The sequence below is a fragment of the Helicoverpa zea genome, chromosome 19 (genome assembly GCF_022581195.2).
Source record: "Helicoverpa zea isolate HzStark_Cry1AcR chromosome 19, ilHelZeax1.1, whole genome shotgun sequence".
In the NCBI taxonomy this organism is placed as follows: domain Eukaryota; kingdom Metazoa; phylum Arthropoda; class Insecta; order Lepidoptera; family Noctuidae; genus Helicoverpa; species Helicoverpa zea.
In genome coordinates this window covers 11,304,269-11,376,357 of record NC_061470.1, presented here as the reverse complement: position 1 = coordinate 11,376,357, position 72,089 = coordinate 11,304,269, and the positions used below count along the sequence as shown (strand labels likewise).

At 38.4% G+C, this 72,089-nt stretch overlaps 4 protein-coding genes and 1 long non-coding RNA gene across 6 annotated transcripts; 2 read left to right on the top strand and 3 right to left on the bottom strand.

Moving 5' to 3' along the window:
* Positions 1-36,687: 36,687 nt before the first annotated feature.
* Positions 36,688-39,725, bottom strand: LOC124639733. Its single transcript, XR_006985492.1, has 2 exons — positions 39,512-39,725; positions 36,688-38,458 (listed from the first exon to the last, which is right to left on the bottom strand). It is a non-coding gene; the product is annotated as an uncharacterized LOC124639733 (long non-coding RNA).
* A 1,665-nt stretch (positions 39,726-41,390) lies between these two features.
* Positions 41,391-45,012, bottom strand: LOC124639694 (carboxypeptidase B-like). Its single transcript, XM_047177140.1, has 7 exons — positions 44,873-45,012; positions 44,368-44,580; positions 44,104-44,194; positions 43,323-43,424; positions 42,947-43,162; positions 42,235-42,660; positions 41,391-41,631 (listed from the first exon to the last, which is right to left on the bottom strand). The coding sequence occupies exons 1-7, from the start codon at positions 44,947-44,949 to the stop codon at positions 41,455-41,457; spliced, it is 1,302 nt and encodes a 433-aa protein (XP_047033096.1). The 5' UTR covers positions 44,950-45,012; the 3' UTR covers positions 41,391-41,454.
* Positions 45,013-56,815: 11,803 nt separating this feature from the next.
* LOC124639652 lies at positions 56,816-58,549 on the top strand. Its single transcript, XM_047177093.1, has one exon. The coding sequence runs from the start codon at positions 56,816-56,818 to the stop codon at positions 58,547-58,549; it is 1,734 nt and encodes a 577-aa protein (XP_047033049.1).
* A 5,689-nt stretch (positions 58,550-64,238) lies between these two features.
* On the bottom strand, positions 64,239-67,189 carry LOC124639700. 2 transcript variants are annotated; one of them, XM_047177151.1, is made up of 7 exons: positions 66,940-67,189; positions 66,480-66,599; positions 66,207-66,386; positions 65,804-65,866; positions 65,541-65,600; positions 64,605-64,792; positions 64,239-64,391 (listed from the first exon to the last, which is right to left on the bottom strand). In XM_047177151.1, the coding sequence occupies exons 1-7, from the start codon at positions 67,025-67,027 to the stop codon at positions 64,248-64,250; spliced, it is 843 nt and encodes a 280-aa protein (XP_047033107.1). In that variant the 5' UTR covers positions 67,028-67,189; the 3' UTR covers positions 64,239-64,247. The 2 variants fall into 2 exon arrangements, with proteins under 2 accessions (XP_047033107.1, XP_047033108.1); XM_047177152.1 differs by lacking the exon at positions 66,480-66,599.
* A 3,266-nt stretch (positions 67,190-70,455) lies between these two features.
* On the top strand, positions 70,456-71,738 carry LOC124639466. The gene has a single exon (XM_047176842.1). It carries the CDS (start codon positions 70,550-70,552, stop codon positions 71,735-71,737), a length of 1,188 nt encoding a protein of 395 aa, XP_047032798.1. The 5' UTR covers positions 70,456-70,549; the 3' UTR covers position 71,738.
* Positions 71,739-72,089: the final 351 nt, after the last annotated feature.

Genomic DNA, 72,089 nt, shown 5'->3' with positions numbered 1-72,089 from the left:
TTTTCACTCTGATACAATGTTTGTGTGAGAGCGATAAAACAAAAACAAATAAGTAATTGGTCTGTCATGTAAATGTTTAGTTCATCTTGTTTTAAAAAATAAACTCAATTTTCGTCAACCTTTTTAGATTTATTTTTTGGGATAACTTTTTAAAGCCTTTTAGAATATTCGCTACAAGGTTAAAGGGCATCTCACGTTACTAAATTCAGTCGTCCAAATGGTGCAGTTACTAAATTCAGACAAATGTAATCGCATTTAGGAAGGTAGGTTTCTAAATTTAGGAAAAGTTACGACTGACTCACTAAATCTCTTGAAAACCTAATTAGGTATAAAGTCTAATAAGCCCTTTAGAGTGAGCAGTATAAATTGGGACATGATAAAATATATGCATGGTGATGACACAACGTTATTGTGCAAACATAAATACCTATTACATTTGTAGTATAATATTGACAGTTTAAAACAAATGGCAAGTGGCATCAGTCCTTTTGATTCATAAATAGCTGTTGTATATTTAGAGCACTTCAGTTTTGACCTGAGCCCAGTGGCGTAGCTTGCCTTGTCGGGGCCCCGTATAAAAAATTGTTTGGAGGCCCTTATATGGCACTTTTTTTATAACCTCTTCCCTTTTCTGTTAACTTTTTCTTTTCTCAGCGCCGCTGGGATAATCTATTTTCCTTTCACTCATTTAATGCACATTTATATAAAGCGCGTAAATAAACAGTGCACTGCACTCCGTGCGGTGGCGGCGTAGCATCGGGTGGCACCCGCGGCGGACTAACTATTGAGCACCCAATAATCATGGATTAAAATTGTAAATAAAAGTACTTAAAAATCGTGTAGAAATCATTCGTGGTGGTTTTTGCTAGGTTTAATTTAACGTAAAGAAACCGGAAACGGGTCATTGCAAACTTATAAAGAGCTATTTTTGAAATTTGGGATATAAAAAACCCAAACATGTTTTATAAAAACCGGCCAAGTGCGAGTCGGACTCGCGCATGAAGGGTTCCGTAGGTACCATTATTTATAAAACGGACAAAAAAATCATGCTTGTTGTATGGGAGCCCCCCAAAATATTTATTTAATTCTAGTTTTCAGTATTTGTTGTTATAGCGGCAACAGAAATACATCATCTGTGAAAATATCAGCTCTCTAACTATACCCTAAAAATCAGTGTGAAATTTTTAAGTTTTGAGAAAAAAATAATTTAATAAAATATTCCATAAATAGTCCCATGAACGATGTTTTCGTAACAGCGCCTAAACAATCTTTAAAGCATTTTTTTCATATGAAGGTGTGAAAAAAAGAAATTAGAGAGTATGCCATATTATTTTTAACATTTTTATCTTTTTTTTGAGATTCGTCACATTGTTATAGGACGTGGGGCAATTTTGTATGGATTGCGATCCGTCTTCTTTGAATAGCATGCAGTGACTGGTAGTGAACCTAGGCTTTGCAGATTAGAATGGCACCCTCAGTGACTTGTCCCTTCTGCCCGTGCCATCCTGGTCGTGCAGATATGTGTCGACCGAGATGGCACCCCCCGAGACGTGGTACCAGTGGCGGACCGCCCTCTCCCCCCCCTTATGCTGCTACTAACTCCGTGGTTTAATATCCAGTGTAAAGTACAACAACGTACACGTAAATCGCGATATCGATGAAGGATTCCCCGCTGAGTTGAAGATGAAGTAAGTAAAACGGGGAAGTCCCGCAGCCCACCATAACGATGTAGAGTGTTGTTAACTTTTGAACGCACGCTTAAGGCGGGAAAAAAAAGAATTGCTATTCAGAATTTTGATATTTGTAAAATGAAATAAATTAGGAAGTTTTTATTTTTTGTCGTTACACACTTTTGGGGCCCCCGTGGCCCGGGGGCCCCGTATAATTGATACGGCAGATACGGCGGTAGCTACGCCCCTGCCTGAGCCTGAATAATTTTCTAGTCCTTACTTAAAATGTACATATTGTTTCACTCATGAATTCGTTAACATATCCAACCTTAATCAAGTTTCAATCTGTAACCAAATTAATATGCTTTATATTACGAGCTTTTATTTAATTGCACGACTGTAAATTGATATATTTTTTTATTCGTTGCGTGGTTTTTACTCGACATTCAAAATCAAAATCAAAATCTATTACATGGATTTTTATTCCAGTGATTCATGGGTACAATTTAAGGGTATGCCATATGAAGCCGAGCGGGAGTTACTAACTGTATGCATATTTTTCATGTCAAATATGTCCCGTTTTTTTAACATGTCAATTTCATCAAGCAATTAAATAGCAACACATCATCGCATCGGTCGCATCGCATATTAGGGCAGCTGCCCACCGCAACGGCTCGTAAATCATGCAACGCTTTGTCCTACGTAATAAGCGCGCTAATTTATCACACGGTGACGTCACGCAATATAGCGGCTTGTGACGTCACGCAATATGGCGGCCGCTGACAGTGCGCAGATTGAGGGATGGGTTTAGTAATGCGCTTATGATTGGAGATGTTATTAGTAGTGGTCATTGGTCATTGATGTGTGGGTGGGTAGTAACGTTAATGATAAGCTATGTAGCAAAATAAGCTTATCGTGGGTTCGAGGAAGCCTTGATCAATAGTTAAAAGCCCGCTGTCGGCAGAATATAGTAGTGTCACTAACGAATTAGCCAAACTATAGTAACATTTGTCTTCTCAAAGTATGTATTTTTTATATGCTGAAAGCATGCTGTTTTCTATTTGGACTTGTTAATAACAGCACTTGTTTTTAAGTGATGGTCAAAATGGAGACAATAATTTATTCACCAAAAACCATTTTTGTTGAAAAAAAATCTAAAACGCTGAACATTGAGGCTGCGGTCGAAAAAAATATTCAAAAACTGGTTCGCACAGAAACAGCTGACATTATAACTGGGATTCCCGGATTAGTATGTAAATCAGTGACAAGCAACAAGAAAGTACATAAAAAGGCCTTCTAATACCCGCTTTGCATCAGTTTGTTACGAATTTTTGGAATAATTTACCGAGATGTTGGAATAAATTGACCGAGTGACTTAGCAAGCCAAATGCGTGGCTTTACGTCGACTTTAAATAATATTGTACTAAAAAAAATATGTGAACGAAAAGCTCATAAATATTTACTATATAAGTCTAGTACACTATTCATACTAATAAACGAAAAACCTCCAGACGAAATATTCACATACGTAAATGCAAAACGTGTCTATGTTTTTTTCTCACGAAATAGCTATTAAGCTTCGCCTACATTAAAATTCTTATTCAAACAGAACTGGTTTCTGGGCTCGCGTAGCGGTGTTTGCTACGAAAGTGCTACGCAGTTGCTACGAACTGCAGTTTCGTAGCGTTTTACTGTCTCATTACATTTTTATGCAATTTGCAATTTTGTAGTTTAATTACAGTTAGTTAAAATATGTATGTGATTTGTGGAAATGTGTTTTCATTGTTTTGAGTTAATCAAAGCTATACACCGGTTGGGAACAGATTTTTGAAATAAATTGAAATAATACATGTTCCCTATGTCTCAGTGCTGATCGAAAGGCAAAATCAAATTGAAGATAAAACAAAAATATATTTCACAAGTATTTACGCAACATTATTATACTCTATGTCTACTAATCCGAATCCCCACGAGAATGAAAACATAACATACAGACATAATCAGGCCGTGACCTTGACCTCTGCGTGACCTCTGATCAACAATATCGGTGGGAACATGATGGAGTGTCTCGCGACCGACTCCATTGATTAGCTTCCTACACAACATATTACTTAGGACAGTGGTGCTCAAACTTTGTTCTCATCTACTAATGTACAAGTTCTATAAATATATTAACTGGGACATTTGAAATGGGTATCATACTTTGTTTATTAAAACAAAATTAATAAAGGCTGGTGCATATTTTTCACTTATTAAAACATGAGCAATTTTTATAACGTAAATAATATTCTTTTGAGTATTACGTAGCCACATTGCCTGAATATTAAAAAAATAATAACTTTCAGCGTTATTAAATTCCACGTGCCTAGCTCAATGTTTCCATTATCACATAATGTACATAAAAATATGTCTTCGATTTATTTTGGCTTGATTACATAGCAGATAATATTATTTAAATTTTTGACCGTGTTTGTTTAATGTTTGTATCAAAACTTTGAGCACCAATGCCGGAGTTAATACAGTAATGTTTAGCTGGTATAATGTCGGCTAAAATACGTAGTTAGTGATGACAGATGATGTGGTTTCACTCGCCTATAACAACATTCTCTCTTTAATATTCTGCTTGGCTCCAGTTGTGTTTGTTTTCGCTGAATAATGGAGCTCTGTGTGTTCTACTATGAACTTCATTGTGAATATTATAATATGGGTAACAGGAACTCTATTATATATTTTTGTTAACTTGAAAATAATAAAACATAAACAGTACTTAATTTCAGAATGTTCTAAATGTAAGTATGCAATTACAGAAACTATAAGATGTAAGCACCAAGTTAAACACAAGATATGGCCACATTATCTGAAGCAGCCACTCGACACAAATTAATTGCTCATTACCGTCAACTTAGCCAGCGTGACGTCACCGCGCCATGACGCCATGACGTTACGTGACGCAATTAACCAAATTACGTCATTCTACGTCATTTTACGTCATTAAACGTCATTGTACGCGTAATTTTTACGCTCGGCAGCATTTACATTAATGTTTTGTGAGCCTTTTGTGTTCTTTGTGCGCAGTGTCAGCGACTTGAAAGTCGTTCGTCTTCATTAATCATTGCGGAAGCCTGCATGCTCCAAGCAAGGAATCGTGCTTTGGTATGCTAATGAGCGAAGCCGTGTAATTGCCTAATATCGTGTTTGCGTTTTACTTGTAATTTTGTTAACTAAACGACTGTTTGTTACATTGTAATGTGTTTCCTTTCATGTTGCTCATTTCATTTCAATTTTAATTAATGGGGTGGTAATTTCTTGTTCATACTTTGGATTTGTTTTAACTCTCAGTATTTAATGTCGCAATAACTTAGTAACTTAGTCCTAATAACTCAGCAGATTAAGTGGAACGTTGCCTTAATGTACACTTACATCCAGCAAATACCAACTATTGTTCCTTTTATTACACCAGAACCAACCCAAACGCGTTCCGCGAAGTAATATGAGGTGATTGAGAGAGCCTATAAAATCACGCCAAAAGATTTACAGCCAGTGAGTAAAACAACGATAAAACAACATTTCATTTATTCACCAAACTACGAGTATCATACATAAAACGTTAACAGACGAAAAACTTTTACGAGCTCGACGTAAAGGTGAGAACAACATAATAAATTGAACATCATTTTACGACTTGGAATCGTGTAAAACATAAATAACAAGTTTAGTTTACCAACTTAACTAATGATAGTTATCAATCATCCAATAATAAAGTGTTTTACCTTTGAAACATTCACATTAATTCAAACAAATATAACGAAATAATTCACACTTACATCTCGACTGATTGACACGTAAATAATTGGTTTGTTCAATAATATCGGAGTTAGTGTGAGTATAGACGACACGCGACCTCCGACATTGTCTGACCTCTAGTGTAATCGAGAGGAGGGCGTTCGATACATCATTGAATTAGCGAATGTGGATCGGTGTATTATTCATGCGGCCTCAGCGTCGGCCGCGGACCGTCTACCCCTGCATTAATATCCAAACAGATAAATGAGCTCGAATGTCTGTCCGTTTTCTATTTACACTTTAATTAATCTGGGTGAGTAATAGCACTCGAATTTACTTACGATTTTGATTTAGAAGTCTTCATTTTAGTTTTCAATCAATCCTTTAATGTTAAAATTATCACCAACTAAATCAACAATTAAAGTTATATTTTAAGTATGAACTACTACGTAATAGGAACGTGACAATACTGCGATATAAATACAAAATACATGTTATAGGCGTAGAATGGCAGGCATTCCTTTGTTTCTCTTTATCAAAGCGACACGCCAGACTCTGGTCTGATTTTACACAATACCTTTCTGTCTTTGAAATATATTCTATGATATTTATAGCTCTGTACAAAACTATGTGTATGTATTCTCATAGAATATACAAAACTAGGTCTATTTTCTAGAAAACCAGCTTTACATCTAATATCCTACAAATTAATTATAGACCAGTTTTGGTTAACACCTAAATGTTAGCTTACCAGCTCTAACGCAATCAAGCATTGTGGCTAAGCCTTAGATAGTATAGACAAACTAATTTAGGCTAAATTAATATATAAATTACAGGTCAACGCTGAGCCAGAATGTAATATAATATTCCTCAGAAAGACGAGTCGTAACCTAACCGTAATTATAAACATTATGTTTTGTAATATCAACATCCTATAACTAAGAAATGCAAACCATCCAGAAAACCGCAATAATCGGTGCTGAAATACGAACAAATCCGAAGCAAAACCGCCAGTCACCGCCAGTATCCGTAGGTAATGATAGATTGGGTTCTATCTCAAACCCTTTCCCACGTACGTCCGAAATGTATTCACGTGATGTACTAGCCTAGATACCTACTGACTTCTTAGACTATTGAACCAACTGAAACCGCCACATTCTTTCTCCTCTACTAAAGTTACGAGAGGACCGCTCGTATGTATTAAGTCAAGTTTATATAAGACAATTTTGTCGTGTGCGTGCGTAACGATGTGATCGAAAATGCATGGCAAGAGAATATGCAGATTTATTCGAATAGAGATTCGTGCTACTGGTGGTTCCAGTTGGTTAGCTGCTCTAAGAGTGACATATGTATGTATGTAAGTCTTACAAACGCCTCGGCCACTATAATGTAAGTAGGTCGTATTTGTATGACCTAACCTCTTTGGTTCAAGTTGCATGGCCGGGACGGCGCCATTCATTGCAAATGTGTCATTGCACTTATACTGCCAACGTTTACACTGATGCATTCCTTTCTACTCGATTTACTTTCTACTTACATTACAAACATTCAAGTTTATTTTCACAGAGTTTTCAATTTCTCTCGAAACCTTTTCGGATGATTAAGCACATTTAAAAATAAAGAACGCTAAATCGGTCCTGCCTTTTTCATGTAGTCGACTAAGGACACCATTTCATTTTATTTATATACCTAGATTAAAAAATACATCAAAGGTTATTCAGTCTAGATAATATCAGAAATAAATTCTACGTTAAAAAGTCATTTACTTGGTAAGAATTTTCTAGAAAATGTTTATTATTTGTTGTGCAGTAAAAAGTGAGGTATATTTGGCTTAGGAGCGAAGTGAGCATGTTGTGAGATGACGCAGGATTATCCTGCCACGATTAATTCCCTGTCAGGGCTTCTGTTTGTTTGTCTACAGTTAGCTTATACACGTATTTACTTAGTTATGAGGAATTTTGGTTGTTTTCTTATAAAGCTGTAGTATGTTGTAAAATTATTCGTATGGAAATGTTGAGCTAGTTTCAAAGCGCCAATTAGTATAACTGTTTTCAAACAATTTATGGACGGTGTTATAAAGCAGTATTAATAAACTGTTACACCAATATTAGTTTTCGTAATGAGTCAGAAATATGTTCAGAAGACATTTGCTCATATATAGAAAGTTTGATATGACTAGTGTTGGTTAAATCTTTTTAGACACACCGAAAGGATCTAGGTTGTTGTACCTTAACATCAGCTTGTTTATTCAAAGAGTACTGCCAGCTCATCTCAACTCAACCCAACTCAACATTTAGAAAAGCATAAAACCAAGATGATGGTGTGATGCATGTGACAATAATGGCGTACTTACACTTTTAATTCATCGACTCAAGCACTGATCCCCTAGCTCAGTTAAGATTCATTCCCCAGTGACTAGGGCACTATGGAATATAATGAGTCTCCCAGATCTTGAAGCATGCTCCAGATAGTTTGCAGCAAGCAACTGTTGCCGCGAATAATAAACGAGTGTTGAATACTTCTTTACAAGAGTGTCAGGGAGTACTAACCGAGAGGAAATGTTGCGGGAGGGTAAATGTGAATGTGACGGGAAATGTGCGTACATTTTGCGGGTTGCGTTTTAAACGTTGAAATTAGGAAGTTTGTGGAGAAAATGCTTGTACAGTATAGTCAAAGTCAAAGTCAAAGTCAAAATCATTTATTAAAATAGGCTTATACGATTAGCACTTTTTAACGTCAAGAATTTACAAGAATGACAGCACCCCCAAAAACGCCCCCCTTTCACCACTTCCTAGTGTTATGGCTGGAAAGAAGAAGCGGTGAAGAACAAACTTCCCAGCAACACAGCTGTCTATACAATTTAATTATTATTAATTTATTGTACAATTATACAATTCAATTTTATCAATTATTAATTTAAAACACCGAAAAATACAAAATAAAATAAAGCACTTTTGTTCCACTTCAGAGCTGCCATCTGCGTTTATCTGTGAAATAATCATTAACATTATAATATGCCTTTTTAACAAGAATTTCTTTGATTTTGTTTTTAAAAGAACTGTCCGTTAATTCCAACAGATGAATTCTGTTATAAATGCGTACACAAAGCCCCACAAATGAACCGTGCACCTTATGTAGACGATAATTAGGTGCGGTTAACTTATGTTTATTTCTAGTATTAAAATGATGTACGTCGCTGTTTTTACTATATGAATCTAGGTTTTGCCTTACGTATATTATATTGGCATAAATGTATTGAGACGCCACAGTCAGAATACCAATATCCTTAAACCTTTCCCTAAGGGAGACTCTAGCACCAAGTTTGTATATAGCACGGACAGCGCGCTTCTGTAGTACGAAAACATTCTCTATAAGTAAGTTGTGAATGATTATCTTTTTTTGGTAAATCATCAAATTAAAATATTCTATTCTATAATAATGACATTCCAAATGACCTACCCCGCTGTGGGTGCAGCTCGAGGGAATGTCAGATTTACTGACTGAAACCCACCATGTTCCTTCTTAAGCCCCGGCAGGTGAATAATTATTTAAAGTATAATAATAACATAATTAAACAAAGACTCCCTGTCTTTGTTGAACATAAATGAAAGGTTAACAAACAAATATGGTCTAAATGTTTTGATTTGACATCACGTTGGAACTGCATACGTAATAATATACCGTTTCATTATTACGCCTTCAACTACAGGCAAAGCTATTATCCAGACTCCATGGTATTAATTACATTTTCAAAGACTATAAATATAACTCTCACGTTGTTTATATTCAATACTTTACGAACTAATCTAAATATCGAGCTCTCTAACGGCTTATATGGCCATTGTCACCACTCCGCCAATAACTTTGGTGTCTAAACCCCTAAAATTATTGAATAGGCAATTACGTCACTTTATACAATAGATGACAGTACTTAACGGCTATAGTATTGTTATTTAATTACGTTTTTATCGGTCGTTAAAGCTGGGTAACTGCGCCGGCCTGCAATGGGGTTTAAATCAATTTGCAACACATTAGGAGTTCGAGATACACCCGCGGCCATTGAAGTTTGGCTAGTATTGTGCTATGATTTCTGTTATTGTTATGTTTGTGTGGTATTAATTGATAATGTAACTATGCTATTTTGTAATAATATGAGTCTATTAGGAATATTATCCTGTATTTTGTGGAAATACGGTCGACAAAAGTATGGTGAGAATCTCGCTTTTCGGTAGTCATTTTTCTAAACTATCAAAGATAACCTTCCTTATAAGCCAATATCTCCCTTAACAAAAGTAAAGCCAGGAGATAAGTGTAGTTTACCGTTAACACATGAACATTACAGAGCCGATAGCAGCCGATGATCGGCGGAGTTAGCCGAACAGTGCCGAGCGCCGCCGAGGGACGCGTTATATGATCGAGCACGGAGATTGCGTCGGAGGCGGTTTCAGATAATGTTAAGTATGTACTTAAAGTACTTAGAAGGTCGTGTTTTGTAATGATTTGTTTTTCTGTAGGGAATTTCGTCCAAAGGAGCACCAGAGGTAAGAAGCGCTAGGTAGATATTTTTGCTTTACTTGATAGACAAAAGTTTGTATTGTAGTAGTTTGTTTGTATTTGTATCAAAATCTGCTTGATTTGCTTACTGTGCTCCTTTAAGTACTTTTATTGCCATTAACTTGGTCTTAATTCAACAACGTAGAGACTTTCAGCATAAAAATAAATACAGAGTTTTACTAACGCGAGAAAAACGTGAAAAAACTAAATGAATAGCAAGTTTACGTCATGAACGAATTTCATAAAACAGTAAACAGTTTGAGGACAAAAATAAAATTAAGCCCCGTAAAGTACATTCTGTTAAGTAGTTTACGAAAGCCATTCTGAACGTGTGACACTTTAAAAATCCAGCGTAAAGCGCTGTTTCCATCACACGCAATATCCTGTGCGGCGCGTGCTTCAAGCGCTTATCGCTGCCATTCCTATCGCTGGAATATTCTCCTATTATTTTATGAGCGCCTGGTACCTATCATATAAATATTTCTCCAGATATTTTTGTACAACGAAGCTAGTTATAAATCAAAGATAATGCTTACGTATAGATTAGAAATATTGCTGAATACCACATGCTAAGCTTTGGCAAATAATAAAATGTTTTCTGACATTTTTTTGCCTCGAATGTGGCAATATTAAAATACGAGTATGTGACTAGCAAGTTCGGCATTAAGGAGGATCAACGTATTTATTGCTGTTTTTCTTGACTGAGTATTTTCTTTTTAGAGTTCATTCACCTCTATGTTACGCCATCCTTCACTTTGAGATAATGTGTTTACGTGTCGTCTTACTATGACTTATAATGCACTGAGTCTTGTGGAAAAGGTTATTAACCTGGAAAGGTGATTTACCTATTATCAAGATAAAACACCAATAATAAAAAGATTTATGTCACAGTGAAGTACGTGGGAAGAAGTAACTTCTATTTGAATTTTAACCAATGAAAATAAGTTCACTAAAACGTCAAACTCACATACCATTTCCACAAAACATTATAAAATACGTGAGTTGCGAAGCAGTACATAGCATTGTGCGCCCGAGCACATTGTCTGTGGGATCGACGCTCAGTGCGCGCCGCCAAACTTCCAGCCATTGTGCGCCGCAGCTTACCGCACTAACTCGCCAGTAGCTGCCGATCCTATTATCTGAAACTGTTAATTAGTTTATACTGTAAGAAATAATTAGCTAAATTGTTATTTATTTTCCGTAACATATCTTTTAATTATTAGACAATTAACATGTTAAGCGGTAGTTATAATGGGCTTTTGGTTGTAATCTCTGTAAGCAATAAATCAAAATGTTTACAAACATAATTTATGTTTTTTTTTCTGATAATTTGCCTGGACTATAGATAATACTCCCATGTCTACGAAGTAACATGTTTCATGTAATAGGAATCATACCAATTAGGAATACACGTGGTGCCAATTTAAGTAATTACTAATTAGTTATCCGCGCTAGCCTCACGCCAAAGAGCAGTAATCATTAGTTTTTCTGATAAAACCGCAAAAAGTAACCAAATCCTTATGCACAAGGAACAATCCTTTCACCAAATCCGTTACCTAAAATATTTCTGCTATAACTGCACGCAATTACAAACAACAGCATACAAACTTACCTGCCTACTCCCATAACACAAAACATTCAAACAGCCTGACGTTATAATAGTCCTTCTTGCTACCATCTCCGGCTATAACCACGACTGAGCACAAAGGAGCTCGGCAGGCCATCCCTAATCCCACGAGAACGGACTCTTCATTTTCTCTTAACTCCACTAATGACGAGACGATAAGATGAATCTTCGCCACGTTCACAACGAAACGAACGTTACATTTTTATTTTTAACGCTCAAAATGCTCAAAGGAAAGCACGTTGCTCTGAATAAAATTTATGTTTCGGACTTTTGAGAGAAAACGTCTGGTTTTTTCGTGCCTTGATACGCTAATGAGAGAAGTAAATGCCTGCGGAATTTTTGCAACTGCTAGATAGAAACGATTGGCTTTTTATCAAAATCTTTGCTTGTATATTTAAACTAGCCTGTTTTTTGAAGTTTGATCCGAATTCCGTGAGAACTACTGCCCGTATCGGTATAATATAGCCTATGTTACTCGAGAAGAGTGTGCCTTTCTAGCAGTAAAATAATTTTTCAAATCGGCTCAGTCATTTCGGAGTATTTAAAGTACAAAGAAACAAAAAAAATCCTCTTTATTATATAAGTATAGATAAGTGTAATCATGTAATCTACCTAAATGTTGAGCAGACCGAAAAGCAGGAGGAATTCCTTCTTCACGTAGACCTGAGAATATTTTTGCAAACAGATTTCTTGAAATCTTATCACTTGTTACAGTTCGGTGTGACAGCGAGCCACACTATATCGCGCGTCGTCGACTTAAATCGAGTTATTGTTGTCTGCCGCTGTGACGCGCGGCGGCGCGGCAACTTTGTCATTACGGCGCCGCACCGCACTGATTAGCGGTGACGCTCGCTGATTCGCTAATCGTGTTTGTGAGCATTTGTTATAATATCACTGGAATTAGATGTGGTCCATGCAAAAGGACTAAATGAGTAAGAAAATTTGTTGTTAAAAAATATACTACTTTCTGTGCTGTTAAGTATGAACATCAATGTACATACTGTAATATTAATTAAGAATGTGTTTTATCTAAAAACATAGGCATTCAACCTATCTCATATCATATTACAGAAACCGAAGTAAAAGTGAAAGCATATTTCACTATAACAATGAGCTTCGGATTCTGTTAGGCTGTCGTGAGCGATTTCCTAGAAAATCTAATGTATTCACACCCTGACGATATTATCTTACGTTTAGCTGCTCACACCTATCAAAATATACCTAAGCATAGCATTTAGCAAAGCCCTCTATTCAATTCCTAGAAATCGTTTAACGCCATTTTGAAAGGAAACTCGTTGAATATTACGAAATGTGGCTAAACTAATGTCATTTAACTTACATACTAACCACATTAAAAGGGTCTAGTTGCCAAAGGGTAATAATTAAGATTGCATACGAGTGTGTCACCAGGCTGTTTCTTACGAGTGGCAAAACAGATTTTTTAACTAGATATATTTCTATGTCTATTTTATATATTTCTAATAAATTAAACAAACTTGATTTTCTCCCGTTTTTCGGCCATTGCTCGAGTTCGACTCGCTCTTGGCCAGTTTCCCACCCTTCAGGAAAAGCCGGTGTAATATAATATGACAATACGGAGGTCACACGCTGTTCAATGTCAATGTTCATTACGTTGGCATCATCAGTCAATGGCGTATGGCCCCGCTGGGAAATTAATCAGTAATTCACGCCGAGCCTGATCAAATACAGTACATTTTTCAGGTTTATTTACCACATAGTAACGCACTGGCTTTGATCAGGTATCAATGCTAGTAGGTAGTGAAACCTTTCTGATTAACATTTGCTCCAAAAGGGCAAATTACATAAAACTGTAGAATAGTTTACTTCTTCGCGAGCATACGAAATGATGACAGACTTTATATGTAGGTACTTAGACATGTGGCGGTATCGCTGGACAGAATACAGTATGGCCAGCTATGCCAACTTTTTTTCAATTTTGGCCAATAGTTTGTGAACTATTGCCCAAACTAAACTAAAACTTTCACGCCAATTAAGTAATGGTGCCAAACCATACGTTTTCCACATTTATCATGAAAAACTTATTTTGGTATCACTTTTTGAGGTAGGTTTTTGTCAATTTTAGTCACCAAACCTTTTGCGTTGTGTATTAAACATACCTACAAAATTTTCAATAAAAAAAAAAATGGCGATACAAACTGAAAATATCTAATCGGATCAGACTTTTAAAAGCTTCAGTAAAAAATAAGCAAACACAAGTTCATATTCACGACACAGCTCACAGCTAAGACATTTCACCAAGTTGTCGTATCTTCTTATAATATTCCACACTTTCCGAGAAAACTAAGATACTCATACATCTTCTCCATCTTAAGGAGCTCCGCCAGTCGTACCTGTACTATGTAAACACATACATACATAGTTTATGTGTGTATATGCACGAACACATGAGCACTACATTTTGTATCGCGCTGTCGCGGGACCTAGCTATACCTCTACAGAATTCAAGACTAAGGCAGCGATCAGATGTGACGTGCATTGCACTTATGATATTGTACCTCCTACAATGTGCTTAATATGTTACATGACTTAAGTAAACGAGCATGGTGGTTTGTGTAAATAGGAATATGACTGGAGTTTTCTTTACATTTCAGACACTTTTTCCACTAGAAGCTTCGAATGATTAAGCTATCTAATAGTAAAAAGATTTGAAGAACATTAAAACTTTTGAATTAGTTTTTATAACTTAACTAGCTGTTGCCCGCTGCTTCGCTCGCGTTAAGAAGTATTATTATTAATTAGGTATGGTTTTTGCGGCTTTACTTTTGTTTAGCGTGTGTAAAAAATTAGGGCCTACAAAACTTCTTTGTACACAATATTCTTTACTAATCTGTCATTAGGCGCTAAAATTATTAAGTTATTGGGTGAACTTACTCGTGAGCAAGCAACATAAAACTGTCCATGAGAGAAGCAATGTTCTCTCAAGTCAATACCCGCAGAGAGACTTATTTATTGTCATGGCAAAGCAGACTTTTAGGGGAAACTGTAATCGTTTAAATTCGAACGGGATATCGTTAGGTATTAAGTACGCACCTCCATTGCTCTGTCTTGTGTTCCGTACATTAAATAAGAGAGAGCACGAAACAAACATGCACCGTCACCAACAATAGGGACGACAGTACATTCTTCAACTTCTCCATTAACGTTTAGATTTTCTTTAGCCATTTTAAAATAAGTCTAACCAACAAAATCTAAACTTACACCAAACGAAAACAAAACAAATGCCAAATACAACGCAGTCTATGACCAAAACGACTAACCATAACCTCCTCCTTTTTGGGAAGTCGGTTAAAAACAAAATGCCAAGAAAAGAACCGTCAAATATAATACGCTAGAAATATTTATGTTTAATATGTCAGTGAGGAAGGCAATCCGCAGCAACCAAACAAACAGATTACCTACAGTTCAGTTCGAAGGTAATTAACTGGCGGAGAATCTTAACACCGCGATTCAGAAATGAGACGAAAATGCACAGCGCCATCTAATAGCGGTAGGCAGAACTTCTCAACATTTAGAACTAAACATTATTTTGTTCGTTCCATTACGTACTGATAGGTTGAAACTAATACATTTTACATCCTTCATCATCCCTTATTTTATCACCCGTGGGGGTTGAATGGGGGTTGAATTAATCAAAATCGTATTTAAGCGAACGTCATCATAAAATTCTGATTCGTCATCAGGACTTCTTCATAAAATCTAAGAAGATGTATATAAACTTTCATCCCCTATTTTATCCCCTTAGGGATGGAATTTATCAAAATCCTTTCTTAAGGATTGCCTACGCCATAGTAGCTTTATGCATGCAAAGTCTCAGTCCGATCGGTTTAAAATTGACAAAGTTTCATACAAACTTTCATCCCCTATTTTATCCCCTTAGGGGTAGAATTGATCAAAATCCTTTCTTAGCGGATGCCTGCGTCATAACATCTACCTGCATGCCAAATTTCAGCCCGATCCGTCCAGTGGTTTCAGCTGTGCGTTGATAGATCACTATGTCAGTCAGTCAGTCAGTCAGTCACCTTTGAGTTTTATATATTTAGATTTATTTAGAGGTATATCTAAACTCGAAAAACTTCTTAGTAAACAAAGAACAATGAATCAACTAATTAATTATGATAGCGTCGATATCAGGTCTCAAGAAACAAAAGAAGTTTCGTTTTAAAAATTAGGTACCTAAGGCGATACCTTCAGAAATTCTTGGTAACAATGATGATCACGCTTATCTTAAGAGAAAATGTATGAATTACAAAATACACTCCAACATAACCCCACCTTTACCCGCCCTGTCCACCGGAGGAGTTTATTGCAAAGATAAAGTTTGCTTTACTTGATACTCATTGTTATGCACTGTATTTTGTCCTATCTGCGCATATTGCTTGTTCCGACAAAAATGAACTTTGCTCGCTCAATGAGAATCTATCGAAGGGAAATACGGACGTTTGTACGGTAGCTACAATAGATATTTACAACAATGTGTTTTGATGGCAAAGTATTATGCTTGTAATTCAGTTTTGTTGAAAGAACTAGTGCTGAAAAGTATGCTGTATCTGTTTGTATGCAATGCAAGTTTTGTCGTATTTAGCCGCGTACGCACGTACGAACAAATTTGTTGCGTTACATGATATGCAACAACTTGGTTCGCACGTGCGTACCACTATCGAACATCGAACACTCTGTTCGTCAAACATGTTCGCGGCGATCCTTGTAGTGTGTTCTGTATGGACGGTGTTCGAAGAGCTTTAATAAATGTTACGCAACAAAACTGTTCGTATACCTAGATCTGGGCGGGGTGCGGGCGCGGCAGAGGTCCTACCCGTACCTCAGTTCTCGACGAGTAGCCGTCAAGGTTATTCGCGTGCTATGTTTATTATTAAAAACATCCCTAAGTTTCCCAGTCATGGCCGACGAAGAAAATTTTCAACGGCGCCGTCATGGCTACTAAGATAGAGTTTACGACTGCGACTGTTGTTCGCGAACTCGACTCGAACTATGTTTGCATTCGTGTTCGAATATGCCGTCCATACGTACGAACCAAATGTTCGGGTCTGGTGTTTGTGTTCGCTATGTTCGTGTTCGTACGTGCGTACGCGCCTTTTGGTTTTGATCCAACACAGATATTTAACGGAATCTCCAAAATTATCAGTGTTTCTTCCGTAATTCTACTCGGTCCTACACCTTCTAAGATGTTTTACCCGCCACTACGTCTGCGTTGTGATTAATGCTCAATCCTTCTCCATGTGAGAGGAGGCCTGTGCCCAGCAGTGGGACGATAAAAAGGCTGTAACAGTAACAGTAACGTCTGCGTTCCGAAGAATCCATGTCAAAATATTGCGCATATCAGTCTCCAAAGCAAATCCAATTTCTTCTATCTGTTCTGACGTTTTACAATGAAAAACATACGCAAAGATTCTTACTTCGCTTACCATTTTCAAAAGAAAACGCACACATTAATATTTTCTATATTTATGAACCACGTATTCAGTACATAGGCACATAGCGATACATAGTTGTCGACACCGCTGACTGTCGCGTGACGTCACAGTAACGAAGACCGAGTGCCTTCTGTATACAAGGACTTTTTGTATGTATTCACGCAATTACTCGCTATACATACTAAACTATATGGTTCTGGAAGAAACTTTAGACGCTTCATTGCATTTGATAAAGGTAGTTTTAAAACAAACATTGACACTTGGTGGAATAATTGGCAGCTATTTTGATATTTTTACTTATTACTTTACTTTTATTCTTTCAAAACGACTTGAAAATGGTTAACTGAAATCAAAGTTTTGTCGCTCTCATGGTGTTACGTAAATTAAAGATTCAATTTTATTTACTCAGACTTATCTTCTTCAAAACACACACTTCAAAACACTCTATTGAGTGGTAAGACGCACAATGCTTTTAGTTGTTGCTTATTGTTGAAGCTACTCTGACGATAAAGACCTATGTATAACCGTCGAGCAAACATTGCCATACGACTTTTCCGCATAACTATTCTCAGAGACATATCGCAAAGACGGATATACAGACATGACAAAAACCGTAATTCATCAGATCTTACAATAGAATCATACTTATAGCATGTAGTTTGTCCCGAGAGCCCATTTGTCTTCACTCTCAAGGTTGACAGATACCGTGCTTTGACACGGCCCCTTTCATCCCATATGGGCTATATGGCTGCTCGCCTATATGGGTCGTGTGGGCTATACGACCCAATTTGACATTTATGTGCCGCGGTACGAAGTGCGAAGGATTTTGTTTCTATTTGCAAACGTGAGAACGTAATGTAGGTAACTTCACGAGTCATGTCTACAGGTACCTGTATGGGCAGAATAGACAGTTTTGCTGTGTTTCAAAATTGTAATATTATGTGGGTTACATAATAAACAATAATTTTAAATATAAACTACGTATTTAAACATTTAAAGGTAATCTGTTATTCATTATACATATACGTATTGTGACATGAATAATTTACATAGAAAACATTAACGAGAAATATTTCACAATTCACCAATGTGATGATAATCATCATAAAAAGTAACTAGAATCCACAAATAATTTATGCAAATAATCATAATAATAATGGCTTTTCTTGGAAATGGAACAAAAGTGCAATTATTTTGCTAATGGACCGCGGGAATTATCAAATTACGTTAATTAATATAATAAATGAGCACAATCGTCAATATGACGAAATGGCAATCATATCCGTGAATCATGCATACTGGATTCAATTAATACTGCTCACTTTTTCGTCTATTTCCAACAAGCGGTTGAGCGCTTATTGTTAAACGCTTTTAAGCGCGACTACCGCCTAACTAAACAATTGAATGCCGATTCCGAGTTTTGTACGCTAACGTGCTGGATACGTAATTATAATACGACTGAAATAAAGAGTAGGCTGTATGCTGCATCACATGAATAACTTAGATATTACATCTTCATTCATTTTGCCTGTTAATGATGTTTATACTCGCAAAAATGTAATACGACCAAGTACCGAGACAGTCTATTAAATAAACAATACTAAGATTAGTGCTACGTGACTAAGTTGTATGATAATTTACTCATCGAGGAAGCTACCTAGCAAAGCCTGAAGACACTCCCGGCCCCGGCTACCAGAATACGCGCATATACTCGCCACAAATCCCGTTAGTGTGAAATCGCTCTTTTAACTATTTTCAGCAAGTTAGTCAACAGTGTCTAGAAACTATATCGTGGATATTTGACCCCCAGTAAAGTCGTTATAGTGGCTGTAGTGACCAGTCTATCAAGATATCAGCAAGTCATCCGTGGTACCCGAACGTATATTTATTTAGTTTGTGACTCGACGAATTTCAGTGGGGTCTTGTAATGATTTTTAGAAGGCTTTGTAGGTCATGCTTTACAGTAATCTTAGCTGGTTTTCTATAAATCTTTTAAGTTTTTAATGGACTTCTGCTTTTTTCAAATATATAAGTTTAACTTAAGTGAATATCAGTAACTGGTTTGATCGCTAGCTGTTCCAATAATAGACAGACAGACATTGCCCGAATACAATAATATATCCTAACAGGCATAATGTTCAGTAATGTCATAACAGTCCGAATTGTAATGACATTGTAATTACACTTGTCAACTGAACATGAAAGTGATATTTTAGCTGTAATTACAAATGAGACGGATCCGGCACGGCGTCAATCCGATCCGGTTATTTTGCCGGATGCTAACGACGTGTGACTTATTGAGTTGCTCACAGAAATAAAGAAAAAAGAAAGACAAAATATAATGAACACAATTACGGAGATACGTGTGATATTATATTTTTTTGGCATGTAAAATGTAAGGTGAGTTTAACCACGTATTTCATTCTTGTGTTATCTACGTATATGTGTATCTGTAACCTATGTAGTACTTATGTATTTTTTTTACTATTGAGTACCTAATGTAAGGTAAGGTAAGGTCCTACTTGGTAATGATAACATACGCACTAGTATTCATGAAAACTATTTTCTTGTCTAGCATACTTTTTGTATTTGAAACGTGTAATATTTAAAAAAATGGTCGCTTTTCAATTTCCTGTTCCTTTTATCAACCCCGAAACATTTGTACGGCGGAAAGTATCCCCCACTACCGCAGTGTAGTGATCCGTGCTCAGGATAGCGTCCAGTAACTCACTCACAGAGATAACTCAATAATAAAGCCTTAATTTTTTCTGTCACTCAGAGCTCTTATACAGGATGTGTAGAAACTTTCATTTTAAAGAACTTTGTTTAACTCTGATACACCATAGAATAGAATAGAATAGAATAGAATAGAATAATAGTTTATTTGCAACGGAATGTAGGTACAATATAAATACAGACGTTACAAAAATGCAATTGGCGACCCTTGTACATTCTACCTTAACTTAGGCATGCAAAAATAGAATCATTGATTAGTAATGTACTAACGTAATTAACCTATTGTAATTAATCAATGATTCTATTTTTGCATGCCTAAGTAAAACCACAATTTCTTTGTTCTATTTGTTAAATGCACTTCAATTATTACAACAACATTCCATTGAAGTTTTTCAGTAATCATTGTTGGAATGGTTCAATAAAGCTAGATAATTGAGTACCTAAAGAAAACTTAGATATTGAATAAAAAATAACTGTCACTTGTTGAAAGTGTTAAATACAAAAATGTAAAAGCGAAATATTTCACAGCCTGTAGAGTGAGTAAGTGTAGGATGCATTACGCTTCCCGACCGGCCTTTTGTACTATTTAAGTGGTCGTTAGATCTTCTATCGTGTCATATAAAAGCTTTTTACGTCTTCATAGAGGAGTTACGATTTTTATATCGACAGTCATTTGCTGGCATAGCGTCGATAAACGCAATCTGCCGCTCTCTCAGTCGCATTGAGCGCCCCAAGCTACTCGATTCTTATTATTTGATACTTTGTAAAGCTTTGAATATTTCTCCGGGACGCTGGCTGTTCGATTTCATTTCTGTCATGTTCCGATAAATGTTTGTTTCTTTATTTTTTATTTGGAGTTGTTATTGACAACAATATTTTGAGTTCGATAATAGATTTGGAACGGTTCTGGTTTATTCGTGATTCGTGATAATGTTGCCAAATTATTACTGAAATGTAATACCTATGTATAGTTAATTGAATAAATATTGATTCTATAAGGTACTTTGACAATTAAGCTGTATAATCACAGGAATTTATCTATCATCAGATTTCACTAAAATTACCTATGCGTAGCGTTGGATTGAAAACAACCACACCATTCACAATTTATCAGAATGTATTAACATTCAATTTGGAAAACAATCTAATAGTATACAATTCCCAGTAAGTAGCGTTATTAAATGACAAATGCAATATATAAACAAAGTAAACCAACTGGACGTAATATTAAATTCATTGGTTCAACAATAGGTCGCGAGAGGGCGCTCCAGCATCAATATCCCGCGTGAAGCTGAGAGAGATTTAATAATCTCGTCTCCGGCCATCGGCGTGACACACACAAGCGTGACATCTCACGTGACACTCAATAAATCACATTTTCTCACCAACTTTGGCACGACTTATTGAGCTACCAATAAAAACTCTTTAATATATTTTCGAGTTCAGGATATTACGCCTTTTATATTATTTTTAAACGTAATATATTTTCCTATATTTCGGTCTCACACGCAAGTCTTTAATTAAACCTATGTACTACTTTTTGTATTTGAAACTTTGTGTGGGCAAAAAGTTTCGCACAAAGCTTCACGTTAGGTACTAAAGTCTAGTAATTGGAAAAGTGTCGAAATTGTGAAATTCTGTTCTATAACAAACGAGAGTCAGTTACTTGTGGTCCATGCGAGATCTCGTTTTCAGATAAGGAAAATTGAACGTGATATCTGAAAAAATGTATAAAGTAACGCAATATTTTTGCTTTGTAAATACGCAAAGAACAACACTCAATCAGACAGTCATATTGAAACTTCCATTTCGATGGTGAAAAGTCAGAAAAAAATGACTTTTATTAACAAAAAGTGAAAATTGAAATATCTCAAAAAAATCAACTTTACACCAGGTGAATAAAAACATAGTTCAATTTTCATCCGTAACAATTTTTTATTTATTTTTCTGCAGCAAAAATACGGGACTGCACTTTTGCGAATTAAAGCATGACTTCTTTCAAGTAAACAAAGCAATTCTACATTGGACCTAGTAACAAAGTACCTTCAAGAAGTGCGGTATTTCCTTGAAACACTGAACTGTCGGCCTCAGTGTAAGAGCTCTCAGTTGAAGAGATCTCTCGAAGCAGTAAATCGCAATATTGTTGGTTATTGATACATTGTCCGCGGCCGGTGGAGCGATGGCAATCAATTGTTCTATAAACTTATAGTATGAAAGGGTTAGAGAAGGGTTCTAGGTGGTAAGTCCATGACTTTCTCACTTCACCTAAAGTAGAAGTGTTAATGATAAGTGATGACTTGGTTGTTCAAATGCAATAGCCTTTTAGAGGCCAGGTCTTGGTCTTTACTGTTAGTCTTAATATTATTGTAATACATAATAGACTACATAATGTGTAAATTGAAAAAGAACTGCAGTGAAAATCATAAAAATTATCAATTATAGTTACGGAAGGCCTGAATTGCGAAAGACAACTCCCCAAGTAAACGTTCTGAAAACTTGAAAATTATTTAAAGAGATAATTTTGTATAAATAAACAAAAATGAAAGCTAAATAGAAGAAGAATTAGGTATCAAATTACATAATTTACTAGCTTCTGCCAACGGTTTCACCCGCATCCCGTGGTAACTTCTGCACGATCCCGGTAAAAAAGCCTATAGCCTTCTTCGATAAATGGGCTATCTAACACTGAAAGAATTTTTCAAATCGGACCAGTACTTCCTGTGATGAGCGCGTTCAAACAAACAAACAAACTCTTCAGCTTTAAAATAAATATTAGTATGGATGGAATATGCATACCTCGCGACTTTTTCTTAAGTGCGTGGGCAGACGAGCAACTGAAAAGTGGTATCAGTTACATCCCGTGGGCGACTGTAACATAAGTACTTTGTTATTTTGGAGTTTTCCCGCGTCATCGGCTCGATTACACGTAAATCCGAGTTTTGTTAATTTAAATGTCAGTTTGTTTCGCTTCCGTGGTAATTTGAACCGATTTACACAACACACCAAACAAATATAATTGTGAATGTTTCAATGTGTGGATGTTTCACGAGAGAACTATGTACATATAAAATTTAAATGAAACTTCGCGGTAAATTACCTGCGTCATCACCTGCCTAGCCTTTCCCAAGTATGTTGGGGTTGGCTTCTAGTCTAACTGGATACTGCAGAGTACCAGTGTTTTACAAGGAGCGTTACCCACCTACATAAAAGCCAATTTTTATTTGGGCTACAGAGATAGCGACTGTAAGCTAAAAAGATCGATTGGTTGGGTGCCTATTGACTTGGCGGGTAAAACCGCGCACAATAGCTGTAGAGTTCAATAAATCTATCAGTAGAACAATTAATAACTGTCTTCGCGTCACTCAGAGATAACGATTGCAAACAAAAGCAACTAATTCTCGAACATTCCGATACAAATCTGTAGTTTAACGATCATTCCAGGCGTTCTATTTGTTAATCTCGATAACCATTTATATAATTGTTGAGTTCACAGAGAAATATTAACATTAGTTATCTCGAGAAGTTGTCTGTTATGCCGAGATGAAGTAGCGACTTGAGTGGTTGTTAATTGAACGTTAAACTTGTTTAAATTAAGGCTAAGTGGGGAAACTGAGTTCAGCAAGTGCCTGCGGCTATGTAAGTTAAATGATTAAGATGTGAAATAGCAACAGTCATTTAGTAAATCATCAACCAAGTTTTCAAAATATTGTTATAACTATTTCCTTCAGCACATCTTGAATTTATTCATATTGCTATAGCTGCAATTGGTTTTTTGTCTTCAATGAATAAAATTAAATTGAAAAAGATAAAGTAGTCTGGAGCAGGTTACCTTAACATTCTGTAACCTTACCCCTTTTTGTAATCAACTACTAGACCTCAACTTCATTCGGTCACACACGATTTACTTACTTTTTTTAATCTTACCAATTTTCTAAGACCATCTTTATCTTTCTTGCAATAAGATTCACCTTGAGCTCAGGTCAGATCTTCAAAGTCATATTTATGAAAAAAAAGTAATCCAATTCACTATTCGAGGGTAGAATCTAATAATGGTGATCTATATTAGTGATTGAATATTTAATGCAGCTGAAATATGATTGCTCTGTAAGTTATTGCTGAGTAAACTACATATGACATCTTGACTCAGCTGCATCACTCTTCTTGTAATTGGTTGTTTTAATACTTTAGTGTATTATCTTTTAGTCTCAGAAGATAAACAGTCTTGAGTTCAGTTTTAATATTTTTTTTGACAGTCATAGATGTTACAAATGAGATATCTGACTACAGAATATAACCAATTTTCCAAGATTCTGTTTTTGTTTCTGAATAACCAAATAAGTTTTTACTTCAGTACACCATAATCTATGTTCAATTCATTCTTTTATTTCATCCACATTATTTTTCTCCCCTGCAAGCATTATACACTTGACCTGTAACAAAAAATGCCAACAATGTAGGTCAGTACCGACGAGTCCTTCAATGAACTCAAGGAAATCTAATTCCTTGCTTAATATAAGAAATCCTAAGTGAATTATGATAACAGCTATTAATAGCGATTACTGTAATCTGTGGCTGAATGTCGGACAAGTTAATTTGCCGCCATCTTGCTAATGACGTCATTCAGCCGACATTGTTGTGTAACGACACCGGGGCGACGCTGGGACGACACCGGGACGACTACGATTGTTAGAAAGTGTATTATGGTTGAGTACTTTTAATGTAAGGGACCGGTGATTATTGTGTATGGAACGATGAAACGTATTTTTAGGATGTTCGTGTTTTTTGTGCTGAATTGCGGGATTTAAGTTGAAATACAGTTTTTCATCGATAATTGTTTTCAGCCGCACATGTAGAGCCCATGTACCGAGTGCACAATGTCTTATGTCATCTTAGTTGTTTCAGCATTTATGCCATAAAATTATGATAAGTAAAAGCAACATCATTAAGAAAAATAACATCACTTATATCCATATCATGCCAAGATTTTGTTTACTCCTTTTTTAGACTGCTTGCCTTATGTGATTTGTATTAAGTTATCAAACTTGTTGGGAGAAACGCAGACATGCGCATTTAGTACGTTTAGTAACAACTATACTAGTGTATAGTCTATGCTCCAAGACATAGTATGGTCTATGGTTGTAGGCACCTCTCTTCTACGATTTGACAATTGTAATAACGTGCTCTGTAATATTAATTAAGTCCCAATAAATAGTTTTCTACAGTTTAAAAGTCTTAGTCTTTTCTTATTTCAACAAAACTCCTTATAGAGTAATTTTGTTTTACCACATAATTTTCTCAAGATAGCAACCTACAGCTTATTCTTTACTTAGCTGAGGATTACAAGTAACCAGTTGAAATAGATCCTTGTATGTAAGTCCCCCAGTGCTACAGCAGCACAGCGACGCGACGACAAGTCCGCAGATATATCCGCTCGCGTGAATATAACACGCAGCTTTTGTCATATGATTTATTTGTTCATTTATTTCGCGAACAACTGTTATTATGTCGCTTTAATTGTATTGTCGAAACATTTGGGATTTAAATGGAAGTGTGTCGTATTGTTTATGGTTTCCAGTGTTCCAAATAGGCTTTTATCGTAATCCTTGATTAATATTTGGGACAAATCTTTTATTACAGTCATAAAGCCATGTTGCATACATTTTATGAATACCGTCCGCAAACATTCATACACAAATTTCGTTTTAATATTGAAATATTTCAAAGTATTTAATTTTCTAATTAAGAGAGTACGTACCCATGTGTAGTTGTATTACTTTATTAAATTTTCGCAACAAAAACCCCAGCAAAACTGCTGAGTAAAACTAATTTAGTTGGCTAGAAATAAATTGAGTCTTTAAGAAATATCTTGTCATTATGTCGGGGTCACTTTAGCGAGAGTTTTTGTCATAATATAGAAGGATCCAGATTATTAATGTTGAGATGAAGACTGTTCAGATCTTAGTTAAAATCTCGGGCTACCTAAGCTACCTACTCACGTTAAAACTGCTATTGTTTTTTAAAACTAGAAGCGTGGTTTGTTTTTGTCTTCTTTACTAGAAAAGAACAGTCAAATTACACACTTAATTTCAAGTAAAAAAAATCTGGATCACTCATTTGAAATTAATATTTAATCATTAACTTTTTTAAAGTCAAGAAAACTCCCGTAGGTAGGTAGGTAGGTGAAATTAAACTTCCGTACTCCTCGTAAACGCTGGTTTACTTAACCATACTTTTAAAAACCACCAAGGGTTCCGAGTTAATTAACCTATCCGTTAATATAATCGGTCGAGGTCTCGCCTTCCACCAGACATTCTGCTTTAAACTGCCTTCGCTGCCCGCCTACAACCAATGAACCACTGTCCATGGTTTCATACAGAAGATTAAGCTGGATAAAATCGAGATTAATTTATTCTAACACACATATAGAGTTTTACACGTTCAGAAAAATTTGGCAAACAAAAAGTCCTTGACAAAACAAATTAAAGACAACTGCGTAAGTTTAGGCCAAGAAGATTTCGATACCAAATTACCGACCCAAAGAATTTCTAATATACCCCGCCTAGTGGAATCAAAGCTAGGCGAGGGTGACATTCGGGGGGCTGCTAGAATTCTCTTTAGCAGTGATGTGGTGGCTCCGTGTTCTCCAGACACGCTCTCCGCTCTGGAGAGTAAACACCCAGCCCCAGCAGATGGCCTCTCTTTTCCCGACCCTCCTGATTCAGACGCACATACCCTCACAATTTCAGGTCGACACCTGGTCACAGCCATAGGCTCCTTCAGGAGCGGCTCCGCAGGCGGCCTCGACGGCTTGAGTCCGCAACACCTGAAGGATCTCACCTGCCCAAGCGCCGGGGAAGCAGGTGAGTCGCTCTTGAAGGAGCTTACGGCCCTGACCAACCTTATGCTCTCCGGCAAGGTGGACGAAACCGTCATAGACGTTTTGTATGGAGCAAACCTCTGTGCTTTGCGCAAGAAGGATGGCGGTATTCGTCCAATTGCCGTGGGGACCACTTATCGTCGTATGGCAGCCAAAATCTGCTGTAAATTTTATAGTGAGGACGTTTCGGAAAAATTTCAGCCCCTGCAGCTAGGTTATGGCTCGAAAGGGGGCTGCGAGGCTGCCGTACACGCCCTGTCGACCTACCTAAATTATGGGAACGGAGATGTCATCTTGAAGGTTGACATTAAGAACGCATTCAACTCGGTGAACAGGGACACCTTGCTGGCAGAAGCCAAAAAAGAAATACCCCAAATTTTTAGTTTCCTCTGGCAGTGCTACAGACATCCAACCAAATTACTTTATCGGGACAACCTATTAGAATCCGCTGTTGGCTGTCAACAAGGTGATCCCCTCGGGCCTGTGATCTTTAGTTTGGCAATTAACCCAATAATTCGGCAACTAAATTCTGAATTTAACGTCTGGTATCTCGACGATGGGACCCTGGGAGGCAACAGAGATACCGTACTTAATGATTTCATTTTCCTAAGAGACAAACTCCATAACATTGGCCTTGACCTAAACATTTCCAAATGCGAACTATTTATATCTGACACAACCGACAGACAGACGACACTCCAAAATTTTAACGCAGTAGCCGATGGCATAAAAATAATAGACAAAAGTTCTCTTTGCCTCCTGGGGTCACCAGTACTAGAAGAGTCATTTTCGGATTTTATTGAGAACAAAATTCAAAATTTCAATGATATTTCGGAAAGGTTATTCAAAATTAATATACATTCAGCCATCACCATCCTACGATACTGCTGCTTTGGCCCCAAATTAACCTACATCTTGCGTGCTTCTCATTTATGGAAGCACATCAACCTTTTGGATCAAATTGATAAAATAATTCGACACACACTTTCATCAATTTTAAATGTGGCCTTGGACGACAAAGCTTGGTCTCAAGCTACACTTCCCATCCGTATGGGAGGGCTTGGCGTCCGCAAAATTTCCAGTATTAGTTTACCGGCATTTATTTCCTCCGTCCATGGCACTGACAAATTGATCAGGAAAATCCTACCTATTACACTGATCAATTTTGAGGTGCCATGCCTGGCGGAGGCTATTAATGCCTGGAAAGTCACATGCCCGAATACCGATCTACCCGCCAACCCATCCTCCCAGAGACAGTGGGATGAGCCGCTCTGCAGAGTAATTCGGAAAAATCTCATTGATACGTCAATTACTTCTGCGGAGCGAGCACGCCTACTGGCTGTGGGTGAATGGGAGTCAGGTCTTTGGCTTCACGCATTTCCGTCGGCAAACATAGGCACCATGTTTGACGACACCACTTTCAGACTCGCTGTCTGCCTGCGTCTGGGTGCTTCATGCTGCACTCCTCACCGCTGCCACTGCGGGGAAGCTGTCAACAGCCTCGGTCACCACGGCCTGTCGTGCAGCCGGAGTGCGGGCCGCATACCACGACATGCGAATATCAACGACGTGATCCGTCGGGCTCTTGTTGCCGTCGGCGTGCCAGCCGTACTTGAACCAAATGGTTTGGCACGCGACGATGGCAAGAGACCAGACGGCATGTCGCTATTTCCGTGGAAGATGGGTAGGACTTTAGTGTGGGACGCGACCTGCGTCGACACTCTTGCGCCATCCCATCTTCCTAGAACTGCGTGTTGTGTCGGCTCCGCCGCTTCACAAGCAGAAGACCTCAAACGGCGCAAATATAGTAGCCTTATCGGGAATTACATGTTTGAGCCGTTTGGGGTTGAAACTCTCGGGCCGTGGGGTCCGAGTGCTCACGCGCTTGCAAAGGAAATTTCTAAGCGCCTTGTTGACACTTCTCGTGACCCAAGGGCTGGCTTTTATTTCGCACAGAGGTTGAGCATTGCCATCCAACGTGGCAATGCTGCCAGCCTTCTGGGTACATTACCCGGTGACAGCGATGAGGAGCAATTTTTTGATGCTATGTATTAGTTTTAAGTTGTATATATAAGTTTATTTTTAATTTTTAAAATTAATGTAAATATTATGTAAATATTTGAAAAAATATAATACAGCATGATATATACTTCTAACACTTCGTTTATTATGTAACTTCGTCCACATCTTGAGGAGACTACTTGTACATCCAGCAACGGGATAAAAAATCTGTCTACATGCTAAATTCATCTCAAGCGTATTAGCAATCTTAACGTTAAAATTTGCGTTTTCCATATAAAAGACTTTTGCAAGATATAACCGAAATTCTATTTCAAATTCCTAAAAGTATACAGCCTTTCTTAGTTCCAATATTAAGAGATAATAATGACCTTTATTTTGAGAAACAAAATAGCGTTCTTTGATAAGTGGTAGCACTCATTTTCCAGTTTACCTTCTGCACTCACCTGTACATTGTCACCCTTTGTAATTTCTTCATAATTAAGGGCACTTTTATAATGACATCAGAGTTTAAGGAAAAATGTAAAGCAAAGTGTGCGTTGCCCCTTTTGTGATAACTTCACTTTTATAAAAGTTGTGAAAATGTTTTCCATGCTACCTATTCCCACGATATTTTCTGTATTTTCAAGGAAATCTAACCAAATCCTCCTCTGCGTTATTCTTTATTTTTGACGTACTACAAAAGACTGCAACCCTCAGTATTTTATTTCGTCTTTTTTTTAATACATAACAGCAGCTTTCATTATGCAAATTTCTAAGAAGAGTGTTTCGAAAATAATATAGTCTACAAAATATGATTCGCTCAGGAGTGGCATCTTAAAATAATTACTTTTACAAGAGAGCGCCTGTGTCGCTGTTTCAGCATAATGAAACGCTGAAAAATCCCAAAATGAAACGAGTTGCAACACATTACGATTTTAATTAGAAAAGTGCATGTTGCCTCCGAAAACATGATAATGGATTGTGTAGTACAAAATGTAACCTACCCACTACATTAGTTACTGTTGGCGTCTGAATCGAACTACAGAAAAAAACGTTACGTTGCCAAACGAATAGGTATTGGTTATGGTTATTTTTTATTCATACGGATTTTCCCTGAAAAGCTAGGGTAACATTTAGTTTATTTTCAACTAAATAAGTAGTTACTATTTTCATGTTAATATTACAAATGGTTATTAAAGTTATTTTTTGGAAATTCCACGTTAATAAAACATATAGTCTCGTGACAAATTCACGTGTTCTTAAAAGAGACCGAAACAGCTGAAACAAACAACAAAACACAATTAACGGAACACAAAACTATCGTAAAGTAAGATAACCCTCATCCACAAGTTGCATTGAAGCGAACAAGAAAGTAACCCGTCAATGCCGCGGGTCGAAAGGACCGCTGAATAAACAGTAAGTGTAGTGGCCACAAAACAATGGGGTACGATTCGTCCCCAACTAATTCGATTCCATCGGTCCGCTGGAGTGCACCGTTAGCGGCGGAGGGTTGGATACGAATCGTGACCAAACGAAAATAGATAAGGAATACGGGTATATTTAACAGGATCTTTTCTTGTTGTTTTTTAGAATGTCGTGTTTAGATAACTTGTATCTACTTAGTTGTTAAAAATGAAACATTACACGATACTAAAAACTTTAACCCCCTTACTTATAAAATCTCTAATCACCTTCTAAGCAACATTTTAACTAATCACTACTTAAAGTCTTAAGTAGTGATTAAATCTTAGTTAAGACATGCTTAAGCAATGTTTATAAGTACGAATTTTCTTAAACAGCCCTTAAGTATTACTTATATTTAATTCACGTTTATAAGTAAGGCTGCTATTTATTAACTACCTGAAACCGTAAAAATTGAAGTAAATTAAATCTATTGAGATTCATTTTCTTGATGTTGTGCTATAAGAAAAAGTAATAACGTTTTCAATCAAATTATGAAACAACTACTATTTGCCAGTGAGTTTACCCACGTCTAGATAAATGTTGTCTCACACAGATTTATTTGTCGGTCTAGTAGTTCCCGAGATAAGCGCATTCAACCAAACAAACAATCAACTTCAGCTTTATAATATTACCGTAGATTGTGACTTAAAGATGCGTTCATGATATTGTACTCCGTTATATGCATCAGTTTAGAAAGCGAGCACTTTCTAATATTTTCTTGTTGTAATTGTTGTTAAATTTTTATAATAAAAATTATCTTGCTGTAACAAGTAATTACATTAATAGTCTTCTAATCCCTCGAGAAGTAAATGAAGAAACTAAGAAACTAAACAATATCATCTAAAAACTAAATTAAGAAGTTAATCTAATGAATGGCGGTCTCGTTGTAAACTTCAAAGTCGTTTGTTAATCAAGCCAATTATTTTGCTAAACTAAGTCGTAACGAGAAAAAACATTGTATTTTCATTCAATTGTTTGTAAAACTAAGAATAACTATTATTGTACTTTTGTTTTTAAAACAATTCTGTTTGTGTTGATTTTGAGTTAATTTAACAAAATGTTATTTTTCATTTAGTTTTCATGACTTTTTTTGGTGGGTAAATAAGTTTTTTTTTGCAACTATATAGATGATTGGTTTAGTTAACATGAGTTGAACATGATAACTGAACATTGTGCTTTTAAATGCTAGCTCTTTGCTGAAAGTATACAACTCTCGTAAACTGCTGATACTCAGATTATGATTTTGAACCTATAACAGTCAAAGTACAATTTTTGGGTCTTTCGTCATCTCGACACACTTAACTCACCACGAATGTGTTCAGTTGGTGAAACTCAAAATTGTAATATTGATCATGTCGTCAACTCGACACGTCAAGATTTTGATGCGTGTCCAGTTGGTGAAACTTAAATTATTCACTTTTATGTTTTGAGTGGTGAGTGGTGAGTTAAGTGTGTCGAGATGACGAAAGACCCCAATTTTTAATTTGCGATGGATCAGGATGTGTTATTGTTATTATGTACACCTAAACAAGACATTATCTCGAATTGATTCACTATTGTAATTAATACGATCTAATTTATTGATGTACTGATTTGAAAAATGAGTAGATGCATGCATATGTATAGTTACCTCAGTACAAATTATAAATTACTTACTACTATTGCTATAAACGAAGAAGCTACAAATACATTACCACAACCACTCAGAAAATACTGAACGAAATTTCATGCAATTTACAACTAAAGGCAGAATAGAGACAAGGATTTTAGGTATTTCCCTTTTCATTTGCAAAGCTTGAGCCAGAAAATCCAAGCTTCCTTCAATCTCGCGGTAAAAAAATAGTAGGCAAGTAATATCTGTTTGTGACTAAAGTCGATGGAAAAACCACCCTGTCAATCACAGCGTGTCACGGTCAACTGAGCTTCTCGCACCGGTCTCAATACCCGGCTACCCGGGTACCCGGCTGTACCCGGTTGTGTAATATTCATATTTCATGCGTCGACGGACTTATTCTGTGGTGCACACCTAACTTGATCGTTTTATCAACCGAGTGTGACTATAGTGTGTGTGCCTGTGCTTACAGTTTGTATGTGAATAGGTTGTCGGATTTTGCCTTATTTCCTTGTAACTCTTTTACGACAAGTTTAAATTATACCTAGTGAAGTACGAGACACATCTTCAAATTAGATAAGCAAATCTAATTTGAAGATGTCGTAGGTAAAATTATAGTCCTTTAAAAGCATGTTACAGGAAAACGATAGATTTGATCAACAGTTTGACGTGACAAACAAACTAGCAGCCAACTAACCCAGTTTATTTAAAGGAATAATTTCCCTGAACAGATTCACTAGTTAGTATAACTAGATAAATCTGGCGGCAGCTCCGAGTGAGAGCTGAGAATATTGCGCCACGCCCGAGGGACGACTCTAAGCCAAGTAAACCAATTCCAACTATTTTGCAAGCCGCGGACCTCATTTCCTTCCAATCGCGAGTATTTTTAAAAAGCCACTAAAGAGCTTTAGCCGAAGGCAGCGCAGTAATAAAATCAAGCCGGCTGCCATCGAGCGGAAAACGTCGCTCAATCGAGTTCCATCGCGTCGCTTTGAAGGAAATTGTGTTGAAACATCGCGCAGACTCGCCAGCAAATGTACGGCCCTTCGTCTGTAGTCCCCCACCAGACCCCACCAGGCCCGACCTCCAACGCAGAAATCAATTTGCCTTAATTCAATCAATAACTTCTTGAGAGCAATTTTTCCCCTCTATTGAAATTTTCTAGAATTCAAAATTAAAAAGGTTTCATTTGACGCAACAAAAGCTTCTAATAGTCCTCTAAACTTCTCTCGTTATTCAGATTAAAAATGAAACAGGACAAAAGGCTTAGTCAACAATACAAAATTCTGTGTAAACCTTTTAGCCCGGTCAAAATAGACATAAAAGTAGTGGTCAAATAACAAAAATTCCCAGAAAGCTGATTTTTGGTGGAGAGCTAGATTTGATCATTATAAATAAAATACTAAAAGTCCCCATCGATCCCATGTGTGCGTCAAAAGTTTTTCGAGGTTAAATGTCAAAATTTTAGGTTTTTTGATTTTCTTCCGAAAACGGTAAGCTTTATCAAAAAAGAACATCAGACCAAAGTTGTAGATCTTAAAATTTTCTACAAAAATGCCATCAACAGTTTTCTCCTAAATGTTACCATTCCTGAGATATCGCGATTCAAAGAGTCACACTACACATGATATGCACATATAAGCCACGTATATACGAGGGCTGCCTTTTAAGTTGTGTCGTTTGAAATAAGTAAAGCCAATCTAATAGGTTAATACCATTCATTGTTTTTCAAAGAATTCTGCGCGATATTTAATGCACTTTTCCATGCATTAAAAACAGTTCTTGAAAGATTTATTCCATTCTGAAGTGGGGGTAGTCAAAATGGCCGATTTGTATGAGTCAACAGCTTTTTCAGGTGTGCTGAAATGTTGACCACGAAGACTTTGCTTAATTTTGGGGAATGTAAAAAAATCGTTATGCCCACGGATCTATGTCACGGTATGTTACATGTTGGTCTGCGAGAATAACTGCCGCATAGCCTCGATATTATCTTGGGTCATGTGGGTCGTGGCTTGTCACTGAGGCTAGAGTGCCCACGTTGAAATTCTCAATCAAAATCAAAATCTTTTTATTTCAAAAAGGCCTTTGCAGGCTCCTATGAAATGTCACACTATTTGCACGGTTCCAAAAAGTTGGTCTCATGGAGAAGAGCCGGCAAGGAACTCCATAGACACTCTTTTAAAAAGTAATATTTTCACAAACAGTCTATTACATAACAATAGTCATCATCCTCCGAGCCTTTTTCCCAACCATGTTAGGATCGGTTTCCAGTCTAACCGGATTCAGCTGAGTACCAGTGCTATACCCCTTTGTTAGACTGGCGTCAGACTTACTGGCTCCTGACTACTCGTAACGACTGCCAAGGATATTCAATGACAGCCGGGACCTACAGTTTAACGTGCCATCCGAAACATAGTCATTGGTGTCTAAGATATACTTAGAAAGTACATACAAATAATAGTAAGCTGACAAAACTATACAATACAACTGAAAGTTAAACTGTAAACTTTATCTCTGTTTTACACATGATGTTGTAAATTAAGGCACGCCATAGTGGTGGTAAGTCCCCTCTTTGAGGAATGGCTCGGGACAGCCTCAAGGGCACGGTGGACCACACAGTCCAGGTGTGCCCTGCGTGGGAAGAGTCGGGTCCTCGTCGGGGCTTTAGACGTCGGCGGCGACTTCTCGCGTCCGACCCTGGTTTAGGCCATGGTCCGGGGCGAGAGGGAATGGGATGCTGCCGCCTCCTTCTGCGAAGCAGTCATGTTCGAGAAGGAGGAGGCGGATCGACAAAGAGTTCGCACCTCTCATCCCGGCCGCCGCGCTGGACCAGGTAGACTGTGTCAGCAACCCCAGCGGGGCCCAGCAAGGCCAAGGCCTGCCGGGGCTGCGGGATTGTTCGAAAGAATTACTGCGACCCTGGTACATAAAAGCCTTACGCTAAGCCCTCGTATATACGTTGCTTATATGTGCATATCATGTGTAGTGTGACTCTTTGAATCGCGATATCTCAGGAATGGTAACATTTAGGAGAAAACTGTTGATGGCATTTTTGTAGAAAATTTTAAGATCTACAACTTTGGTCTGATGTTCTTTTTTGATAAAGCTTACCGTTTTCGGAAGAAAATCAAAAAACCTAAAATTTTGACATTTAACCTCGAATAACTTTTGACGCACACATGGGATCGATGGGGACTTTTAGTATTTTATTTATAATGATCAAATCTAGCTTTCCACCAAAAATCAGCTTTCTGGGATTTTTTGTTATTTCAAATGTCTATTTTGCCCGGGCTATTTGCCTAATTTCAAATTCAGGTCTTTATTTAGGCATCATGAAAAAGTTTGAAAACAAAAATAGGACGGAAACACAACATGTGCCCGAAAAAGGTGGAGTCCCTGCGATTCGACCTCAAAAATGAAATATGGGTAGTAACATGCCCCCCGGCCATAACTCGGCGAGATCCCGATGTCAGGGGACGGCACATAAAAAGTTTTTTATCATCTTGTGTTAATATATGGCGGGCGTGACATTACCCTTTGGCAAACAACGAGGAAGTTTGTGGCATTAGTCAGGCGGAGTTAGCGTGGCACTCAGGCTCGCCTCGCCTCGCCTTACAGCTAGAATTAGTCGCAGATAGGTCACAGCGATTTGTCTCCCGGCGGTAAAATACGAGAGAACGCTGCACGTCTGTTCAACGTGAACACTGAACAGGTAATTTGGACCAGATGCTTCACAACTTTTGTTCTTAAGTATTATCTAATCAAACCACATTTTAATTCATAAAAATGTCAACGATTCATAAAATGTTCAACGCTCTCTTTTTATGCCTTGTAATAGGTAAGCCTAATTAATTGTGAGTGTGATAAAACTGACCCTACTTAACTTTTTACCCTCAAGTATTATGCGACAAATTATGGAGACTGGATTTCATTGTGTGAAGGTGATAACATAATTAAGAATTGTATAATAGTTATTTGTTATACAAGAGTGCAAAGTTGCTTTTTAACCGCGTGCTCAATTTTGATGACCGAGCAAGCGAAGGATTCTAAAATTGAAACACGAGCATAGCGAGTGTTTCAATAATTAGAATCCTGAGCGATAGCGAGGGAAACAAAAGAGCACAAGGTGAAAAATCTTTGCACTCGAGTGCAACACGTAACTTTTCATCCCACCTCATCGAGGAAATTACTAAATGCAAAAAAACAAAATGGCGCGCACATATGAGTATCAAATTAAAAAGAAGTAGGTACCTATTAATGTTCATTTATTTGAAAACTCAGTTTAAAAATGAAACGAGGTTAAAAACCTTTGTAAAAACAATAATAAAAAGTACTTAATTAATTAAATAATGATTTTAAGCAGTATTTTATTTGTTTATTAGTTATGTATTTGTTTGAAAAGTCTTATCAAGATTGTCACAAATGGAGTGTTGCACACGATGTTCTAAATTCAAATCACTTTGCCGCTCTAGAGGATAAAAACGACTTTTGCGCTCAGATATCAAAGGGTAAAACTACTCTTTCCGAGATGGTGGGATGAAAAAAATATTTCATAACAAATTAATTACATTTTATTTATAGTACTAGTACTTGTGTAATATATTTCAAAATGTCAGTAGTTTACACATATCTGCTACTTATTGCTCGCACTAATATTACAGGAACCAAAGCAAGCGATTTCTTTAGAATTGTTTGTAAACGTAATTTAAAGTTTGTTGAAGATATAATGCAATAAAATTAACGAAACTGCTAAATTAAAACATGGAAAGGAAATTACCATTATACTTTTAAATAGGTAGTTGTAACAAGGTCACTAATTTATTTTCGTAGTTAGAAAACCGTATGAGACCTAAGTAGGTTACACTTGAATAAGAAATCAAACGAACTTGTTGGATTTTCTCTGTAAAATGGAAATGTTTATTAAATATTATTATAATTTATGACCACTAAGGACCAAAGGACATAAAAGGCCCTAATTTTATAACAAAATTATATTCGAATGTTTCATTAATTATGTAGGCAGGTCCTGCTAGAGCCGGCTCATAAACACCTACTCTACAATTATATCAATATCATTACTTATATGGCACTTACGAACTAATTTGTATGACGATTAAGCGATTAAGTTAAGTTATTCCGGCGATCGTTAAGTACAAGTTATAATTAGTTCTTGTTAATGCAAATTAACTTTGGTAAGTACTGATGGCTCTTGAACGAATTGTAGTCAATTTTATGCGGTTACAATTATTTTTACAAATGACACGCTTTTGTAATTCGTTTACAAAGCCAAAGATTAAGATAGAAATAGGTATAATTTACAACGTAATTTCTTATTTTCAAAAATACAAAACAACTTTAAACAGTTTGATTTTGAAATAACATATTAGCTGACCACAGTAACCGCACATCTAATTAGTATTTGATGTTTTCATCAAATTAATAAATTCATAAAGCTTTTACACTATATACATACTTTCTGAAATATTACGAGATTCTAGAACAAAATAAAATGCTCTTCAAAAGAACTTTGTAAAACTGAAATACATTATTCGACTAGTTATATTATATAGCAAGGTAACATGGACTATTTAATGTTGGACTTTTTTTCAAAATTATAATAAAATGGAATGTATATTTTTGTGACTTACAAATCCGATTGTGGACGGAAAATTTTACTTTAAGTACTTTGTATTTCATAATCTTAACTAAGAATGAATTTGGTTTAAATTCTATGTATTTTTACACCTTATATGATTTTAATTGCAGTTCGAAAGATAAGTGAAGACATATACCTACAAACATACAGCAGTATATGAAAGTTTTAGCTGATATGCAATATCATGTACAGATGTACACTCTTTATGATACGATACGCCCCCTATAAATTCTTGGGGGGCGTATCATGATTAACCAAAACAGGATTAATTAATTCCTAAAGTATTTAAGCTTGATATGTCGTTATATCTTCATGTCACTCTCACACAGACAATATTTAAAGTAAAAACATTATGATCACAAGCACTCTAATTACGTAATTAACATAATATCCTTCGATGACAATTGCAATACTTATTACCACAATTCAATGTTATCTCTATTGCGCAGTTGTGACTTTCAACATTTCTTTCTAAATCATAACAATTGGATATCTATCGTTTACGTAATAAGGGCACAAATTATGTACATACAGCACGTCAACCTACCTTAATCTGTCAAATGCCTTCAGTAGATTTTCAACCTTATCACAATAGTGGAAGGTTGATGTTCGATTGGTAACATTTGACAGATTCGTATAGGTTTACCTTCTGTCTATACAGCACTGCTCTGAAGTTGGCTATTAGACACAACTGTCAACATTAACAAACAAAACACTATCAGGAAGCATTTAATAGCTACCTTCAGAGTTATTCGACAATTGGACACTGTTAAAGCAACTTATAGCCAACTTCAGAGTAGTAAAGATACTTGACGAGGCCTGTAAGTCATTTAATACGCGGGGTCTTTCAAAGGCGTCATTTCAACGATCTTTGGTGTGAGCGTAGTGTTAGGCAGCAGTAGAGGGTTGAACTTGGCTGGCTTGCTACTGGCACCCACTCGGAGTAACCCCCTCTTGGCTGCCACTATCAGTAGGAGGATTACTGATAGCGTGAAGGACAGGATCTGAAAGATGTTGTCGTAACCGATTAGCTACGAAACACAAACGCAATTTATCCTACTCTTAGTTGGAAGTTATTCTCACTCTATCGTGTTCTTTTCGTGGATTGCTTGTTTGTAAACCTAAGATACAGTTGGCAAAGTTTTTCCAGAATTGCAAGAGCTGTAGACTAATCTCTGAGCAGCTTTATGTAACTCTAATGTCATTTACGTTTCTTTCAGCGAGCTCCAAGATGTTGGTAATTGATTTAGGTCAAAAATACTAAAAATACAAAATAGGTACCATGTTATATATAATCTAGCTATCCAGTTCGTTGCGAGAAGAAACAGCAAGTTAATAATAATATGCTCTGTATATTGAAATTAACTTACTGACGAACACATATTAATAATAATGTATTATATACAGAAATAGAATAAGCATTATTGGATTTACATGTTAGCCTCTAATTTATATCCAAGGCACGTATGTATTACTAAGTAGATTATTTAAATATAAGCACTAAAAACCCAGTCTGTACCTCTGGAATAATTTGATGAATGTCATTTATTAAGCAAGAATTAATTTTATTTCGTTGAGGCCATATTTGAGTACAGTTAAGAGCAAAAATATGTACACATAGAATATTCAATACTGTTTTTTTCCCTGTTGTATAGATTAACATTCAAATACTTCCAGGAAAAGATTTAGGAAGCCACAATGTTATAAAATAGGTCTCATCTCAAAGTATAACGCAAAGTTTCACAAGGAAATTACTAGTGAATACATATTATTGCACGTGACTGTAGCTGTCATTGTTAATGAAATGTACTTCAAAACACTTAACAGAAAAGTGAAACGTAATAAAATTAAAACTAAAAGCCTCTCTTTATAACTTACAAGCCAAAAATGAAAGTAGCAAAATGTTCCATTCATAAAAACTAGCTCTTGAATGAAAAGACAACGTGATAGAGACGTCAAATCGAAACTCATTATTATGCACAGCCTACAACATCCTCACGAATGACATAATTATAGACAAAGAATCAAAAACAAAGAAATAACAACATTATACTTACAGCCGATATCCCAAAAGTCGCGAACACTTCGTAAGACATAAACATTTTGAGCTAGTACTTGTCAAAATACAACAAAACTCGATAAAAAATGTAAACAGTTGGTGCGCACGCGACGGTGCTATCACTAAACATACACTGATTGAACTGTGTCACACTGGCCAGGTGGACCACAGACTTACGTACACGAAACTATAGACTTGTTGCCACATTCCACTCCGTGCAACAGAGAAAGCAAATACGACAAACTATGTCTTAGAAAGAGATGTAGCATGCGATTGTTCTATTCCTCTCTACGTGCCTTGCATTTTTAAAGATAAGCAAAACCCTCTCGATAAACTATTACAATGATTTATTTTATAGTGTTTCATTAAACATTCTATTAGGTTACATAGTAATAAAATAGTTTTATGTAGCTATGAGTGATGACACAGTGCGTCTCTGTGTCGTCAGTAGGAACACGGCGTGTGACTGTCAAGCACGGAGCGGCAACGTCGCACGCATACGTCATTCGGTAACAAGTACCATGCGCACGCGCTCACCTTGCTGTTTTTTATCTGTGCTACAGTTATTTTAGTCCTTCCGTTGTTTTGTCAATTAAAATTACTTTATTATGGTCCTCTTAACAAATAATACAAGGACTATAGATTTTATGAAAAATATCTAGTCAGGCAGATAATAAGGAAAAGTTTGTATAAAACTTTTTCTATTACAGACCATCTCTTTGGAGAGAAAGAAAGCAAAAATGAAGAAAATTGGTGTTATTATTATTTTTGTTACGAAAATGAGAAACAAAAAGTAATATTTTGGAAGTTTTGTTGAGTTTAAAATCTAGTATTGGGTTGTTAATACCAACGCCTGTTGAATTTTGATCACTAGCGCTTTTATTATTAAATATCTATGTACTTAGATTAAGATAGTATTCCTAACTATTAATACCACGCAATCAATCACGATAATCGGTCTTTTATTTTATCTTTTTCCTGTTGGACGTTGCGAACAATCACGGTATAGGTAAATCACCGTTAGATAATAAGCCAAATAACTTATTTACAAGACTGGTTATGAAGTGATAACGACATATGACTTCACAATTATTATTTCCTATTTTTTTTTTAATTATTTCGACTTCAGGAATTTTGTAAATGATTTTGCAGTAGGCACCTACGCATATAACGGGTAAAGAGGCACCTACGCATATAACGAGTAAAGTATAAGTAGGTACAAATCAATATACTGTACATCGAATGTTTTTTTTATTTAAAAAGATGGTAGACCGAGATTTTCCTTTGGTTTACTTTTATAGTTCCAACTTCAGTTCTTCAAAGAAGTGGTTCATTGCTGAAATCCTGTTTCAGTCCGTGACGATATAAAGTGTCAACTAGTGAGGCACTATTGATTGATAGAGGCCCCTTAAATTATTGTCTATATGATTGATGGATTTGCTATTCAATAACACTCTCTATTAACGGAAATATTCATGAAGTAGGTGACACTATTATTTTATTAAGTACATTGTATTTATAGAACTGTAAATAAATACTGCCAACAGATACGATTCATATTGCTCTCCTTATTTTGCATTGGAATCCAGATAACAATACGCCCCCTGATCATTTTACAGGCACTCTATTTACTAAACATTTCAATATTATACACAACAGCTAGTGCCGAAGCAAAGACCAAAAAATATTTGTAAATTTTTTAAAATAGGGACATGTCGGTATGTGTCTCATCAAAACGTATCGTATTGCTTGGTAACTGTGTTGAGGAGATCAGATATGCAAGCACTCCATAAAAATACTAGTAGTTGGCTGCAGTAAGACTGAAAACTGACTCCAACAATGTGTTAATGGATGAGAAGAAAAGTAAAACAAAATCGATCAGTAAATATACAAAAAAAGCGAAATATAATTCAGAAAAATAAATTCACTACTACATAAATCTTAAGAGTTATTCTGTGCGTTCCTCCTGGCGGTATAGTAGACCCTGGCGAGACGCGCACTGATGGCAATGCCATGCCAGGTCTCCTCGTTGATCTGATCCACGTACTGCGGAGGCACCCTGAAGTCGTACCCGTAGGATGGCAGTTCCAGCGTGTAGGAGAACGGAATGCCTATGGACTGCAAGAACATGTTATGCTTTAGTAGGTAGCTAGGTGGATACGTTTTTTGAAAAGGTTTATTGAATTGTGTTGTGTTGCTGTTGTAAGGGAGTTTGTTCCACTCTTTCCTAGCCAATGGTGTTCTTGGACAGCTTACAATATGAATTAATAAGATACTTTAAATCTTTACAATATGTATAGATGCGAGGCATCTAAAGTTTCATGATTATTGAAACTTGCTTTCGACTAGCATCGATCTAATGATTCAAGAAGTTAAAAAAATATTATTGTCGATGAGCTAAACGATAATATGAACAGTTGGAATATGTTTATGATAATTTTATCATTAACTGCGGATTAAAATTGTCTGAGACAGATATAAAGATTAATATCTTACAAACATAAATATGCTAGATACTTATCACAGAAAGTACATTTAACCGGTAAATAATTAATTAAATACTCTTCGAGAAAAACAATTATATCACTAGCCCATTTCATGACATCATTCCCTTGATTAGGTTATTCCTGCATGTTCAACCGCATCTTGAGCGACTTTAATCCAGACTCCATTATACATTACAAAACATTGTTGTTTAATATGAGGATATAATTGACATACCGTTCCATAATCCTGTGCACATCCCGAAGTCACATACATCAGAGTAGCACTATTCCCGATGAGATAGAAGTCAGCTTCAGGCAGCTTCCTCGTGTCAATCACAGCACCCATGGCCGCAGCCACCTGCAGCACTTGAGGAGCATTCTGAGGCAGAGTCTCGTCTCCATAACCGAAGGTCACGTAGTTCCCAAAGCTATGAACGTCCATGAACAACTGGATCCTGCCGAGGTACTCGTGGAAGATGTCCCGAATGTAGCGGGTCTCTGCCTCGGAGAAGGGGAAGGGGCCGGGATAGGTCAGGTGGCAGGGGTCGTTGCTGACCCCTAAGGAAGCGAAGTTCATGTCGAAGTTCCTGTTGCCGTCGACTCCGACGCAGGTCTCGTGGTTGGTGACGTTCTTTGTTCTTGTTTTACGCCAGAGTCGTTCCTGGAGAAAGGAAATGTTATGTAATGTTTGCCATCTTGGGCTACCACATTTGTTCTTTTTAGTTTTCTTTGATCTTTCAAGCAAACTCAATGAGAACGGCTACATGTTGACTTACGAAATATTCAAATGTTGGATTACTATACTGTCGTGCCTAGATCCTCAGACTTTATGCGAATCAGTCTATGTAAGTATTAATGCTTTAAAATCTCCCTTAGCTTAATATGTCCTAACTACAGAATTGAAGAACTCCTTCTTCAGTCAATTCTAGTCAACAATGTATACTCACATGCGTATGAGTGTACTCATATCCGTCAGGGTTGACGAGCGGCATGATGATCCAGTCGATGTCTCGCAGCAGGTCTTGGTCCTGGCTGCGCAGATTCTCCACCAGCCGGTAGATGGAGTACAGCGCCACGGGCGTGGTCACCCACTCGCGCGCGTGGATCATCGTCGTCAGAATGTATACTGGTTTGCTGGCGTCCTCGAAGTTGGTTGTCGAGATCTGAATATGGCGGGAATAATTGCAGACAAAGAAAAATAAATTTGGGAGTTATTCAACTGTGTTAAAGTTTTAGCTTTCAGGCTAATAATTTTTTCTTTGTGACGCAAAGTCTCTTGTCGCAAGTTTTTGGCTGTTTGTCATTAATAGTTCAATTACTTACCTTCAAGTATTTGATGTCACGACCTTCAAAACTTTTTCCAGCAGTCACTAGTTTCGCAATATTGGGATGCTGCGAAGCTACTCCCTCTAAATACGCGTCAACCTGTAAAATTATGCTCGTTTAGTATTTAAGAGATTAAACTGAAGGCCAGTATGTTTTACACTGGTAGCTAATAAAGCTTCGTCGAAATTACACATTATATAGTTCCAACAAAAATAATCGTCATTATATAATCAGTTTAAATATGGATGCGGACTCTTTCAAAAACAAAGGATAAAATGTAAAACTAGCTAACATAAGGATATTATTTATTCATTCTAGATAATCCGCAAAGGACAGGCTAACTTAGTAAACCTAAATTAAAATAAACAGAACTAATTCATAATGTATGACATGTGTGTTTCGGAAATATACGACAAATTAGTTGGCAACAAATCCGCAAAGCTTTTAACTGACAAATGAATAGATAATGTTGCCAGCATTTATTCCGCTCTCGGTTAAATCACACAAACATCGGATTAGCGACAATGTATTAGCAAACCTAGAGTTTATAATTCATTGCTGAAATGGTCCACTATCGGTTAGTTCGTTATGGACGTTAGACATAATAGACTGTACCAAACTTAAATATTTGGGACTCAATTCAAAATTAGTTTTGATAAAACTTATTTTATTTCTACGATCTGAGTTTATCCTTTTTTTTATCCAGAAAAAAAATATCAAATAGGTAACTTATTTGAATTGTATTTGTATTTGAAGGTTACACAGGTCTAAAACTTACATCAGCATATCGCGGATAGTCTTGGAAGATCATTCTTAATTTCCTCATGGACCTCCACATTTCTACTTGATCGTCATAGTCGGTGAAGGCCCTGTTGAAATCATCATTCAATAAGCAAACTAATATACTAGTACACTGTAACATTTAGCTCGAAGATGATATCTCATCGCGATTAAAGTTTGGGATTTGACAAAGACATTTTCTTCTACGTTGATGATATACCACAAGTATTTAAACAAAGGTAGACCAGACAGTGCAACTTACTTTGCCACGTCCTCCAAATGCACATAGTGTTGTATTCCCTTATCGTCCAAAGCCTTTAGGAAGGCAGTCTTCTTGTCAGGAGTCACCATGACCTGAGCATCCCTGCGTCCTGCTACCCCCTCCTGCCAGATGTCCAGATCCATTTGTACTTCCAACTGGTGAATGTACTCTTGGTCCGCTTTGTTACGGAGCTGGACTCCGTGGACTGAATTCCTGTAAAATGATGGAAAGAAGACAGGTTTAGGTACATGTGTAGGACAGGAAAGTGGTGACTCAGTAATACACGAAGAAGACGTTAATAGAACGTCAATAATAAAGTTTTTTGGATAGAGATTTTTTAGGGCTTATCTAGTGCAGTAGCAAATGTCAGTAAATCATTTCTCTAAACTCCAATTCCCAATTGATAGCCTATAAAAATGTTTGGACGGCAAGATCTGTCTCCAACCAAACTTTTGACATACTGCAAAATAATGACAGATTTCAAAAAATTCCAAAAAAGGTCTACCTGGCATATATATCATGTTTCCCTGCTGCCACCAGGCCCAGCACAGCGCTCAGGACAAGCAAGTGTCGTGTCTCCATGGCGGACGAGTATCGACTCAATGCACCAACTATCGAACCAGTACATTATCGTAATCTTTGTCTTTATCTCCACGTTTTGACGAATTACTGATAGTAATGTGATTTGTATGCCTAAATACATCGATTAAATTCAATTCGGATATAACATTTTTTATTATCTTTTTTCTGTTAGGTTTTTTAATACATAAACTTAGGTATCTACACAAAAAAAAATGTGTCATCTTAGACATTGTAGATGTCGATAACTTTACTGGAAATAAATGTCATGCTTTTAGTATTGATTTCTTGTTTTGTCAATCAATGCGACCGATGTTACTACAGATAACCTAAATACAAACTAGTAAGTAGTCTCACTGGTATTATCTCAGAAACCCTAAAGCCTCTAATTTATCAAATTGGAAACGTTGTGGGACACAAAGTGCTCTTACATTAATGGCATTTGTATACCAAAGTTGAATATAATTCTCTTAGCTTCCGAGATTTCTAAGTAAGTTAAAAACCTTTTGGGCCTTTAAGTAAAGATACTCTAGTATTTAGCCAAAATTATAATTATTTTTGGCAAGTTCCGAAGTTATTTTGTGAGCGAATTTTAAATTAAGCTGGGATTTATTAGGGCTGTATCCCTGAAGACTTAAGAAGAAGGAAATGCTAAATTATTTAGGTTGAAGGATACAAATGGTTAGTTAAGTAAATAAGTTGCTTTTTGTATACAGCTAAAATAAATTGCTAAAACTATCCTTATATCCCATTTTCAGATTTGCGGACGAGTCTGCAAACAAAATGATGTTCAGAACTCTTAATAAACTTCTTAATTTCCTGAGTACTGCAGAGAAAATACCGAAACAAACTCAAAAGTCTCGAATATGAAATATGTTAGTCATGTTAACTTACCCCCTGACCTTCAAACGCACACCCATCCATCATTAGCAGCTTAACGCATCCATTAATTAAAGCCGTGTTCACACTGGTCGTTAGCTCATTCCTCATTACTTTGTGCAATCGTCCGCATTGCGATCCCAACCTTTACGTGTATTAACTTTTTAATTGATTTTAATTTCGAGATCAATCGGTTATGATTGCGGATTTTATTTTTGTGTTTCTGTGTGAAATGGTAATTTTTATCGAAGGACTCGGCGATCACTTGGCAGTTGTCTGACTCATATTATATAATATTCCGTCTGGCGTTCCAAGTACATTAAATCTACTTTAGTGATTGTATTCTGGAAGCCAGGGCATATGGATAACACCCGTGATCCATAATTCAATTTGAAGAAGCGTATAATAACGCTTCGCAAACAAAAAAATCCTTTTCATTTCATAACACATTGAGTGCTGACACGCTGGTGGCATGACGCCAATTATTCGAGTTATACGAATATTATGCGAATTATTCGAAAACCTGCAAGTAATTATGCCTGCTGGTGGCTGTGCAGCACTTAATTACTGAAAATGATTTCAGCTTTTCAATGTACTTTGTACAAAACAAGCTCTTTGACACTTTGGGGAAATATAGTTTGTATGTTGTAATTATATCAATTTGCTCGCTTTTCGCCAATCAGTTGAGCTTATTCGTGGAACTATATAATATACAAATTGTGAGCATCGGAATAATTATATTGATTGTATGTAAATATTTACAGAAATCGTTAATTAAAAGTTTAAGCCTGATTTATTTTAGGTAATGTTGCAAAAGGATTCACTATAGCGTAATTTTTACTTATGTATTATTTTCCTATTAAGTTGCAAGTCTTATCTTGTACCAACATTGTAAAGGCTTGCACAGACGTGTAGCAAACGACGCGGGCGTACATTCTCCACGTCATAAAATGAAAGCAAAAAACTAGCGAAGCAAGTACGCGACACTTTTATCTCGTCATGTGTACCCGTGCCGTGTAGCGCCGTGTTTTGTTTCAATAGAAAAAGTACGCCCAGAACAGATGTGAGTGTGTCTAGGCTTTAAAACGAGACCCTGTTTTACGTGGATGGAATTTTAGGCTTTTTATTAATGTCAAGTTACATGGAAGTCTTATTTGAATGAGTATGTACCTATGTTGTACAATTGTTTTCTTTACAAAGCGAAACCTCAAAAATTGCTTTATGTTTTGCAATTTTTACCTGATTTCCAAGACGTGTCATATTTTTGTATGTCGGAAATAACATTGTCCTATAAAACAGTTAAACGATAGGTATGCATTAAAACTGCTTCTATAGACAATAACTAGTACAAAAGAGCTTATTTTTAGAGCTGCATACAAAAATTTCAAGTTTTTGTACTGAACAGCCAACCGTCTTATTTTATTTATTTAAAAGAGCGAATCTCACCTGCTTCTCAGCCGCATAGCTTTTTGTGTAATTTGTCAAATTGTGACCAGCGCGAATAAACTGAATTAACTTTGTGGGAAATTTATTGCGGGGTATTTTCTGGTTTTGTTGCTATCTACGTGGATGACTTTATATTCAGCCTGTGTTTCAGTAACGGACTGAATATAAAATCATCTGAATCTGTGTGTTTTTGCGTCATTTACGTACTGTATTGCGTGAAAATGGAGTTAACTGAAAAGTGTATTTTCATCACGTACAGTCTTTAGAGTCTGCATGCTTAATGTGGAAACTACGTCATCATTTGCTGCCTTTTCCGAACTATATTTGCGTCAACTTCGGGGTAGCAGTACTTTACCATGAGAGACCGACACAAAAAAGATTGCTACAATTGCAAATAAACATCACCCTCCGAGCCTTTATACCAACTATGTTCGAGTCGGCTTCCAGTCTAACCGGATGTAGCTGAGTACCAGTGCTTTACAAGAAGCGACTGCCTATCTGATCTCCTCAACTCAGTTACCCGGGCAACCCAATACCTCTTGGTTAGACTAGTTTCAGACTCACTGGCTTCTGACTACCCGTAACAACTGCCAAGGATGTTCAATCACAGCCGGGACCTACAGTTTAACATGCCATCCGAAACACACACCAAAAAAAAAATACAATTACAATTGCAAATAAACAAAAACACGATATTAAATCGAAATAAAAATGACAAGAACACTTCTACATCATCACAAATTATTCATTACTCGAAATAATTTCCATTTGAGTACGCACCCGACGGCAATATTAACTAAGTGAGTCTGACTGACGGCTGCCGGATCTGAGTGTCTGCTAGACGTCGCGTCTGACACCCCAGTGACTTCCCTTACGGTGAGATATTGCTGTCAAGCACCCACCTTGTTATTTTTCAGCTTTGTAAATAAATAAAATTCAAGTGTCGGTTTGTCAGGCTTAAGTAAGAGAATTTTACTTAAGGGTCATGATGTTTTATATACTTAGTCAAGTTTAAGTATATTTTTAACCGACTTCCCAAAAAGGAGGAGGTTATCAATTCGGCCGGTATGTTTTTTTTTTTTTTTTTTTTTTTTCTATGTATGTACATCGATTACTCCGAGGTTTATGGACCGATTTACGTGATTCTTTTTTTGTTCGACTCGGAATAGCTGCCAGTTGGTCCCATAGTCATTAGGTCAGGATCTGATGATGGAAACCCTGAGAAATCGAGGGCAACCTTCGAAATTTGTAGGCATACATAGGGTAAAAACTTGATACTCAGGTGTACGCCTAAAAGCACTATTCAACAGTGAAGATTTGGAGCTGATCTGATGATGGAAACCAGAGAGGGTCGAGGGAACTCGACAACTGAATATGTAAACTACCTCGTGTTTGGGCTTAAATTATTTGTATTGACAAGACCTTTGCAACAGTGAAGGTTTGAAGCTGACCTGATGATGGAGACCAGAGAAAGTCGAGGGAACTCGACAACTGAATATGTAAAATACCTCGTATTTGGACTTATATTCTTTGTATTGATAAGAACTTCCCACTTGTATGGATAGTGACAACTATACGTATCACTGAAAAGCTTTAAATAAAAAACTTTTTTACAAAAAAATTAAACCGACTTCCCAAAACACTAAAAAGCAAAAAAAAAAAACTATTTTTAGGTGCATCGGCCTAGAAGTCGGTGGCAAAATTAACTTAGTAACATCCATTAGACACCGAATTCTAGGCCGATGCACCTAAAAATAGTTTTTTTTTTTTGCTTTTTAGTGTTTTGGGAAGTCGGTTTAATTTTTTTGTAAAAAAGTTTTTTTATACTCAAGACAGATTTTTTGTTGGCCTATGTCTTTTTATCTTTGGTTCAGTGTAATCTCTTAAATGTCTAGACTGACTTGCTGATGTCATAAGATAATTCGTACAATAATTATCATGACTTAATATAAAAAGAAGTAGGTAAAATACAATCTGTTATTACGTAAGTAAATCTTATGAACTTGACTAAACATGTCAAGCTTGTTTGTAGCTCACACAGAATAAAGAGACTTGATTGAATTAGACGAAAAACAAAATAGAACCAATCTCCAAGAAAACTGGGGTCACACAAATCGCTGGATTCCAATCAAGCCTAAACGCGAACCACCATCTTGTGACCACATATAGCTTATCGTACGGTGGCACCATAGTTGGCGTATTGGGTCCAATATTGGACACCACTTTGCTTTTGCAAATTGAATTTTATGTCGCTGCAAATAGAGTTCACTTTTCAAAATGAAGGTGAGTTTGGACAAATGCTGGCAGCATTATAGGGTGACCATAAAGTACGGTACGACAGGACAACGCACATTGTCCGGTCAGAGCGGGTAGTAGCCACCCCTTCATTATTTAGTAGGCCCATCCCTTCCGGCCGGCTAAATATCACACGAGGTACATTCGGGTAAAGATACAACCAATCTCTTCAATATTCTTATTTTTGTTATAAAACTTCAATTTTATTTCTAGTGAGACCTTTGACCTTGACCTTTTTTGTTTTATACACAATGGGTTTAACATTAAAACGGTGTTTGGGCAGTGTAAACGTTTGTTTTCCAAATTCAAATATTTTGTGGACACCTTGTTTACGTTCAACAAATTGTTTTTTTTTTAGTTCAATATTTATCTTTTACATTCTATTTTATATATTTTTTAAAATCCACGTCTATATTTTGCAGATGAAACGCTCCTAACATATTACACTAATTAAGTTATTATCAACACCTACCAGTAAAGAGATTATATCTACTAAATATAGGAACTGACCTTTGGTATCAGCAGTTCCGAGTAATAATATCCTACCCCCGAAGCGTGAAGTAATTGCATGAACGATTCCTAGAACTGAAACAGGGTACATAATGTCGTTTATAGGAATAACTGAATTTATAGTCAGTGACGAACTGGCTACTTTGATAACTTATTAAATAACATGTCAAGTAATTTTCAGAAGGGGGTAATTTACATAATTGGAATCTGCTAAAAACGCTAGAAGAACTGACCTAAGCCTTTTAAAGTCAACATCTGATAAACAAGAGAAACGATTGTGATTCCAAATTCCCAAAATTGATTTTAAAATCTCAAATCACAAATGTTTGGGCACATAAAGCCAGTAAGTTGCCGTCATTAAGGCAGCTTAACAGAAAATATCGGAAAGTTGCCGTCAACGAATTTCACAATGTTGAGTCCACAAAGAGTTGCTTCAAACAAAATATCCGTTTCATGAGCCAGTGGGCCGCGGCTCAACGTTACTCGATTGCTTGCTGCCCAAGCCAACAGCGAATCATATCATGCAGTTTTTGCAAAAAAAGATTCAGCGTTTGTTTTGGCCATATTCCGGCAGCAATCTTTCATAGATACAAAATCAAATGAGCTGTTTATTAGTAGCCTAGTCAAATATAGTTCGGTCTTTAGTAATAATCAATGTTATAACCTTGTTCTGGGTGTCAATGCTTTGCTTACTTTGGACTGGTGTAAAGACTTACATGCATACAAAGCCGGAAGAATCTCCACATGTCTCATAACAGGCATCCATTAATTAAATAAGACCAAATAGACCTTCAATAATCCCGAAACAAGAATGGGAATATTTGTTTCCTATATTGTCACCTGGCCTTAACCTACCTTCACCGCAAACTAGTTCATATACACTTGTAAACAATGCCCAATGTCCTGTATCCTGGTCTTCCGATATAACCTGACACAAAAGTGTTCGGGCCATTTGTCCGCAATCAATTACCGCTCCCTGAGTTAAAGACATAATAAATTAGCCCCTGACAGAGAAATAAATGAAACTGCTAAGCTTAGGAGTCAACTAAACTAGAGTAATGGATGCCAGTTACCAACTTTTGATTAAAGCTTTTTCTGGTGATAAAAACTCGGATTGTAGCTAAGTTTATTACTATAGATTTACTGAAATGGTGGTCGAAGATTAATGGAATAGTCAATATTTGAGACTGGAAATACTGAACTCATTTTAGATGGTAACAGTGGCGCAGACAACGACGCCATCTTTTTATTTGAGTCTATAACTAACCACATCTGGTTAGGAAATTACCCAGATTTAATTTTGACAGATTTTAGCATATTTTTATTCAGCATCGGATCGCCCCCGCCCCTGCCTCGCGCCGACCAATTCGTTTCGTCCAACTTGAAACTCGAGCGAAAGTCGACAATTTTGCAATCGAAATTTTTGACCCTTCCTCTTTTGAGCTGTAATAAAGAGGCGAACTCGCCCATTCACTGCTGTATTATTCGTAATGCCTCAAAAAGATAAGTTTTTAAAGAGATTGCTTGAAGCACTTGCCAGTGAGTGAGTTTTGATCGGAAACCTTTTAATCTTGCTCGAGGAAGATTGAATTCTGTGAAAGAAACTGTAACGATGGTCACAATAGAAGTTTCAAACGTTGTGCCTCAATGACTCAATGCAGCTCTTGTTGTGCTCATAGTCTTGCTGTTTTTGCTCTTGAGCTGTTTTTTGCTCTGAACAACTGTTTTTAAATTGCATTAATCCGTCAGGAGCTATTCAAACAATTTTTCCTTTTCACATGGGGCTTATACGATAATATGATATGTGTCCTTACTTTGAGTATTCAATTTGAGTCAAACAATTTACCTCAAACAGCACATAAACAGACCCCGAGAATCATTTAACTAGCTGACCATATCTGACCCTTTGAGGGTCATTTACCCTCTAAAGCTCTGATATCTTGACCGTAACGTTTTGACTGGAGTTCACAATGTTGTGTTAAGGTTACCGCACATTACTGCGGACTATCAACCACATTGATAACCATCAGATAGGACAACTTCTATGATTGAAATACTTCGAGAAATGGGAGATAAACTTCCAAGGTTGTAAATGGTACTAGGATTAAGGAATTTAGTATGAATAAAAAAGACTGATTTTAAAGGTCTAGCTAAGATGATATTAAATATACCATTAAAATATATATTTTCATAGGAGATACATAAGTATAGGTATCGAAAAAACAATATTTTTGTCTGTTTCTATTTAAATGTAATTGAAGACTGCACCATGACTGCAGTTTTAATCTTATTTATTTTCTAGTGACTGTTTGCACGCTTCAGGTATGAAAGCTTCGCTTCAATCTGTGAGAATAAATAAAACAGTAACTCGGTTGCAGCATTCTGAATAATCATATTCCCAGTTTGAGGAGCGCTCCCACAAAACCTAAACTTTACCTAAATATTACTGTATAAGCATTACGTAAACAAATAAAAATGATGTACATTTTTATTGTAGTCCGTAAAAATTGTACACAAGCCCTCCATAAAACATTTGTTTTGTTCAGCCTTGACTCAACTACTGTCGTCCAACAGTAAGTAGCGAACATTCTCCCGCATCTTATCGCTATAAATAACAACTACAATACGAACAAAAGTATCCCATTTCGCGAAAAAAATCCTAAAAAGCTAGTTTTCTTTGTAAAATATTTAAATTTTTCACATTTCAGACGTCGGCCGTGAGTTATTTTGTCGCTTTGTTCGCGGACCGCCCCGGCGATCCGTTCCACACTAATTTATTGATACAACAGGTTTTCCCTGCGGTTTTGCCTGAAATAGACGATGAATTTTTGGAATATTGCGCTTTCAAATACGCGTCCTGTGGTGAACAACACTTTTAGCTGAATAGTTGGAAAGCTTGGCATTCCATTCGATTCCGACAGCAAAGCGTAAATTAGAAAATAATTATTACTAACAGCATAATTTATGAAAAAACAATCACGATTATGATTATGAATATGAATAATAATGATTGTGATAATGATTGTGATTATGAATAATCACGGGTAATATTTATGTAACGGTTAAGCTTTGCACGTGACATCAATAAATGGATGAAAATTTATTATTCGTTATTCACTTATGGATTGGCTAACGAACATTAAAAAAATCTTACACAGCCATTTTTTATTAAAACCACCTAATTGACAACCTAACGTTCTAAAACCTTTGACCAGGTAACTGGGTTGAGGAGATCAAATAAGCAGTTGCTTCTTGTAAAACACTGGTACTCATGCATCTGGTAAGACTGAAAGTCGACCCCAATATATTTGAGAAAAGGCTAGTCAGACTACAAACTGTACCTATCCACACGTTTACACAGACAATACAAGGGATGACACACAACAAACACGTGACAAATATGTGTGGCGGCGCCGGGCGGCGAGTGTAGGCTAATAGACTTGCCGAGCATTAATATTCATGAGCGCAGGAGTGTGATTTGTGTGGCCAATGGCGTTTGTGATACAGTTCACAGGACCGGTGTAGCTAGGTGCTTGTAGTGGTGTTTTGACCATGTATACATATAATACCTACATATGTATATTCATAAGCTGATGATTTACGGGCTAAGTTCACAAACCACTGGGCCGATTAGATTTTTATTTCTAGTGTAAGATTGGCCCATTTATCGAGGAAGGCTGCTTTTTATACCGGGAGTAGTTGCCGCGCGAAAGTGCTGGCGTAAGCAACTAACTATGTACATACATGATGGATACGGACCAAACCAGGCAAAGCTTGATTTAAGGAGATCATACATACACGCAGTTACTCCATGTTAAATACTATATAGCTGGGAACTAGCCTCATTATCATTTAGCAAGAAAAGGCTAGGCAGATAATTTCTTTGTTATAATTTACGCTCAAAAACCAGCACAACTATATTGTTTCCATACTAATACTATTGACTATTGAGTGCCTCTTAATAGGGACATATTACGATATTTCTCTATTGTGTATATTGTGGTAATACTATTAGCAATATTTTATTATGATTGCGTATTGTATTAGTGCCCTGGTGATGCTCGTGCGTCGTTTGATTACAGCTTGGCGTTTAGCCAGGGAGAGGGGTTCGTGTCAGTAAGCGGGTGATAGCAGAAGTCTATCTTCTCATGAGTATTTAAGGCAGTTGCAATAAGGGACGATGGGCTAATCGGCCACTGGTCAGTATCAAGAACTGTTCCTACTGAGTAAGTAAACAAGCGGAAAGCAGACATTATAAGAATTTTGTAAAATGAATAATTGGTCGTTTGGAATAAATGCATCCTATATACCTATATACATAGGTGTGTAAGAAAACATGGTGACTTTAAAAGTTTGAAATCGCTAATTAAGGGAATGACTCTAAGGAAGAATGGAGATTAATGAATCCTTGGTGTGATTAGGATTTTATCAGAGAAACAGCAGTAAAAATATAAATAAACTTCTAAATTCTACGAAACTTGATGTGCTTTATTGTTGTCACGAGTGGGAATTCTGAAAATTATCTGTATAACCCGCTTTGTCTGCGTGCTGCAATAACTCCATTCTGGCTGATAGTTTATGGTCTTTCATATTTATGGCGGTTGTTTCGGATTCATTAACTTAATAGGAATGCAGTTTGAACTTTTTCACAATGAATAGTTAACTTGCAACATAAAAGGTTAAAAATCACTCAAAATTACAATCGTTGATAAGAAATCCTAACATGTAGTAACTAGAATGAAGTATGTTCTTATCTTGAAGTTCCAAGTAATTTTGTAAGCAGCCATGCACTCATTCAAATTCTGTAGTTCTAAGAACTGAGAGGATACACAAGCATTTGCTTGTGCATTATAATATGTCCTGCGCAGTTGGCTAATCTCCTTACATGAGAACAGCCGCCGTGGCCGATAATCGGCTAGGAGGACATGATCATAGCTTCGAAGTAGCCATAGCTTTAAATGGGCTCAAACAAGGGAACCGTGCAAAAAGAAACGATAAATAACCGAAATATAGTAATGTTCTTGAATATAATAAATGCACAAACGTGACAGTCAGTGGTGCAGCCGCAGCGCTGATTGTCAGTGGTGCAGTCACAGCGCTGATTGCAATGCTATTGTTTCGATACACGCGCTTAGACTAGCTAACATGTGGACACGAATAAAAACTTTATGCTTGTTAATTTTGTAATTTTGGAAGATGTCTCAGATCCTCCTTGTATAGATGAAACTGTGAAAAAGACTGGAAAATAAATACATGTGTAAGTTTGCTTCGTGCCTAAGTACAAAGACTACTTATGGAGACGATTCGACCTTTAACAAGGTTACATTAGTTACCAACTCTTACCTAAGTGCGTAAAGTTGTCCCATATAACGCGGATAGACTGCACAAGAGGGATTATAAATATGATGCACAGACAAAGCCACATTATTGACTTCAAAATATACATATGGAAAGAGAAATATGAGAGAGAAGATAAAAACTAAATAATCCGCTTGGTTCTGGGAAAGCATAGTTCGCGCTAAGAGAGGATTAACAAATGTACTGTACTATTTTATGATTAGCTAGCTTAGGGCTGCGGTTTTACCTGAGAAATAAGCACTGGAAACAATGCAACATGTTTATGTAAGTCCAGTGTTTTGTGGTACACATAAATATGTATTTTACGAAATAATAAGCGGTACATTATCTTTTAGAATTTTACCTTCAAACAGCAGAGAATGCAAAAGTAACGCAAACCACGATTCGACCCAAAACTGAGCAAACACAATGGTCAAAAGTAATAAATAAGAAAAGGGTTATAACTCAAATCCGTTTACATGGTAAGCCCGTGAACAATCGCGGGGAGATTTATATCAAATCTTAAGGAAAAGATCAGGCGGCCTCATCTTTTCGCGTCGCTTCCACTTGGAACCGGTTGGAACCAGTTATAACTCGCCCTAAAAATGCCACAAGCGGTAAATTATAAGCCCCCTGGGAGGGTCTGTTACGCCACACGACCTCCAAATTGCAGATTTGATTATATACCCCCGTAATATTATGTTGTAATATTTATTGCAAAAAAAAGCAAGTCACCGGTTTTCCATCGTAGGTACTACGTGGAATTTGAAATACGGGTGAATTTATTTACATCTACGTTACTGTTTTAGGCAAAAGGTGTTGCAGTCGAATTATAAAATTACTTAAATATCAAAGGAAGGCACTGAAAATCCCTGTTTTGTTGACTCAAGCCAAAAAAACGCCATTATAAACTCCCAACATACTGGTCACAGTTATCCTAAGAGTATTCGTCACAATCTAGTTAAGAATGGTAAATTGGATGAACGAGTATATTTGACCCACATCATATTTTATTCATGTGTGACACCAAAAGGACATTCTGTAAACTTCACCTCGAATTTGTCATAAAAATAGGCCGCGAAGTCAATACGTATTTTTTAACGAACTGCTGAATGACGTATTTTGTGTTTGTTCATATAGGAAAAATGTGGTAAATAAAAATAAAGGACATTTAGGAGTTATAAAGCAAAAAGGTTAAGTACCTCATTGCTTTGGCTTTTTGTATTAGATTCTGGGGTGCAGTGAATACTACTTACTGGGGCATTCATCATAAAAAATCGGTAAAAAAAACTTTTAAGTTAAACGGTTTTACTTTATGTGCACTGAAAACTAGAAAATAAAAAAAACTGTTAAGTCCTTACCTATAAACGTGTCGACCGATTTGTCCGACACGGAGTCACAAATGAGTGAAACGAGCGGCGTTACAACCCGCCAGACGAGGAAGAGGGCCTTCTTCAAGCGCGGCTCCGAAGGCTCATCAGACGCAGCTGAGAATCCGGCGAAGCGGGCGGTTTTACAAGCCGACTTGGAACAGCCAGCGCGAAGATGCAGAGCCAAGGCCAGCCACGGCGCCTCCAGTGTCCTCTACGCGGACCACACAGTGGAGGAAATGGAGCTCATGGCTCTGGAAGATCAGATGGAGATCTACGAGGTAGCCTCCAAGGCCTCCAACTTGAAGGGGACCTTACAGAAGGCCCTGAAATGCCGGGCAGCGAGCTTGCTCGGCATTGTTAAGGAATTGGCGCAGCGCACCACCTCCGAGGAGACGCGGCAACTGCAGGCGAAGGTGGATCGCCTGCAGAAAGAGGTGTCCGCGCTGCACGCGCGCGTTGCCGAGCCCACGTCTCGGCCCGAGGGGATGTCGGAAGGTCCAGGACCTATGCCTCCCTCCTCCAACCTTGAGGATATTATCCGCAAGGTAGTCATGGAGGAGAGGGCCTTCACCAGGGCCTGTCTCGCCGGCATCGAGGACCGGCTCCTACCGGAGAAGCGACTACGCCCTCCACTCGCGGCAGATAAGGCACCCGGACGGATGCCCATCGCACCGGGGCCCTCAACGGCCCCAGCCCAAGCTATGCCCCAGGTGCTAAAGACCACCAAGGGCAAAGGAAAGGGCAAGAAGACGTCACCGGCCCCGACTGCTCCGACGGTCCCTCCGGAACCAGTGAGGGAAGACCCAATGCTGCCCTCCACCACCCCTTCCAACCAGCCTTGGATTAAGGTGGTAAGGAAGCAGAAAGGGAAAAAGTCGGCTCCTGAGCCCCCTGCAGCCAAGCCTGCAGTTTCAGCGGACAAGAGGAGGAAGCTCGCTCCTCCTCCAAGAACTGCAGCCGTGTTAGTGACATTGACCCCAGAGGCAGCGGAACGAGGGGAGACATATGAGTCCGTGCTGCGGCGGGCTCGTGCAAACGTCGACCCTGCGGAACTCGGAGCTGGCAGGGTCACGTGCCGGAAAACCCAAACAGGGGCCCGAATCTTCGAGTTCTCGGGGGCCCAACGCGGCAACAAGGCGGACCTCTTCGCGACGAAGCTCCGAGAGGCTATCTCGGATACGGCCAAGGTCGTGAGAGCCGTCAAATGTGTGACCCTTGAGGTGACCGACCTCGACGACTCGGTCACTCAAGAGGAGGTGGTGGCAGCAGTTGCGGCAGCGGGGGGCTGCCCCGTCGCATCCGTCAAGGGCCGAGCCATTAGACCTGGCCGTAGGGGCATGGGCACTATGAGATTAGAGTGCCCGGTCGTAGTTGCCAAGGCGGTTCTGGCTAAGGGTCGCCTCCCAGTCGGGCTTAGCTCGGGTGGGGTCCGAGTGCTCGAGGATGCGCCGATGCGCTGTTTCAAGTGCCTCGGCATCGGGCACACCCGGCCTCTCTGCACGTCCACTGCCGAGCGTGGGGAATTATGCTTCCGCTGCGGAAAAGAGGGGCACAGGTTGGCCACCTGCGAGGCTGCCAACACGCATTGCGCAGTATGCGCTGCCAGCGGTCGTCCAGCTAACCACGTGATGGCGGGCAGGGAATGCCGACCGCCACAAAAGAAGGGCAAACCGCAGGCACCGGTGCGGCCTGCCGCTGCCGCCGCCACTGAAACTCCAGTTCCAGTGCCGGCCACCGAGGGAAGCGCGATGAACACCGACTGATGGCTGGGCATCGACGACGTGTTCTTCAAGCCAACATCAACCACTGCAGAGCAGCCCAGAGCCTGCTGGTCCAAACCTTTGCGGAGTGGTTGGTGGATGTGGCGGTTGTCGCTGAGCCGTACTCTGTCCCTGGCAGCTGGCTGGGAGACGACAACGGCTCGGTTGCATTGGTGGCGCGGTCTTCTACGGATTCCCCTCCCCTCTCGCTCTTAGAGAGGGGACCGGGATACGTGGCCGCCTCGTGGGGTGACATAGCCCTTATAGGGGTGTATTTCTCCCCAAACCGCCCTCTCACGGACTTCGAGGACTTTCTAGAGGTCCTCACCAGGGTGGCAAGTGGAGTGGTGCAGCACCGGGTGTTGGTCTTGGGCGACTTCAATGCAAAATCTTTGATATGGGGTAACCCAGCCACAAATGCCCGAGGACGAGAGGTGGAAGCCTGGGCCGTGTCGTCCGGTCTGTCCCTCCTGAATAGGGGAACAGTTCACACCTGCGTGCGGCAGCAGGGGGGCTCCATCGTGGACCTCGCCTTTGCCTCCCCTTCTTTGGCGGCCTGTGTAGTGGACTGGCGGGTGGAGCTGGTGGAGACGCTGTCAGACCACCGATACGTGCGGTTTGATGTTTCCATCCCGGGCTTTCAGGGGGCCCGGGAGGGTCGGTCGCACTTCCCACGGTGGGCGCTCTCCCGCCTAGACCGGGAGGCCGCTACGGAGGCGGCTTTCGTCCAGGACTGGCTGTCCCCTCCTGTAGTAGTCCGGGATGTGGACGCCACAGCGGCCCATTTAAGGGTCTCCCTGACCGAGGTGTGCAACTCTAGCATGCCTCTGTCTCATCGTCCGCCTCCTAGGCGCGCCGTCTATTGGTGGTCGGAGGAGTTGGGGGATCTTCGGGCCGCCTGTGTGGCGGCCAGGCGGGCCTACACAAGAAGCCGGCGGCGGCGCCTTCGCGACCTCGACAACGAGGACCGCCTCTATGCAGCCTACATAGAGGCCAAGTCAACATTGACGGCTCAAATGGGCACAGCCCAGGATCGCGCGAGGGCGGAGATGCTTGAGGGTCTGGACATGGATCCCTTTGGGAGGCCCTACAAGGCGGCACGCAACAAACTGCGCTCGTACGGTCCCCCAGTTGCCGAGACCCTCGAACCGTCGTTACTGGATGGGGTTGTTCAGTCCCTGTTTCCGCGCAGGGACAACTTCACTCCACCCGTGATGAGCGCCCCGCAAGGTGCGGCTCCATCGGCCGAGGAGGTCCCGCCGGTTACGGAGGACGAGGTGGAGAAGGCAGTCTTCTGCCTCAGGGGGAAAAAGACGGCCCCAGGTCCAGACGGCGTTCCTGCAAAGGTGGTGGCCATCACCGCCTCCCAGATGGGAGAAAGGTTTCGGGATCTCTTCAGTGCGTGCCTGACGTGTGAGAGGTTCCCAAAGCCGTGGAAGGAGGGCCAATTGTGCCTTCTTCGGAAGGAAGGGCGGCCGGTGGACTCTCCATCGGCATACCGACCCATCGTTTTACTGGATGAGGTCGGTAAAATGTTCGAGAGGATCCTCGCTGCCCGTATCACCAGGCATCTGAGCACAACTGGCCCAGATCTAGCGGACGCTCAGTTTGGTTTTCGAGCTGAGCGTTCGACAGTTGATGCCCTGTCCCGACTCAAGGGCCAGGTGAGGGAGGCGATGGATGCGGGAGATGGACTGCTGGCTGTGTCATTCGACATAGCCAACGCCTTCAACTCAATTCCTCACTCCACTATACTGGAGGCCCTCCGCTTCCATGGGGTGCCCCCGTATCTGCGGAGACTTTTGGCTGACTACTTAAGGGACCGTACAGTCATCCTTGTGGACAAGTCGGGCCAGCTCCGACGTTACGTCGTCGAGTCCGGTGTCCCGCAGGGTTCTGTTCTAGGGCCACTCCTGTGGAACATCGGATTCGACTGGCTTTTGAGGGGCAACCTCCCCCGTGGCACTTCTGTCATCTGCTATGCAGACGACACCCTTCTGACTGCCCGGGGGAGAAATTTTGGAGAGGCGGCCAGCTTGGCCTCGGCGGGCGGTTCTCAAGTGGTGGACAAAATCTCCCGCCTAGGGCTGACGGTGGCGCTGCACAAGACCGAGGCCGTGTTCTTCCATGGGTCTCGGCAGCACCAACCGCCCGACGCCCATATCCATGTGGAGGGTGTCCGCATTGAGGTGCAGCCCCAGATGAAATATCTGGGCATAGTCCTTGACAGTAAGTGGCGCTTCAGAGCACAGTTCAGCGGCTTGTCGACGCGCCTGATGAGGACCGCGGGCGCCCTCTCATGGCTCCTCCCAAACATCGGGAGGCCCGGCGACCAATGCCGGCGTCTATACGCCGGCATACTCAAAAGTATGGCACTGTACGGGGCCCCAATCTGGGCAGACTCATTGTCCAGTCGGGTGAACGCCGCTGCCATCCGCAGGCCACAAAGGGTCATTGCACAGCGGGTGGCGAGGGCGTATCGCACGGTGAGCTTCGCGGCGGCGTGCGTTCTGGCAGGAACCCCTCCCTGGGAGCTCGAGGCATGGGTGCTCGCCAGAGTGTACGACTGGACGGTGGCGCAGAAGGCGCTAAACCGGCGCCCAGACCCGATAGAAAAGGAAGAGGTGCGTGAGGAGGCAAGGGAGGCAATAACACTGCACTGGGCCGAAGACCTTGCCTCGGCAACGTACGGGCGCTGGACGCTGGATGCCGTCGGGCCTGTCCTGAAGGGATGGCTCGATCGGCGGCACGGGTGCCTTTCGATGCGGCTGGTGCAGGTGCTGTCCGGGCATGGCTGCTTCGGATCGTACCTGCACCGGATTGGGAGGGAGGAGAATCCACAGTGTCACCACTGCGAAGCCACGGTGGATACGGCAGAGCACACACTTCAGGTGTGCTCATCGTGGGCTGAACCCCGCCGCGCCCTGATGGCAGTGGTCGGGAACGACCTCTCGCTTCCCAGCGTGATTGCCGCCATGCTGGGAAGTGAGGAGGCATGGGAAGCAGTAGCCTCCTTCTGTGAGGACATCATGTCACAGAAGGAAGCGGCGGAGCGCATGCGGGAGAACGACCCTCTCGCGGTGCCGCTCCGCAGACGAAGAAGGGGCAGAAGACGACAAACACGACGTCCGTCCCCATCCGCCCCGGGGGGCGATCAGCAGGCGACAGGCGCGGGGGCGCCACCGCCTGCATCACAAGGATCAACCCCTGCGCTCCGGCCATTATAAGGACCCTTCTCCACTAGGGGGAGGTATGAGGGGCCTGCCGTAAGGCGGGCAATCGCCGGTGGGGGACTGGACGCCATAGATTCCCAGACCCCCTCCACTCAGGCGAGGTCGGAGTGCCGCTGGGCCTTTTTAGTGGGTATACCGGAAACGATTTTACCGGGGAGTCCCACATACCCCTCTCCCGTCCCCCGACGGGAAGGGGATGCGTAATAGCATTTTTAGCCCAGCGACAACAAAAAAAAAAAAAAAAAAAAAAAAAAAAGGTGGTCCCGGTCATATTAGACTAAAATAAAAACGTGGGGCCCATTACCTAACTATTGCTGTAGTACTTTCTTCTAGAGGTATAATAGGTGTGGATTGCATCGACTTACTATAATCGTAACTGGAGATTTGGCAATCAATAATCAGCCGTAGCGGCTTCACCAGCGCACGCCTAGCTCATGATCTACCAAAGTATAAAGATATGCTTTGCCATAGGTAGGATTTCAGAGGGCCCCACGTTTTTATTTTAGTCTAATATGACCGGGACCACCTACGTAGGTTTATAGGTAAGGACTTAACAGTTTTTTTTATTTTCTAGTTTTCAGTGCACATAAAGTAAAACCGTTTAACTTAAAAGTTTTTTTTACCGATTTTTTATTTTCTAGTTTTTAGTATTTAATGAAAATGCCTACCGAATATTCCTCATTCTATATATGGGTCAGCAGCTGTGAGGGAGTGCCAGTGTCTTAATGACTAAAAACCGTTGTGTTTCGTCGTAGGCCTTTTATGTACCAGGACCACGGTAACTCTTTCGAACAATCCCGCAGGCCTGGGCCCCGCTGGGGTTGCTGACAGTATTCTACTTGTGTAGCCCTTTCATTTGATACCCATATTGAGGGGGTTGTGGAAAAAATATGTAATCCGCCATTTTGTACCGGCGGCCATCTTGGATTTACAATGTTATTGATATTACTATATTGTATTGTCATCGGAATTGAAGGTGTGTGCCAAATTTCAGATCAATCTGACAACAGGAAGGTACTTAAATTTGAATTACTAAATTTGACCCAAGAATAATAAATAAATAAAAAAAAAAAAACAAACAGGGTGAGCTAAATAAAACCGTTTAAAAAGGTGAAAATTATGAATTGCAATTCAAAACTACTCGGTTTCCCGTGGTCTCAACCCTATCCCGTGGGAACTACGGCCCGTAAGTACCGGAATAAAAAATAGCCTAAGTTACTCGGGAAGAGTGTTCTTTCCAAAAGTGAAAGATTCGATTTAGTAGTTTCGGAGCATTTTGGATAAAAACAAAAATATTCCCTCTTTATTATATTACAAGAGATAATCATAATTTAGCTGTGCTTTTTTTAAATCCATCTTTTTACTTGTCCATTCCACATTTGGTGAATCTAAGCAACAGATATGACGATGCGGTGGGCTGCGGTCACACGGCGACTGTCCGGCTGAATCCTTTAATCAGCGCTCTTTCAGCGCGATGCACAAACACGCTGATTTTAAACATATAAGTGGCCTCGTCGGCACTGTGCGAAGACACAATGTAAACGAGCTGGTTTTACAACGCTTTTCAATTTTGGCAGATTGATTTTACTTTTTCGAACCATTGATAGTGATGATACAGCTACGTAGCCAACGCATTGCTGTTGTTATGAAAGAATGAAAGATAAAAGTGCTTTAATAGATGTTAATTGAAACAGTATATTATTTCTCACCCGCTGTACCAGAGAAATCGCCAAATTATGTTGCCAGCCTTTAAAAAAATACCTTAGTCCCTTCTCTTGTAGTAAACACGCGGCTTCTAAATAATATTCGTTCATAAAACAGACTTATCCGCATTAAACATTCAAGTTCTCAAAATAACAGAGGTAAATAAAAAGAAACAAGAAAATACTAAAGCCTTAAGTCCTGAACAACAGAAAAAAATGTAGTTCGCCCAAACTCTAAGTAAAAAAGCTTCTAAAAATAAGTAACAAATTGTACCGACTGTAAGTCGCGACTTTTAATAATATTCCCAATTCGTTGTCCCCGTAATGACATATACGAAACCGTGTTTCTACCGGCTGACAAACTACCCTCATTTGACAACTGCGAAAGATTTTTATTTTGGCCACTTTATCTTGTTGAGCCGAAAGCGGAATGTTCCAGAATGTTCGGGAATGTTCAGCTGGGACTTCTCGGCTAATGTCGCGAATACGACCGGGGATCGTAAGACGTGCCATGAGGGATATTAATATTTGTTTTGCAGTTACATTTGAAGATGTTACAATGTATCTCGTATTTAACTGTTGTGACAAAGAATGTCTCTAGGCAGTCATTTTTAAATAGGTTTCGCTATGTTTTGACAACTTTCCAAGAACGAGGCGATTAAAATATGAAATAATTAAAAAGTAATATCAATTCGCTCAAAAGCATAATCCTCCATCTGACACACGCGGATAAAAAGAAAAGTTTCACTATGTATACGATAACTTTTATTTCTTTGAAACCTCAGGCTTTGGTTTCAACACCCCAATTATTTCCGTATAGGGTGATTCTTCACAAGTGCTCGTTGGTGGCTTGTCTGTCGGCGCGGGCGGCAGGTTAAGTTCAGCATACAGGACTTGGTTTGAAGAAGACTGGAAAGCAAAATAAACCATTTGAAACTTTGGAATTTTAGCTGTATTTTCTAGAGGTACCCTTCCGACACAAGACAACAGCAGCTCGCGTCCCGCAACCCATTGCTTCCCACAGACGCGCGTGGCCAACGTGTGAACAATCAAAGTATGACGCGTTAAACGCCTGTATCGGAATGGTACCATTAGTGACATTTTAACAGTTTGAGAACTCACACTATTTTGAAAATTCACGGGTGGTACTCGGCGCGCATTATGCCGGCGATGTTTTTTCACGTATATTATAGCAAGCAATATCACAAGACATATCATTGCCACTGCGATGTATATCACAGTAGACGTTTGAATTCCGATACTACATTCCATTGGTTGAAGGCTATCCGGGATAACTGTTTCTGTACTATCTGTGAAAAATATACAAACGTATTTTTATTAAAGTATTTACATATTTAACCAATCTAAAATAAACTGATCCCATATTTATATAAAACTTACTAAATAAAACCAGGTTCAGGACATTGATTTTGCATAGAATAAAAGAGTGTTTCAGATGGTTTCCAAAAAGATTAAATAGAACATATTAAAATTTTTTCAGGTGCCCTATATATTCCAGGGCTTGTTTAAATATTTCTAAGAATCCTACAACCTTAACATTACGCTTGTTACTAAAGGAGTAGACAGAAGATGTAAGATCCGACCAACACTGAACTTACATTGCCCAGCTTTTCACTAACTCTGTAGGAGTCGGCTTTCAGTCTAATTGAATGCAGATATATGTATTAAATTAATGTGTTACAAGGAATGATCACCTATTTGATCTCCATTAGTATTAGTCAGTCAAAAATTTCTGATGACTACTTGAAGAGAATGACAGAGTGCCTAGTGCGAGTTTTGCAAGTTAATTTTTTCGATGCGAAGATTATCATACCATTGAATCACGTAGCACTTATCTTAGAATTGTGTATTTAATAAAGACTGTCATCAGTACTTGGTCGTATTACACTTGAGCTCACTTTTGCGAGTGTAATCATTATTAACTGGCAAAATGAAAGAAGAAGTAATACGACTCTTTATTTCAATAGACTTATAATTACGTATCGAGTTGCGAAAGCTGTCAAAACTCGGAATCAGCACTCAGTTCAAAATACTTACTAGAGTTAGGTTTAGGTATACCGGTGGGTCTCAAAACTCTCGCTTCTTGTTTTATATATTCTGCAACACACAATATTTATATTATTTGCCTTATTTTACTCGTGTTTTAGATCAACTGGGTAAAAAACATTCGATGTCTTACCTATTCATATCAATGTTTATCAAAAATGTAGTTATAATTATAGCTTAGAAGAAAAATTTAATAGTGTAGGTACTGCTTAATTTGTCAAAAAGGTCCTAGAGAATATGAAAATATTTCTTACCTGTTGTAATGGTTGACAAATCCACCTCAATGGTGCACGCGTATTGTTTTAAACAAAGATCATCTGAAACTCATGAATAATTTAAAAAAATCATAACATTTTGTAATGACTTTCTTGAGGTATAGTTAAACGTCACATATTGTGGTGGTCAGATCATCGTCTTTACGTTTTATCACAACATAGTTTTGCTTTAAAACAAAGAAACATCATACAAATCTATGATGATCTAATGAAAGTCAAACTTTACTCTTTACAGCCTGTCCGCTAAAGGAATCATTTTACTGGTCGTTTAAGCTCATATTCGGGGGTTTTAAAAAAATCTGCATACTACAATGCCATTAGTCAGTACATACATAGTTCCCGCATGCTTCATAACGACTTACATAGTATATGAACAAATTACCTTCGCCTGATATTGGAATTGAATCTTTAACTCGTTTTCCTTTAACAATTGTTTTCCATATGCAGTCTGGTTTTCTCGCGCATATTTTTAACGTAACATTATATGTACTGTGATGTTTTAAAGAATGGTTTATCATGGGATTTGTTTGTGGATAGGGAACAGTTTTATTCCAATTATTGGCTGAAATAAAAACAAAGTTTAAATTATTACTAATTAACCTATGCATTAAATAATCTGGAAATCATTAACATATATATTTTTTTTTTAACTTACTTAAAAATTCAGTATCCAATCCCGGTGCCAAATTCTTTAGATTTAAATTCATTTTTAGGTGGGCTTCCTTGTAAAAATGAAACAGATACGTATCATAAAAATCTCTTAAATAGGTACCATCTGCAAAAAATACGTTTACTGTAACCAACTGCAAACACGATAACATAATTAATGTTATCGTAAAACAGTAATAAAGTACATAGGTATATTGTAATTTCCGTACTTCAAAATCTTGCATTTCACTAAAAAAATAATTTTCTAATTAAGCTGTAGTTTTATAATATACTTAAAAAAATCCACATGAAGAATATCACATTCTATAAAACATACCTCTGTATACATAGTCACAGCTTTGACAGACAAAGAAGCAGATATAATATACAAGTGATGAACGTAACACCATAATTTAATTGGTATGGAAATAAAGTGGAATTATCATGACAATGTATAAACAGAATACCTGCTTTAAACAGTGATATTTCTAAAGCCCAAGTAGTCGAATCCAACGAAAGAAAAGTGACAATTATTATCTTCAGAACAGCCCACATTATATTCACTGAATTCACTTTTAATACACACAAGTAAGCATCTGAGCGAAAACATGCCAAATATCATGTTGGTTAGTACAATAAATATTGTATCCTTCCTTATTTGTATCCTCATTGCAGTAATACTATAAATCTGATAGTTTTTGTATGTTTCTGTCACGCTTGCACAGTTAACTGCTGAAACAATTTGCATAAAATTACTATAAAGATACATAGTTCAAGGTCCTATTGTCTAAGTGCGAGAATCAGTTCAGATATAAATAGATGACAAGGTTAAAACCACTTCCACATGAGTAATAATCATGTACTTACTAAGATCACCAATAAAGTGCCTTCTACGTCATTTTGATGTACAAGATATAATATTATTGTCGAGTTTCATCAAAATCCGTCACAGAGTTTTTAGTTGTAAGAGTAACAAACTCACAAACATCAAAACTAATACGAGGTATATATGACGTGATAGAAACTGTTTAACATGGCTATTTTCCTGTGAATCATACAGTTATGTATTATATAAGTGCTGCGGTTTCATGGTCGTCATGTTTCGGCAAATTAATGCAAACCAAAATGATTCAGCTGCAATAGTAACAGGAAAACTTAGAAGAGTTTGTGAAACAGTTTTAAACGATATTTCAGAGACTTGGTTTGTTAAATTGGTTAAGACTGAGCCATACTATTTTATTCTAGAGTGTCCGTACTCGTGTCAGGATCAACTAGTTTGGCCTAGGCTAAACTGGAATCGTCCTGAAATCGGGTCAGGGCCGTTAACATATACATTTATAATATAAAATTAGTTAGAAACAGCTTATTCTCTGATTGACCATACATTCCTGGGGGAAATAAAACCCCTAAATAACTCATGATATTTAATTTCTCTCCACATTATCCGATTACTTAGCTGATAGCTCTTATGGGAGTGTAGGGTCTAGCCAGGTCTGAATAAAGAAAAACTATGGGTTTTGTACTAATGAATAATTACTCAATGTTGCTTAGACGTTTGATTGAAGTTGGGAGGTGTTTTAATGATAATTTATTAATTGTTAGAATTAGTTTAGCTATTCTAACATGAAACTAGCTTGGGTACCTGCTTATAAAAATGTATATTATCCAATAAAATACTATACTTATATCTTTCTTCCACATATTAATTAATTATCCCAGATTCCATTAATGTTTTATAATTATCCGGATTGTGCATATTTTCGACACCATCATTTCACCCTTCGTTTCACCCCCTGGGGGCAGTCCCGTATCCAAGCTATAATATTTACACCCTCATCAGAACACCATGTTCGTCCCGTATCAAATAGCTTCATATTTTTGTTAATTATTTGTGGAATATTTATACCTTTTTATGAAACTCTGGTTAAAGAGTTCTTGTGCGTTTGTGTGTGTTATGTTTCGTAAGTAGGTGTTTATATATTTTTAATAATAAGGTCTTGGTTCACAGACTACATAATCCTCAGTTTTTTTTATTGTTTACTTTGCACGTTCACTTTGTTTTGAATTTTCACGTTCAATTTTCAAAGTAAACAGTTGTTTTAAGAAAATCGATGTTTATGTTGACAGTGAACTTGAATATTTTAATAACATTTCTGACCTCAGAAGTGTAGATTCAGGTCCGAATTTTTCCGTCGTGTCAGATCCAAAACAACAGATGCAATTCAAATTCGACACCTATTTTGCAGCTTTTGCTACTACGGAAGAAATTAACAAGCATATCTGTGAATATCGCATTTGGAGTCATTGTATTCTTTAAAAGAAGAATGAAGTGCTGAATTTCAGGATAAACGTACAAAGTAATTACAACATCGCATGTAGACGGTGTGTCGTCGTATGTATGTGTATACATATAAAAACTGAAACTTGAGCGTAATGACATTTTAAGTCCATTGACTTGCCACTTCAGTGTAATTATGTTTTTTTCTGTAATTCAATCAGTAGATTACTTAGTAGATTGAATTACAGAACGATGAACGGATGGAAAACAACTTTTATTTAAATATTTTGTTAATTTCTTGGTTGTTTGTCTGAGTATCAAAACAATTTGTTTCAAGTTCATTTTTAGAGAACCAATATCTAAATAACAACATTAAAAAAACTCTTTATTATTCATCCTGACGACGAATTTCCGTAATGTGCAAATTATGTTTACTTTACTCGAAATACATAAGTTTCAGAATTAGGATCCTAATAAGTTAATCTTGTTTCAAATCCGACAGCTTCCACAAATTCCAAATAACCTTGAAAGCAGCAAAATATCTCAACATATCAATCTCAGATAACGCCACATAGCCGTCGTACATAAACCCCTTCGAGTCATCGATCATAATTTGCTAATATCCATTTCCCTATAAATCTTGCTCCGCTTGTAATCAATTTTCTTATCCTTGCTAAGGAGCACCGAAACAAGTCAATTTTATTAATATTACGATGTGTACCACTTAATCAGACTAAATTATGGACCCTCTATTTCGGGTCAGACCCTTATGCTGCAAAAAGTTAGAGGCTTTAGGACATACTGGCTTATAACGAAGTTTTTATTCACTGTTTTAGTAATGGTGAAGGAAACTATTCGTTTGATAGACTAGAATGTTTATTATATAGGAAAATCTACTGTTTTTTTCTTGCCTTTTCCGGGAAACACCGTTTTTGAAATTTGATAGCCCTTCTTTCAAGCAATAATAGATTAGAGTTTTTATGAGCATTAATAAGTTTGCAGTTTTTGTATGAATAGGCTATTTTATTGTACTGCAGCAAATACGCTCTTCATGAAACAATCCGACGAGCACCTTTGTTCTTAGTTTATTAACGTCTGTAAATTTTAAAATATTTACGTAGTAAAATAGCATATAACTACATAGAAATATATACTAACCAGTAAGAAGCGAGTTTATTTAACCTCAGGAGCAGCACAAAAGCTATACAATTTTAATACAATTATTCATATTCCACTTTCTTTTTACATTTCAATTACTCAATCTCAGAAAGTACCCCTATTAAATAAACTTGTAAAAGAATATTTTAGAAGAAAATTGTTCTCCAACTCAAATTTTTACGCGAATTTCCCCAATGTGCTGAAATGAGGAAATAATTAAGGGTATAACTTTACTTCGACGTGGAACATTTCGCGTTTTTTCTGTAAGATTGTGTCGTAAAACTTGGCGAGTTGAGTGCACGTCAGATAAAACGTAATTTTAAAAGTTTCATGTTTATTTGAGTTGCTAACATTATGTTTGGAATGTAAAAGATTCCATTTTCTTTATCGCTTGTGGTTATCGTAAAAATATTACATCTATTACTTTTTCTTCTGAGTTACTCGTCTTTTATCGCCGTATGAGCTTTCTTCTGTAGAAGTTTTCAGATAAAGTAAAATGGAACTCATGTACCTACTTAGTCTATATAATACCAAAATAATGACCAGTGCGATACGCGATCGAGTACGGACGTGTTTGCGCTGCACTGTATGAATTTTAAATTCGCGAATTGCGCGGCTATAGCCGCTGCCCGGTTTTCGCTATGAGTGCACAAACGCTCATAGCCAACGAAGTGTTGGCATTTATTAAACATGCCATCGATTATATGGACGAGATTAGCATCTTGCAGATCTGCAAGACATCGTTCAAGGAGGATGAAATTAGCAGTGCCAAGTTGCTGCTGTTCACGACGCTTGGCAAAGTCAGCCAGATGCCGTCTCGTCGAAGGGATGGCACACAGAAGAGTGTCCAGGACATTATAACGCTGTTCAAGGAGACCGACCCGGATGACGTGCCTGAATTCGTGGCGAAGGATCTGCACAAGCTTCCTCCCGTCACATTTGACCACGTAGATGTCACCAGGCTGCTGAAGGATATCACACTCCTTAAGCAAAGCCAGGCCGAGATGCAGCATCAGCTGGAGGTATCCAACAACACCATGAGTGATCTACGGGCAGAAGTAGTAGCATTGCGCAATGCAATTTCTGCAAGTAGGTCACCTATCGCCTGCGACAGTAATGTGAACACGCGTCGCAGGGCACAAAATGCCTCCATCTGCAGTTTCGAGTCGGCGGGCTCGAATGCGTCACCTACTGCCGAGAATGCATGCGTTGCAACGTGTGCCGCCGCCGTCCCTGCCTCGACACCGGTAGAGACGATGACTCGTGTAGGTTCGTCAACCCCGAAACGAGCCTACGCAGCAATTGTAGCCGCTAAAAAGCCTGTTGAGCTACAAAACTCGCAGGTTAAACTAGCGGTAAACACTAAAGGGGGCAAGAAGAGCCGGTCGAAACCAAACCAGGTTTTGAGAAGGCAGGGTCCCAAGGACGACACGTGCGACAAGGATGGTTTCATCAAGGTCGAGAGGAGGAAGAAGAAGAAACCTCCTTGTCGGAACCAGTGCGGTACTGCGCTGGCGGGGCCCAACATGCTGCTGCGTCCAGCTATACCAACGACGCTTCTGTACGTGTCCAGGCTGCACCATTCTACGAAGGTTGAGGAGGTCGTAGAATATCTGCGCGTTAAGACCAACTGGACTTTGAGGGTCGAGAGGTTGGAACCGCGTCACAACACGAATTTTAACTCGTTCGTGGTGCGTGTTTCGACACAAGCGCTTGAAAAGGTCCTCAAGGAAGATTTTTGGCCGAAGGGTGTTATGTACCGCCGGTTTCGTGGCCGGCTACGTGACACCAGTCAGCGTAACACGACGCCGACACATCGTGTGCATTAGTTTTTAAAAATATTTGTTATATATTTATAGTATGTTTAAGTTGTTTATAGATATAGTATTGTATATATTTATTGATATGGTGATTTTTTATGTATTAGTTTATAAGTATTGTAATGTAAGATATATATGTGTATTGGTATTTTTATGGGCCCTAGTTGCCTGAAATAAAGGAATAAATAAAATAAAACTTTTTCAAGAATACAAAATATTTTTGCTTCAATTTCACATGTCTTACTTCGAATCAAAAGTCAAATAAAAATGCGTAATTTTTTATAGTTTTATGTTCCTTACAATTAAATAAGATCAATCAAAAGACACCTTGCACACACAATCATTATTTACCCCACAGTTG

Bases quoted from the DNA above. Each gene is read 5' to 3' on its own strand.
- LOC124639694 (XM_047177140.1), bottom strand. From the start codon at position 44,949: ATGGAGACACGACACTTGCTTGTCCTGAGCGCTGTGCTGGGCCTGGTG. The intron at 43,163-43,322 runs GTAAGTAATTGA...CGCCATATTCAG, and splicing joins GTGACATCAAATACTTGAAG to ATCTCGACAACCAACTTCGA. The intron at 42,661-42,946 runs GTGAGTATACAT...TCCTTTCTCCAG, and splicing joins ATGAGTACACTCATACGCAT to GAACGACTCTGGCGTAAAAC.
- LOC124639652 (XM_047177093.1), top strand. From the start codon at position 56,816: ATGAGTGAAACGAGCGGCGTTACAACCCGCCAGACGAGGAAGAGGGCC.
- LOC124639700 (XM_047177151.1), bottom strand. From the start codon at position 67,027: ATGTGGGCTGTTCTGAAGATAATAATTGTCACTTTTCTTTCGTTGGAT. The intron at 66,387-66,479 runs GTAAGTTAAAAA...TTTTTATTTCAG, and splicing joins ATTGGATACTGAATTTTTAA to CCAATAATTGGAATAAAACT. The intron at 64,793-65,540 runs GTAAGTATTTTG...TATTTTTCACAG, and splicing joins TATACCTAAACCTAACTCTA to ATAGTACAGAAACAGTTATC.
- LOC124639466 (XM_047176842.1), top strand. From the start codon at position 70,550: ATGAGTGCACAAACGCTCATAGCCAACGAAGTGTTGGCATTTATTAAA.